This window comes from Manihot esculenta, chromosome 14 (assembly GCF_001659605.2).
Source record: "Manihot esculenta cultivar AM560-2 chromosome 14, M.esculenta_v8, whole genome shotgun sequence".
NCBI classification, from domain to species: Eukaryota; Viridiplantae; Streptophyta; class Magnoliopsida; order Malpighiales; family Euphorbiaceae; genus Manihot; species Manihot esculenta.
Genome location: NC_035174.2, coordinates 22,239,585 through 22,311,673, shown reverse-complemented (window position 1 = coordinate 22,311,673; position 72,089 = coordinate 22,239,585). Strand labels below are relative to the sequence as shown.

Below are 72,089 nucleotides of genomic sequence, written 5' to 3'. Positions count from 1 at the left end.
GGATTAGTATGCTCAATATGAACTAAAGATACATTTTCTTTTGTCCCCATGGCAGTCCCCTCAAAGATCCTTCAGATCTTAAAGAATTCTTAATCTCCATATACGCTGATGCAGCCCAATATGATGCACCACCAGATTATAGAGTTACTATGATATGTGACGCCATTGATGAAGGTCCTTTTGGGAAAGATATTCTCAGCAAAATATTTGCAGGTGTTGTTGCCTATTCTGGTACTAGTCCATGCTACGTAAATCCACACGAGACTCCAACTGAATCAGATATGGGATGGGAATGGCAGGTATAAATTAACAATCATATATTTTCTTTTCTAGCCTAAATCCAACCCACCGTCAACTCAAGAAACAAAATATATGTGTAAAATTATAGACATGCAGTGAGATGGTGATCCCACTAGGCATAAGCAACAACTCCATGTTCCAGACTGATCCTTTTATAGTAAGCAGTCGTATCAAGCAATGCAAAACGGAATTTGGTGTCGTACCTAGGCCTCATTGGATCACCACATATTATGGAGGCAACGTAAGATTTATTATTATTATTATTATATTAATTAAAACTCATTGATAATTCTTTTTTTTTTTAAAAAAAAAAATCAAACTCTTTTGATAGAAACGTGAAGCTTTTGTGGTGGTTAAGCTTTACTAATTATATCAAGTAATTAATTTCAGGATATAAAATTAATTCTCCAAAGGTTTGGCAGCAACATTATCTTCTCCAATGGACTTAGAGATCCTTACAGTAGTGGCGGGTATATACCAACACAAATTATATTTGATTAATTGTGTTATTGGATTGGTTTAATTTGATTTCTACTTGTAAATGTGATAGGATACTGGAAAACATATCTGATACGGTTCTTGCCGTCTACACAGTCAATGGTACGTGTAATTATGCATGATGATAAATTTATTATTTAGTTTAAAGATATTATTATTATTAATAAATTAATTAATATATTTTTTAAAATTTATTAAAATTTTATTATCTTTTTTCATCATTTATAGTATTTATGTTCTCTTTTCTATTAAAAATAAATAAATAATTAAAGAGAAAAATTTTTAAATTTTATTTTATTTTTAATAAATCCCTTATTTGGTCACTGAATATTGTCATCATTCGCTAATTAGTTCCTGCATTTTTTAAAATCTATTAAAACATTTTTATCTTTTTCTCCATCAACAAAATAATTATTTGTCCATCTCGTCATCTTTCTCAAAAAAGCAAAAAAAAAAAGAAAAAAACTTCATAAAAAAAGATAATTTGATCTTTTTTTAAATTTTTAACGATAAAAATAGATAGAATTAAATGAAAAGATTATTTTATTAACGGAGAAAAAAATATTTTAATATATGTTTCAAAATCGATGAATTAACTTATTAATAATAGCAATAATTAGAAATTAAATAATAAATCTCCCATAATAAATATTGATTAATTTTATTTATGTGTAAAATAAATAATAATTTATATATTTATATTTTAAATCCATACTAAAATAAATTCAGTTAAGTTTTTTTTAGAGAAATTAATCTGTTTTCCAATAAAGTGGTATTAATTTTTTGCTTTTAAAAGCTGTTTTTTTAAATTTTTTGCATTGTTATGTTAAATTGATTGCGATACAGCCAATTAAATAACAATTTTTTAAAATTAATTATTTGGTATTTGTGGTAAAAGAAAAAAATGGAATACCACCATTTTTTGCATTAGTATGTTAAATTGATTTAGATACAGCCAATTAATTAATTGATTAATGGGGTTAATATGGCAGGTTCTCATGCATTGGATGTGCTTAGAGCAGAAGCAACTGATCCGCAGTGGTTAATCAAGCAACGAAAGACAGAAGTTGAGATAATTAAGGCATGGATTGCTAAGTACTACGCTGATCTTCTTGCCTACAAACATTAGTAAGAATATTCAATGTAATGTTTTCTAAATAAATAAATTCATCAAAATGCAGAAACAGTTCCTTGTGATATATTGTATTTTTAAAAGAAAATTATTATTTGGTATTTGTGGTATATAGAAACTTTAGATCTATTTTAATTTTAAAAATTATATTAAAATATACAGAAACATTAGTAAGATTATATTTTTACACAATGATACTAGAAATTTAAGGTGATTCCTAATAGGAATAGATTAAGTAATATGTGTTGTAAAATTAGTTTAGATTTCAAAAGATTTTATAGTCGTTAAACAAATGAAATAAGAACCAGATAACATCAACTTAAAGTGGTACTCACTCTCACCAGACTATTTCCTTAAAGTGGGAGGTCAAGGGTTCGAGCAGTGGGGGAGGCGACCTAATTTCCAAAGGGAAATTTGGGCCAAATCCACTTGGGGAAGGATGCGTTTGACGAGAACCCAATGGGACAAATCCTGCCCGGAACCCGTGAGGGTGAAGGGATGTTAAGAGCTGTTCATGACGCCAGTGGAAAGCCCGAGGTGGCAAGAGGCCAGGCGAGGGATAGCCCTGGGCCGTGAGCGGTAACAGTGCCGGGGATCACGTCCGGGCTGTTACATGTTGTATCAGAAGTAACATCCATTCGTTGTACAAGAGGAGTTGGCATTGGCTGGCAATCCACAATTTGAGCTCGTTCCAAGATAGAGTGAGCATATCGCGTCTGATTTAAATGTAAACCAGAATCCGTTATCTGCACTTGGATCCCTAAAAAGTGATGCAGCAGACCTAGATCTTTCATGGAAAACTCCAAACTCAAAACCTGCAAGAAATTCTGAACTACAGCCATAGAAGACCCTGTTAACAACATATCGTCCACATAGATTAGTAGAACCAAGATACCTGTCGATGTATGCATGACAAACAAGGAAGGATCAGCTAAACTACAAAAAAAAACCATAATCTAGTAAGAAAGTACTCAACCGATTAAACCATGCTCTTAGAGCATGTTTCAAACCATATAAAGCACGCTGGAGTTTGCAAACATGATTGGGGTAGTTGGGATCTTTCATTCCGGGTGGCTGCTCCATATAAATGTCTTCAGTAATAAAACCATGAAGAAAAGCATTTTTTACATCCAATTGCCTTATTGGCCATTGTTTTACTAAAGCAACAGATATAACTAATCTAATGGTTCCTGGTTTTATTACAGGGGAAAAAGTTTCGGTGTAGTCAACACCATCTTTTTGGTGGAACCCCTTGGCCACTAACCTAGCTTTTAATCTATCTAATTTCCCATCAGAGTTGAGTTTAGCTTTGTACACCCATTTACATCCTATTATATTTACATTTGCTGGTCTTGGAACTAATTTCCATGTGTGAGTAGATTGTAAAGCTTGATATTCTTCAAACATTGCCTGGTTCCAACCTATGTGTGCAAGAGCACTTTTAACAGTCTTGGGTTCGGGTGGAACATCAGAAGATATTGACACATGCAAAGCATAACGGGGATTTGGTTTTACAATGCATGATTGTGACCTGGTGATCATCGAATGTTGAGGGTGCGGTGCCGCAATCGGATTCTGATCGTTTGAATTCTCTGCGGGAGATGTGATAGCTGAAGTAGACAAATTCTGATTGGAGGTTCCAACAGCTGAGGTCAACTGTCCTTGGTCAGTTGAAGATGGTGATTCGGAGTTCGCAATTTGATCAGTAAGAGAGGCTGCATCTGTTGGTGTATTGGCATCAGTATATGCTGCTGAATTTGATGGAATAGAAGTTGAAGATGTTGTAGGTTCTTGATCTATCATCATGGGTAGTTGCGGCAACAAGTCTGCATAAAAATCATCCTGTTGTGGAGCGTTATTTGCTGGTGGAATAGCAGGTGCGGAATCTGTTGTTGTGGCTTGAACAGGTTCATGTGGCAGTTCAGGTACGAGGATAACATCCTACTGTTCTGTTGATGTACTAGAGGCACTTCTCAGAACCATACGCTCATGCTCTGCTGTAATATTTTCTGGTAATGTAGAAGTACCTGCACCAGGAACAGAACTTATAGAAAAATTGTTATTCTTAGATGGGGTAACCATGAATCTATAAGCTGGACAGTAAACAGTTTATTAGAGGATGCAGACTTGTAAGGAAAACTTGTTTCATCAAAACTCATGTGCCTAGATATTATTATCTTCTTAGTTTTAGGATTGTAACATTTGTACCCTTTGTGTTTTTCACTATATCCTATAAAGACACATAAGCACGATTTAGGGTCGAACTTATGATTTCTTGTGTCCCATATATACGGAAAACACTTAGATCCAAAAACTCGCAAAGAACTATAGTCAAAATGAGACCCATGCAATTTATAATATGGTGTGTCATGTCCTAACACAGAAGTGGGCAATCTATTTATTAAAAAAACTGCAGTTTGAAAAGCCTCAACCCACATTGACAACGGCACATGACTATGGTACATCATAGTTAAGCCTAATTCACGGATGACACGGTGTCGTCGTTCAACAACACCGGTTTGCTCAGGTGTATAAGGACAAGACACTTGATGTTTAATTCCCTGTGCAAGAAAATGCGAAGATAAAGCAGTGTTTAAAAACTCACCTCCACCATCGGAGTGGAAAATTTTGATGTGCTTACCAAATTGGCGGAGCACATATTGTTCAAAAGCTTTATATGCAGCAAAAAACTCAGATTTTTTCCTCAGGGGTATTAGCCATGAATATTTAGAATAGTCATCAACCAAACAAGCATAATATTTAAATTTTGCAAAAGACAGAACAGGGGCTGGTCCCCATAAATCACAATGAATTTTTTCAAACACAGAGGAACTATTATTTGTGGACAAAGAAAATGGAAATTTACTCAACTTCCCTAACTGGCAACTATCACATAAAGATTTAGAATGCAAGGACCCTTTTACATCAATTAGGTTCTTATTAAATAAAACAGAAATTGCAGATGATTGAGGATGTCCTAATCACTGGTGCCATATGGCCGCAGTACCAGTCTTAAACCGATTGGAAAAATACGCTTTGGGTGCACCAGTCAAAATATAAAGATTATGTTTCCATGGCCCTCATAGCAGTACCTGTCCCGTTTGTCGATCCTTAACAGAAATAGAAACATTAGAAAGTTCACAATTGACAGGATAATCATCAGTTAATTGTCCAATAGACAACAAATTCTGTTTTAGAGCAGGAGCTGATAAAACATTTGAAATAGATCATTTATTTTTCTGTTCTATGGAAGCCTTCCCAACGCCATCGATAGATAGAAAAGTTCCATCTCCTATGGTTATGGAATCAGGTCCATAATAATCATGAAGCTTATGTAATAGCTTTTTGTTACCTGTCATATGGTTCGACGCACTGGAGTCTGCAACCCAGTCAGTGTCAATAACATCATTATCCAGTGTGAGGGCAGTAAGAGCTGGAGCAGGGCTGTTCGATTTATCTTGTGGAATCCACCAGCAAATTTTGGCAATATGTCCATCCTTGTTGCAGTATTGACAAACTTCGTTCTTATACAATTCCCGTTCGGCTGGTGTCATTCTTCTACGCCCTGCGGGAGGAGGTCGCCGCTGAGGGAGGCTTAGTTCCTTGTTCTGTCTTTGTCCCTGTGTCTGCTGAGCTTGGAAGCCACGCCCTTGAGAGTTGAATCGAGGACGTCGATTCGAAGAAGAATTTGAAGAAGTCTGTTGATTTCCATAGAAAGCCACGTGAGAAGCAATTTGGTCAAGACCTGTTTCAATTTGTGTGGAAAACCACATACGTCGCTGATCGAGATTCTTAAGTTGGGAGACTAGCTCATTATACGTTGGTCGCGGTGGCTTGAGCATCGTTGTGGTGAACGTGTCGTATTGGGGTCCCAGACTGGTAAGAAGACAAAATACTTTTTCTTCATCGGGTACTGTTTTTCCAATTGCTGCTAAATTGTCATAGATCTCTTTAAACAATCTTAGGTGTTCTGTGATGGACCGACTTTCTTCTTTACGAAAGTAGGTCAATTGCTGTCGGAGGGTAAATACCCTTTCTTGTGAATCTTGGGCATACGCATCTTTTAAAGCGCTCCAAACAGTATGAACAGTTTCTAATCCGATGACAAGGCCGAGTGATTCCTCGCTTAATGTTCCATAGATCCATCCACGAAGTAATCGGTCGGACTTTTGCCATGCTTTGAATGTGTCTGATTGTTGAGGTTGATAATTTTCGGGAATTGGGTTGGGAGGGTTATTGAATTTCTGATCCTCAAGAAAGCCACTAACAAGGTGATCTGACAGCTCCTGACTTTCAGCTAAACTCAAAACTTGTTCTCTCCACAGAGGATAGTTTGTTTGTTTGAGTTTCAAAGTGACGAAATTGGCGACATTCAGATTTGACGAAGCCATGGTGAGAGATCGTCAAAGCTCTGATACCAAGACAACAAAGTGAAAAAGAGATGATTTTTAAGAATATAATCTTCGTTATATTTCTCTTCACAGTACACACATGATTTAAATAAGAGAATTGATAACTAAAGTTGCCTATTGAATAGGAGAGAATAATGGAAAAATATCACCAGTAAGTGAACGAATCACCCTAAGAATCCTAATCACAAGACTCATTCAATTGTTCAATATTTACAAAATTAACCCTTATCACTCCAATACTCAAGCCTTAGCACAGCAGCCTTATTACTCCTGAGAGGTGGAACCATCCTTATGACTCCCTGAACTAATACCAAGGTCAAACTTTTCAAAAGGAAGACTACTAAGGTCAGACCTCTCAAAAGGAATACCACCATATTTAGACCTTTCAAAAGAAAGACCACCAAGGTCAGACCTTCCTAAAGGAAGGACCATCAATGTAAGACCTCCCACGGCCACACTTTCAAAGTAAGAACTCTAAAGGTAAGGCCTCCTACGCTGGAACTCTAAAGGTAAGACCTTTAGAAATAAAAGAAAAACAATTCCATTGACAGAATAATATGTTTAGAATTTTCTCGCTTTTTATAAGTATAGAACATACTTTGATAATATGCATATTTTTGTAGTTTTAATATTCTAAAATACGTAGATATTGAGTTTGATTTTATTTAAAACAGATTAATTCGTTTGAATTTTGATATCTTGGTAGGTTAAATAAGGATTGAAGAATAACAAGTAAAAAATTTAATTTAGACTCTACATTTTGAAATCAAAAGAATAAAGGGTGTAATCAAGTTCGCAGAAGGATAAGAGGTAGAGTGATATGCTTGAACTCTAACTCCCATACATACTGTGTTATGGACTATGTTATGGGCATAACATATTTGATGAGAGGAATTAGAGTCTAGTTCTAAATCCGAGAAATAAATAAATAACTCTTATCTGCCAAGATACATCAGACTCACTTTGATTTTGGCTATTAGGATTTATATTGAGTTAAGACTCTTAGTACTATATAAAGAGGATATTCTTATGTACAGAGGCATCTCTCATCTCTCATCTCTTAACTCTCATCTCTCATCTCTCATTCTTTAGTTTAAGGATAATTAAGTTTTCAGTTCAATTGTTTGTGAAATTTATGTAATTCTACTGTTTTTTTAAATGTTCTTGATATTTATATTGTTCCCATGTTTGTTGCTTATTATTATTCTGTTGGTTGTTGCATTAAGACACCATTGCTCAATTGATAGAATGAAATTAAATCCATAATTATTTAGTTAAAACTGAAATAAGTAATTGAATAGGTTGCATAAAGCCTTCTTAAGGAACAGTATAATCTAATTTAAATGAACCGAACGTTTCGCATTTATTAGTTAGAATCATGTCATTTTAATTCTTAATGTTGTAATTAGGTTAAACTTTAAGAGTGTCTTCTACGGTTATCCAAAAACTAAAACAAGTTAATGAGCATCTATTAGCTAGTTTAAAATCTAAGAAAGACTTGGATATTTATAACGTTTTCGATATGTATAACTTATTTATCAATAATTAATTTGAAAAAAGATATAGGGGCTTTCATTTTTCTTTTTTCTTTTTTTCTCTTTAACTTTTTCTTCCTCTTTCTCTTTTCCATTATTTTCCCCACATTTCTTACCATTAAAATCTTATTCTAAATGTTTCATATCTGATTTCGAAGGTTCTCCAAGCATCTCCTATAGAACTTTTTAATTTAATTTAAACGTTAGAGGGTTTCCACCAGAACATCCTGATAAATCTCTGATCCATTTTCTCCACTTTCATTTTACAGATTTTTATTTGTAGATCACACATTGTGAAACTGTTAGTAATTTGCCTTTAGTATTTGACTAAGTCTTTATAGATTTTTTAAAATCTTTAAGCATGATTTACTTGTTGCTTAATTATAGGAGATTAGTTTAGATTTTTCCAGATTATTTGCAGCAGTAGTTAAGTAGTTTTTTTTCCTATAAATATTCATCAGTAAATAAGAAGAAGTATGCTTCCAAGTCCAATATATTCCAGTTCTTTAATCCTTTTCATATAGCTTTATATCTGTCTTTACTACAAAGTGGTATCAGAGCACATTATCCTCGATAAACTCTTTATTTAGTCCTTGAGCATTGTTATTATTTACTAGTTAGTCCCTGTACTTTTAAAAATTTATTAAAATATTTTTATTTTTTTTCTCCGTCAACGAAATAGTTTTTTATCTTTCTCGCCGTTCTCCTTAAAGAAAAAGAAAAAGACTCCATAAAATAGGGTAATTTAGTCTTTTTTTATATTTTGAATGGTAGAAATAGACAAAATTAAGTGGAATGACTATTTTATTAATAGAGATAAAAAATAAGAACGTTTTAATAGATTTTTCAAAATCGAGATATTAAATTGTTAATAATAATAATACTCATAAATTAAATACTAAATTTTTCATAATAAATATATAATACATTTTATTTATATGTAAAATAAATAATAATTTACATATTTATATTTTAAATCCATACTAAAATAAATCCATGTAAGTTTTTTTAGAGAAATTAATCTGTTTTCCAATTAAGCGGTATTAATTTTTTGCTTTTAAAAGCTATTACATTGTTTTTTTTTTTTTTTTTTGGTTCATTTTTTGCGTTAGTATGTTAAATTGATTGCCATACAGCCAATTAATTAATTGATTAATGGGGTTAATATGGCAGGTTCTCATGCATTGGATGTGCTTAGAGCAGAAGCAACTGATCCGCAGTGGTTAATCAAGCAACGAAAGACAGAAGTTGAGATAATTAAGGCATGGATTGCTAAGTACTACGCTGATCTTCTTGCCTACAAACATTAGTAAGAATATTCAATGTAATGTTTTCTAAATAAATAAATTCATCAAAATGCAGAAACAGTTCCTTGTGATATATTATATTTTTAAAAGAAAATTATTATTTGGTATTTGTGGTATATAGAAACTTTAGATCTATTTTAATTTTAAAAATTATATTAAAATATACAGAAACATTAGTAAGATTATATTTTTACACAATGATACTAGAAATTTAAGGTGATTCCTAATAGGAATAGATTAAGTAATATGTGTTGTAAAATTAGTTTAGATTTCAAAAGATTTTATAGTCGTTAAACAAATGGAATAAGAACCGGATAACATCAACTGTAGATACACAAGCTGAAATACCACCATGAAAATTTGTTAAGACAAGTCGTGCTTCAATAAGGTTAGACCTTCATGTGGAAACTCATAACGATATTTCACTCATACCTAATGAGTTTAACAGCTATGAAGAAGCAATGTCTAATATTGATTCTTCAAATTGGCTTAAAGCAATAAAATCTGAAATGGATTCCATGTACACTAACCAAGTATGGACTTTGATTGATGCATCTGAGGGAATAAAACTCATTGGGTGCAAGTGAATTTTTAAGAGAAAAATTGACATGGAAGGTAATATACAAACATACAAAGCCAAGCTAGTTACTAAAGGTTCTAGACAAAGACAAGGTGTTGACTTTGATGAAACCTTTTTACTAGTACCTATGCTTAAATCTATAAGGATTTTACTTGCAATAGCAGTATACCATGATTATGAAATTTGGCAAATGAATATCAAAATAGCATTCCTGAATGGGAATCTTCTTGAGGATGTGTACACAACACAACCTGAAAATTCTGAATCCAAGAAATTTTCTAATAAAGTATACAAATTACAAAAATCCATTTATAGACTTAAGCAATCATTGCGAAGTTAAAATATCCACTTTTACGAAACAGTCAAAAGATTTGATTTTGTCAAAAATAGAATGCAATGATCTTCCACTTGAAGGGCCAATTTGTTTGGTATGGAAGAAACTAGAGATTTAAGTATTGAAGAAGATTATTATTAGTCATTTCACAATATTAGATGTAAGGTAATTATTGGTCAGTTAATCCATGTCAACACTATTTTAACACATCAGAGCATTTGTTTCACACGCGCTATAGTGGAAAGGCAACATGGTTTTACTAATGCCAAAGTATTATAATTTAAATGTGTGATAGGATGTTTTAAAAATTCAGGGTGCCACTAAATTTTTCTAGTACAGTTTAGGAGTAAATTTATGTATTTAGCAAATACTAAAAAATTTAATGGTTTGCCTATTTTATATTAATATCGCACCCATGTATTGTATAATTTGCTATTTTTGTGTTGTAGCACTTCACTTAGAAAAGAGGTACACTAGAAAAAACAGTGAATTAGCGATCAAAAATTTTATCACTATTTTAAAAAATAATGACCAATTAGCGACCAAATGAAAAAGTCGAAAGCCAATCGCTAAATAAATAGCAACTAATTGATGTTTAATCGCTAATTTAGCAGTTAATCAATGATCAAATTATTATTGTTAATTAGGTATTAAAATAAGTTTGCCATTTTAAATTTTGATAGCTAAATTGGTCACAAATTGGTCATTGACAATTGATAGCTAATTTATTGCAAATAGATTGGTAAATTGATTGTTGATCGGTCACTATATTGAATGTTTCTTCTAATTTTTCTTTTGAACGTTTTTAATGTCATTGAATAGTTGGTAAATAAATTAGATGTTATATAGTTGTCAAGTAGTCACCATTTAATTGTTAATTAATAGTTAAATTGAAGCAAATAATTTTTATTTAGGTCGCTTTTTACAATTTATTCTTTAATTGATCACTTCTCTGAAGGTAATTTGTCGCAAAAATTAAATAGAGACAGCAAATATCTGGTCACATCCATAAAAATAAAAGTCAAAGAAGTGAAGAATTTTCTTGAGCTACACAAGATATACTAACTCTAAACATTTATATTTATAGATAAAATATGTGACATACTCTAGTTTGGTCTCTTTAAGTTAAAGGACTATTGTGACCAATAATGTAACTTATTCACAAACCATAGTTTAAATTGCTTGAGCAACTTCTGCTTCTTCTCTTGCCACTTATCCAAAAAAAGGAGTAAAGCTCAAGCGAAGAGGCCCTATACACAGAAAAAAAAATGGGTAGAAAAGGTAACAACCCTAATATTATTTGATTTGAGGGACGAGCGGCAGTGAACTTCAGATCCCAGAGATGAATAGTGAGATGGTGAGTCGTAGCCTTTCTGTGTTGCGGCAAACTTGAGGACCAAGAGATGAGAGTGTGGGGCAATGGCCGTGAGAAATCGAGAAAGGGAGGAGGCTTAACCTGAGGTATTGAGTGCAAAGAAGATCTTTTGATATGCGAATTAGGAAAAGGGTAGGAGGAGGTGGAGCGGCGGTAAAAAGGAGATAGATAAGGTTTAGATTTATATATATATCTACCAAAATGATATCTTTTGATTATTTATATATGGGTAAATAAAAATATTTAGTGATCAAAAGCTTAGTCTTTGATTAATCGTCAAAATGATTGCAGATGATCGCTAAATTTGGCACCATACTCCTATGAAAATGTAGTATAATCATCAATAAATTAGTCGCTGACATTTCGTCCCACTTATTTCCATTATACATAGCGAGGATCTTACATTTGTCACTATTTACCGATTAAATAATGACCAAAATATTATTATTGAGCAATTTTTTAGATAAAAGTCTTGTCCCATTCAAATTGTTGCATAATAGTTATTAAATAGTAATCAAAGTAATTTCTTCACTAAAATTAATCGCTATTTTACTAATTGTCCATTGTGGTAGATCTACCTTTACTATATTCGTATTTATAAATTTATTCACATGATAATATCCTAGAAAATACTTTATTAAATTCATATTTATAAATTTATGAGTTGATGGCAAAAAAAAATTTATATTTTTGATTTTGTTGTAATTACACTTAGTATTTTTTTGTGCTAATTTTTTTTTTTTTTTGAAATAGGGGATTGGGGGAGTAGAACCTTAGACCTCTCAAGACTACAAGGATGCACTTTCCACCAGGCTAAGTCTCGGAGTGCTTTTTTGTGCTAATTAAAACTTTATTTTTTAAAGTTGTTTCATTTATACCCTACCGTTATTTGTACCGTTAAAAATTAAAGAAATTGGCACATCACTTGCCACATCAGCAAATTTAATGATAAAATTGATAATAGTTTAAAAGTTTAGGATAGAATTGCAATTAAACTAAAGTATAGGATTTTTTTGATAATTATCTATTTTATTAATAATTTTTTTAGAGATGGAGGAATGAAAATTAAATTTATAATTTTAGATGAATTATATATTATTTTAGCCACTTAACCGAGTCAAGCTAGAAAATTAAATATTTGATTCATATATTATTAATTTTTTTAAAATCTACTCTAAATATTAGTATAATTTTGAAAAAATTGGTGGATTAGTATTGCACTTAAGAATTAAAAGAATAATTTAAAAAAATATTCTAAAAAATTATTTTATTATTTTTAATATTTTTAAATTTAAATATTATTTTAAAAATAATATTAAATAGATATTACTCTGCTAAAAAAACAGTCAATAATGATTTTAATTAAAATAAAATCTTGATAAATTATTACTATAAAATTATTGATACACATTTAAAAAGGATACTAGAAAATACTTATTAGAAAATATCCTAGAAAGTACTTATCACATGATAATATCCTAGAAAATACTTATTTTGTTAAAAAATGTGGGTTTTTTATTCTTTAGTTATTAGAAAATATTTTTTAGATACATATTAGTTATTAGAAAATATTTTTTAGATACATATTTTTTAGAAGTTAAAGATTTTTAATTGTTTTTAAATTTTAATACTTTTTATTGTTTAAAAATTTTTTTAATATTTAAAAGTTTTCAAAGAAAACATTCTCAATTCACTAATTTGGTAAATAGAGGTGAACTGTATTCGATTCAAATTAAAAAAATTGACTGAATTGAATTAATTTGAAAATTCAGTTCGGTATTTTATTCATTTTGGTTCTGTAATACCCGGCTAGACTCCGGTATCGGAATTCCTACCGTCCGGTGGAATTTCGGATGTCGGGAACCTCTAGAAGGGTAAAAACATATTTTATAAAATGTTTTCATGAATTTTAATGGTTTTAAGTATGAAATTAAATGAGTTTTTGCATGAAAAGTCCTTGGAGGAAAACCCAGGTTCGGCCGCCGAAAGCCAAGTTCGGCCGCCGAACATGCATGCGTTTTGGAGGCACGTTAGGCCCCCGAAAGCATGAGTTAGGGAAGTTCAGGTTCGGCCGCCGAAAGTCAAGTTCGGCCGCCGAACATTGCATGGATACGGAGGCACATTCGGCCCCCGAACGTGGCCTGGCCAGCCACCTATAAAAGGGGCACTTAGCCGAAATGGGCGAGCTTTCTCCCATTTTCGGCCACAGCAAGCTTCCGACCTTCCCTTTGCAACTCTTGTGCTCTTCCTCCAAATCTCTTCCATTTTTCTTGAGTTTTAAGCTTGCATTGCAAGTTTTGAGCATTTAAACCAAGTATTGGAGCTTTGGGAACTCAGGAGCTCATTTTCGTGGATCTCCAAGTTTGGGTCGTCTCCCTCTCGATCTTCAAGAGGTAAGAGCCGATCTTAAGCTCCTTATGTGTTTTAAGTAAGTTTTATGCAAGATCTATGGGTAGAAATGCAAGTTAGGGTATATGTTAATGTTATGGGTATACATTGATGTTTTGAACAATGTGTGTTGTTTGAGTATGCTTGAAGTGTTGTAGTTGGGGTATTTGATGTTTTGAGGCCCCTAGGAACTTGTATGCATGTGATGGTTGAGATGTATGCATGATTGGAGGTTTTGGAAGGCAAGAGGTTCGTTTGAACCAAGTTTCTGCCCTTCTGGCAGAAACCAGGTTCGGCCGCCGAAGGGAGTTTCGGCCGCCGAACCCCCCCTTTGTGGAGGCAGCATTCGGCTGCCGAAGTTGCCCCCGAAAAGAGACTTTCGTCTCTGTCTGGGACTTTCGGCCGCCGAAGGTGCCGCCGAAAGTGCCTGACTTTCGGATCTGTCCAGGACTTTCGGCCGCCGAAGGTGCCGCCGAAAGTGTCCTGTTCAGCCACTTCATGCATATCTCTATGTGATATTTTCAGGATGTTTTAGGGGGTTTTTGGGGAATACTTTAGAGTTATGTTCAAGTATGTTTGGTCCCTCATTTGAGTCCACCTGTGTAGGTTCGGACCCGAGGAACCGAGGACCCCAGCAGTGAGTTCAGCTGCTTCGGTATTGTCAGAGTCAGCCAGAGGTGAGTGGAACTAAACTCAATCTTTTAAATTAAACGTTTTATCATGTTTCATGCATCATGATTATGCAATAGGATGATTGCATTAGTTTTCACGAATATGCCGCATTGCATAAATTGTTGTTGTTGTGGGTGAATGTTGGATGACCCAATTAGTCCAAGACAGGAAGACCAGGACCCCATGCTACGGCCTGGCACAGAGTTACAGTAAGACCAGGACCCCATTCTACGGCCTGGCACAGAGTAAGGTACGGTTATGGGACTCGAAGACCAGGAGCCCAGAGGAGGCCCTGGGAAAATGGTAAGTGATGTATGTATGACAGGAAGACCAGGACCCCATGCTACGGCCTGGCACAGAGTTAACTTGGACTTTTTGGTGACAAGTTCACCCAACCCTTATGTGAATTGTTTGTGTTATGATGCATTTCATAGAGCATAGTGTTAACGTGTTTTACTAGCTCTACTCACTGGGCTTTTAGCTCACCCCTCTCCCTTTACCCCCAGGCTTGCAGGTACAGTATAGAGCGGGAGTCCGGATAGAGTAAAGAAGTCATGTTATGTAATAGCTAGTAATGGACATGATCAAATTGTAATGTAAAAGTACAGTATAGTTATGTAATGAGTTTTATGGATGTTAGTGTGTGCTTGACCATAGAATGTTGTATCCCTTTTTATACATGATCTTAGAGACTTGATGATGTTTATGTAAACCAGCTCAACACAGGTTATGTTACCCTTTTAGGGCACAGATGAGATCCCACAGAGGGATCGAAGTTATGTTCATATTTATGCACAGGTTGAGTTTGGTTGATACTTATGAAAAGAAAAGTTTTAATTTTTATGCATGTTGTTGATCATGTATGGGATTATACAGGTTCACAGGTTATATGTCAGGCTTGCTACGGGTCCCGGCGGCCTTAAGTCGACCCGGATCCTAGCGCCGGTAGCGGTCCGATTTTCGGGTCGTTACAGAATGGTATCAAAGCCCTAGGTTCATATGGTCGGACCTAGAGTGTCGGGCTCATAGATATTATAGAAGGTCAAGCACAATAGGAAAAGATCATGTCCACTAGGATAGGATGTGGAGTCCTGTCTTACATGATGATGTGAAATGCCATGATTTTATGCATGTGCATTAATGATATGCTATGATATGTGATGTATGTGATGCAGGTTCATGTGTGCCCACATGAACCATATGATGTTAATGTTGCTTGAGATGTGCACTGTCTTCTTTTTAGAAAACAGGATGAGGGGAACTCGTCGATCAGCCAGATTGACTGGAGTACCACCTGAGGATGAGGGCATGAGCGCCCGTCCTCCAGCATTGCCTAGGGCAATGTCTAGCAGGTCCAACAGGGACAGAGTAGCAAGAGACCCTAGAAGGTCTCTGGATCTGGGTAGGAGCAGATCAGTCAGAGGAACAGTTCAGGGAGGAGCGTCAGAGGATATGGGGGATGATATGGACGTGGAACAGAGGAGGGATGGCAGTTTGGGAGTCAGTATGTCAGAAGAAGGAATGGGAGAGTCCCAAGGAGGCACTCAGGCCTCGGGATTTGTTCAGCCACCCCACTACCCACATTTCTCACAAAACCCCGGGTATTCGATGGGAGGTACATCGGATTACCCTAGCTTCACCCCTTATCCCACACAGATGCCATACCCACCATACTACCCACCGTACTCTCAGTACCCAATGTATCCACCTCCACCCTACTATCCAAGTCCAGCAAACCCTACCTCAGAAAATGTTGCACCACCTCCGCCACCTACAGAACCAGCAGCCCCAGTTGCTCAGCCATCTAGACCTAGCTCAGCCAGTGGGAGCAAGGTCAAGATGACAGACTATATGAAGCTGGGTGCTCCCCAGTTTGAGACCGGTGACGATCCGTTTGTGTACTTGGAGCGGGTCAAGGCAATTACAGATGAGATAGGGGCGGATGACAGTAGAGCCATTCAGATGGCCGGGTTCACGCTTAAGTGCAAGAAGGCACGGGAGTGGTACAAGAATTATGTGAACCCGAGAGTGGACAGCATGACTTGGGAAGAGTTTGCAAATGAGTTCGCAGGATGGGCTTTCCCTGATAGTTCAAGGGAATTGAAGATGATAGAATTCGAGCAGTTGAGACAGACTGATGACATGAGTGTAGACGAATATACTGACAGGTTTATGGAGTTGCTGCCATTTGCTAGGCAGGACCTTAGCACAGACCAGAAGAAGTCGAGGAGGTATATCATGAAGCTCCATCCCAGGTATTCCTCCTTGGTACAGTCAGCAGATAGAGAGAGTTTTCACGCCATAGTAGACATGGCTAGGAGAATGGAGGCTAGTGCCATCATTCAGGGGACAGTTAAGCAGACAGTGGCACAAGCTTCTGGTTCTAAAACTCCGGGTGGGGGAAGGGTAGATCCCTCTACCTTGAGTGCGGCAACTTCAGGCAGTAAGAGATGGAGTAAACCCAAGGGTAAGAAGAATAAGTTCTGGAACAAAGTCAAGTCTAGTCTGGGATTTGGGAGTGGCTCAAGCTCTGGTGCGGATAATGCAGTTTGTGCGAGGTGTGGTAGACCACACAAGGGAGTATGTCAGTTTGGGGCGAACGTCTGTTTCAGATGTGGTCAGGAGGGGCATATAGCTAGAGATTGTCCAAGAGCGGCCCCGATGGCTCAGTCCCAGCAGACAGCTTCAGGCAGTGTAGCGCAGCCAGCAGCTCCAGCCATGACTCAGGCCAGTGGCAGAGGCAGAGGGAGAGGAGCAGCCTCTCCTTCAGCGGGTTTCAGAGGTGAAGGTCCATCAGCTCCAGCACGGATCTTCACAATGACTCAGCAGGAGGCAGATGCATCTAACACCGTGGTGGCAGGTAACTTAATTATTGGTTGTTCAGATGTATATGCCTTGATGGACCCTGGTGCATCTCATTCTTTTATCGCTCCGAGAGCCGTGGGAAGGTTAGGTCTGATGACTTCTGGGTTAGAGTGTCCTCTCTGGGTCAGTGGACCCAAGTGTGATCCATCTGTGGCAGAGTCAGTCTGCCAGTGTAGTCCTGTGTTTGTTGAGGGGAGATGCATGTCCGCCGACCTAGTGGTTCTAGATTTGACAGATTTCGACGTCATTCTAGGGATGGACTGGCTATCTACCCATGGTGCTACCTTGGACTGCAGGGACAAGGTAGTCAGGTTCAGAGGACAGGATGGGTCTGAGGTTGTCTTTAGAGGAGACAGGAGGGGTACACCTAGAGGTCTGATATCAGCTCTTCAGGCTCGTAGGTTGCTCAGGAGGGGATGTCAGGGGTATTTGGCTCATGTGAGAGAGCTAAATAGTCAGGTTAGAGAGCCCGCCTCGGTGCCAGTGGTTAGAGAGTTCTTAGATGTGTTCCCAGACGAACTGCCAGGTTTACCACCTGCTAGGGAGATAGAGTTCGAGATAGAATTGATGCCTGGAACCCGACCGATCTCTATCCCTCCCTACAGGATGGCGCCAGCAGAATTGAAAGAGTTGAAGGAGCAGTTGCAGGAGCTAGTAGATAAGGGCTTCATCCGACCGAGTACCTCACCCTGGGGTGCTCCAGTTTTGTTTGTGAGAAAGAAGGATGGATCCCTTAGACTTTGTATCGACTACAGACAGTTGAACAAAGTCACTACTAAGAACAAGTACCCATTGCCAAGGATCGACGATCTATTCGACCAGCTAGCAGGAGCAGGTTGTTTCTCCAAAATAGATCTGAGATCGGGGTACCATCAGTTGAGGATCAGGGAAGAGGACGTACCTAAGACAGCTTTCAGGACCAGATATGGGCATTTTGAATTCCTTGTAATGCCGTTCGGGTTAACTAACGCCCCTGCAGCATTCATGGACCTCATGAACAGAGTGTTTAGCCAGTACCTGGATCACTTCGTTATTGTCTTCATAGATGATATCTTGGTGTATTCCAGGAATGCAGAGGAGCATGCCCATCATCTGAGGTTGGTTCTACAGACCTTGAGGGAACATGGCTTGTATGCCAAGTTCTCCAAATGTGAGTTCTGGCTAAGGAGCATTTCGTTCTTGGGGCATGTAGTGTCAGAGAATGGTATAGAGGTAGACCCCAAGAAGACAGAAACTGTGGCTAACTGGCCTCGACCCACTTCAGTGACAGAGATCAGAAGTTTCTTGGGTTTGGCGGGTTACTACAGGAGGTTCGTTCAGGACTTCTCAAAAATAGCAGCTCCTCTGACCAGACTAACCAGGAAGAATCAGAAGTTTCTGTGGACCGACCAGTGCGAGGAGAGTTTTGAAGAGCTCAAGAAGAGGTTGACTTCAGCACCAGTTCTAGCTCTGCCATCTAGTGGAGAGGACTTTACAGTCTTTTGTGATGCGTCCCGTGTGGGACTGGGTTGTGTGCTTATGCAGAATGAGAAGGTGATTGCTTATGCTTCTAGGCAGCTAAAGAAGCATGAGTTGAATTACCCCACACATGACCTTGAGATGGCAGCAGTAATCTTTGCACTCAAGATGTGGAGGCACTACCTCTATGGGGTAAAATGTGAGATCTTTACAGATCATAAGAGCCTGCAGTACATCCTGAGTCAAAGAGATTTGAACTTGAGACAGAGGAGATGGGTAGAGCTGCTGAGTGACTATGATTGCAAGATTCAGTATCATCCGGGTAAGGCGAATGTCGTGGCAGACGCCCTAAGCCGGAAGTCACTAGGCAGTCTATCCCACATCACGGCAGAGAGAAGACCAGTAGTGAAGGAGTTTTACAAGCTCGTCGAGGAAGGTTTACAGTTGGAGTTGTCTGGTACAGGTGCCTTGGTCGCTCAGATGAAAGTGACACCCGTGTTTCTGGAGCAGGTGGCTCAGAAACAGCATGAGGACCCAGAGTTAGTGAAGATTGCCAGGACTGTTCAGTCAGGCAAGGACAGTGAGTTCAGATTCGACAATAAGGGGATCCTCCGCTATGGGAGTCGACTTTGTGTACTAAATGACATTGGGCTAAAAGGCGACATTATGAGAGAGGCTCATAATGCGAGATACAGCATTCACCCCGGAGCCACCAAGATGTATCAAGATATGAAGAAAGTTTACTGGTGGCCAGCTATGAAGAAAGAAGTGGCACAGTTTGTGTCAGCCTGCGAAGTTTGTCAGAGGGTGAAGCTGGAACATCAGAAGCCGGCTGGAATGCTTAACCCGCTACCTATTCCAGAGTGGAAATGGGAGAATATAGCTATGGACTTCGTAGTGGGGTTACCGGCAGCGTCCAACAGATTGGACTCCATATGGGTGATTGTGGACAGACTCACCAAATCTGCTCACTTCATCCCTGTTAGGAGTGGCTACTCTGTGGACAAGTTGGCGCAGGTGTATGTAGATGAGATAGTCAGACTGCATGGGGTTCCTGTTTCTATAGTGTCAGATAGAGGGCCCCAGTTCACCTCCAGGTTTTGGCGGAGTCTGCAGAATGCCATGGGTACTAGGTTGGATTTCAGCACTGCCTTCCACCCCCAGACGGACGGACAGTCGGAGAGGACCATCCAGACTATCGAGGATATGCTTAGAATGTGTGTGCTGGACTTTGGCGATTCTTGGAGGCAGCATCTACCTTTGGTGGAGTTTGCCTACAATAACAGCCATCATGCTAGCATCGGGATGGCTCCATATGAAGCTTTATATGGAAGGAAGTGCAGGTCACCTGTTTGCTGGGAGGAAGTTGGAGAAAAGGCCTTGGCAGGGCCTGAACTAGTAGAGATCACCAGCAGGGTGGTACCCATAATCAGAGAGAGAATCAAGACAGCTGCAAGCAGACAGAAGAGTTATGCAGACATCCGCAGAAGACTAGTAGAGTTTCAGGAGGGGGATCTGGTATTGCTTAAGGTGTCTCCAATGAAAGGAGTGGTTCGGTTCGGGAAGAAGGGTAAGCTGGCTCCGCGGTACATCGGACCCTTTGAAGTCTTGCAAAAGATTGGGAATGTATCGTACAAGCTAGATTTGCCTGCTTCAATGGAGAGAATCCATCCGGTTTTCCATGTTTCTATGTTGAGAAAATTCGTGTCAGATCCGGGCAAGGTTCTTAATGAGCCTGATGTGGAGATCCAAGAGGATCTCACCTATGTTGAGCAGCCAGTACGGATCATAGACACCCAGATCAGAAAGCTAAGGAACAAGGAAATCCCGATGGTGAAAGTCCTTTGGAACCACCACAATATTGAGGAGTGTACCTGGGAGACACGGCAGTCCATGCTCCAACAGTATCCCCATCTCTTTTAGAGGTTAGTATCTATGTGTTCTATGTATTTCATGTATGTATGCTATGTTGTTTGCTGTACATGTACTAGTTGAGGAACATTCGGGGACGAATGTTCTTAAGGGGGGAAGAATGTAATACCCGGCTAGACTCCGGTATCGGAATTCCTACCGTCCGGTGGAATTTCGGATGTCGGGAACCTCTAGAAGGGTAAAAACATGTTTTATAAAATGTTTTCATGAATTTTAATGGTTTTAAGTATGAAATTAAATGAGTTTTTGCATGAAAAGTCCTTGGAGGAAAACCCAGGTTCGGCCGCCGAAAGCCAAGTTCGGCCGCCGAACATGCATGCGTTTTGGAGGCACGTTAGGTCCCCGAAAGCATGAGTTAGGGAAGTTCAGGTTCGGCCGCCGAAAGTCAAGTTCGGCCGCCGAACATTGCATGGATATGGAGGCACATTCGGCCCCCGAACGTGGCCTGGCCAGCCACCTATAAAAGGGGCACTTAGCCGAAATGGGCGAGCTTTCTCCCATTTTCGGCCACAGCAAGCTTCCGACCTTCCCTTTGCAACTCTTGTGCTCTTCCTCCAAATCTCTTCCATTTTTCTTGAGTTTTAAGCTTGCATTGCAAGTTTTGAGCATTTAAACCAAGTATTGGAGCTTTGGGAACTCAGGAGCTCATTTTCGTGGATCTCCAAGTTTGGGTCGTCTCCCTCTCGATCTTCAAGAGGTAAGAGCCGATCTTAAGCTCCTTATGTGTTTTAAGTAAGTTTTATGCAAGATCTATGGGTAGAAATGCAAGTTAGGGTATATGTTAATGTTATGGGTATACATTGATGTTTTGAACAATGTGTGTTGTTTGAGTATGCTTGAAGTGTTGTAGTTGGGGTATTTGATGTTTTGAGGCCCCTAGGAACTTGTATGCATGTGATGGTTGAGATGTATGCATGATTGGAGGTTTTGGGAGGCAAGAGGTTCGTTTGAACCAAGTTTCTGCCCTTCTGGCAGAAACCAGGTTCGGCCGCCGAAGGGAGTTTCGGCCGCCGAACCCCCCCTTTGTGGAGGCAGCATTCGGCTGCCGAAGTTGCCCCCGAAAAGAGACTTTCGTCTCTGTCTGGGACTTTCGGCCGCCGAAGGTGCCGCCGAAAGTGCCTGACTTTCGGATCTGTCCAGGACTTTCGGCCGCCGAAGGTGCCGCCGAAAGTGTCCTGTTCAGCCACTTCATGCATATCTCTATGTGATATTTTCAGGATGTTTTAGGGGGTTTTTGGGGAATACTTTAGAGTTATGTTCAAGTATGTTTGGTCCCTCATTTGAGTCCACCTGTGTAGGTTCGGACCCGAGGAACCGAGGACCCCAGCAGTGAGTTCAGCTGCTTCGGTATTGTCAGAGTCAGCCAGAGGTGAGTGGAACTAAACTCAATCTTTTAAATTAAACGTTTTATCATGTTTCATGCATCATGATTATGCAATAGGATGATTGCATTAGTTTTCACGAATATGCCGCATTGCATAAATTGTTGTTGTTGTGGGTGAATGTTGGATGACCCAATTAGTCCAAGACAGGAAGACCAGGACCCCATGCTACGGCCTGGCACAGAGTTACAGTAAGACCAGGACCCCATTCTACGGCCTGGCACAGAGTAAGGTACGGTTATGGGACTCGAAGACCAGGAGCCCAGAGGAGGCCCTGGGAAAATGGTAAGTGATGTATGTATGACAGGAAGACCAGGACCCCCATGCTACGGCCTGGCACAGAGTTAACTTGGACTTTTTGGTGACAAGTTCACCCAACCCTTATGTGAATTGTTTGTGTTATGATGCATTTCATAGAGCATAGTGTTAACGTGTTTTACTAGCTCTACTCACTGGGCTTTTAGCTCACCCCTCTCCCTTTACCCCCAGGCTTGCAGGTACAGTATAGAGCGGGAGTCCGGATAGAGTAAAGAAGTCATGTTATGTAATAGCTAGTAATGGACATGATCAAATTGTAATGTAAAAGTACAGTATAGTTATGTAATGAGTTTTATGGATGTTAGTGTGTGCTTGACCATAGAATGTTGTATCCCTTTTTATACATGATCTTAGAGACTTGATGATGTTTATGTAAACCAGCTCAACACAGGTTATGTTACCCTTTTAGGGCACAGATGAGATCCCACAGAGGGATCGAAGTTATGTTCATATTTATGCACAGGTTGAGTTTGGTTGATATTTATGAAAAGAAAAGTTTTAATTTTTATGCATGTTGTTGATCATGTATGGGATTATACAGGTTCACAGGTTATATGTCAGGCTTGCTACGGGTCCCGGCGGCCTTAAGTCGACCCGGATCCTAGCGCCGGTAGCGGTCCGATTTTCGGGTCGTTACAGGTTCGTTTTGATTTTTAATTTCAAAAATTTTAGTTATTTCGATTCGGTTCGGTTTTAATAAAAAAATAAAAAAAATCAAATCGAACCGATTTAGTGATAATTGTATATTATTTTTAATAATATAGAGAGATTAGATTATATTAAGGTTAAAATATTCCAATTAAATTTTAAAATATTAAAAATAAAATATAAAAAATAAAAAATTTATTAAAAATTTAAATCGATCGGAACCAACCAAATCAAATTGAATCAGACTGATTCAATTTGATTCAGTTTCTAATCAAAATCGGTACGATTTGATTTTTATAAATACTAAAATTTTAATTTTGTGTTTATTCAATTGGATTTGATTTTAAATTAATCCGACCGAATGATCACCCTAAATTGAAATTGAATGTTTTTTAAAGTTTTAAAAAAATTTCAAAAAATCTTAATTTAAAAACCCTCGTTCTCTCTCCAACAGCCGTTCAAGATTTTTAAATCTCGAAAAACCTTTCATTCCCTTAAAAAATCTTCTCCAAAATAAAATATAAATTTATATAAATAATAATATAATTTTTAAATTATTGAGCGTAACATTTATAAAAAAAAAAAATTTAGACCACAATGCATAACTTAAAATATAATAAAAAATAAATAAGACTATTTATATTTTTAAAATTAATTGATCATCAATCAATAATATGATTAATACTTTTAATCATCATAATTTTTTTAAAATTTAAATATTTAATAAATTATAATTCTAATTTAAGCATTAAAATATGTACTAATATATATATAGATAATAAAATATTTATTGCACTCACAGATTTAGTTTGGTGGTGAATTAATTTAAATAAATATAAAAAAATATCAAATTTTACTCTTCCAATTCTCAATCCATTTCCGGTTTTAAAAAAAAAAATTATTTAAATATATAATAAATTTGTATCCACCATGCCATGCCAGGAAGATCTCACATTATATAAGGATGTGCCTATTGGTACAGGCTTTAAAGTAAAACTAATCAAAATTTCACGTTTTGCTTGGAAAATGAGCTCAACATTGCAATTTCAAAGGCTTCCATTTAAACTTTTTTCCTTGTTGATTTTCCTCTCATTTAATACAGCATTCCCTTATGATATTATTCCTCGGTTAGATCCTCTGCGTGGCAGAGTCCGACGACTGCCTGAGACATCGGGAGCATCCATGTCAGACGACTTCCAGACGTTTTATTATACTCAAACTCTTGATCATTTCAACTATAGGCCTGAAAGCTACACCACCTTCAAGCAAAGATATTTTATCAATTTCAAGTACTGGGGTGGTGCCAATGTTAGTGCGCCAATCTTTGCATACCTTGGAGCAGAAGCACCAATTGATAATGATCTAGCTTCTATTGGATTTCTCACTGAAAATGCTGCCCAGTTCGGTGCTCTTGTGGTGTTTATAGAGGTATACGATACACAAAAGCTAGCTTCTCTTTTTTTTTTGTGTATATTTTCTTTGTCAATTGGTTTAACAAGTGTCAGACTCAATATACCACAACTCTAAAGAATTATTGGGTACTGCTAATGGATTTGCCATCTTTCTTTTGGTATATGTAGCACCGATTTTACGGGAAATCTGTACCATTCGGATCATTTATAAAAGCTCTAGAAAATGCAAACCTTCGTAGCCATTTCAACTCTGCTCAAGCTTTAGCAGATTATGCTGAGATTCTCATTTATTTAAAGACGAAATTCTCTGCCCCATATTCTCCTGTAATAGTCATTGGAGGATCATATGGAGGAAGTAAGTCACTGCTTTTCCTTTTCTTATAAAACCAGTTAAATTATTTACATCTTGCTATCGTTTTGTTTAATCTACTTAACCATTTTTACAATTACTTATATTATTATTTTACTTTCTTGGCTTAGTGCTGGCTTCATGGTTTCGGCTAAAGTATCCCCATGTTGCCTTAGGAGCTCTGGCATCATCAGCTCCACTCCTTTACTTTGATAACATCACACCGCAAGATGCTTATTTTTGGGTTGTCACCAAGGATTTTAGGGTAATACAAACCAACTTAAACATTCTCTCCCTTTTCATCACTCTTTAGCTTACAAGTCTCTCTTCAGTAAACATACAAGAAAATTACTAGACCATTATTCATTCATAATTAAATAATCAAACCAAACCGGTGAAAATTGGTTTATTCTTAATAAATGTATATTTAGTTTGATAATATTATAAGTTAGTAAATTTTTAAAAGATTATTTAGTTTTTAAATTATTTTTATTTGATAAATAAATGTTATTATAACTATTCACTATAAAATTCAGAATTTTTTTAGTGTTTATAAAATTATTATCTTAATACTATGAAAAACTGTTATAAAGAGTATTTACTTTTTGTATTATATATAATAATATATTTTACAAAATAAATTTATTTTGTATTCAGTAAAATATGGTATATATAATTAATTCATTATTTTATATTTAGGAGCAGAAATAAAAATAATGAATTTTAAATCATTACTTTTAATTTATGACTACGATTAAACTATATAAGGCAATAATTTATTGTTGTTACCTTAAATAAAATATAGCAGAAATAGAAATAGCGAATTTTAAACCGTTATTTTTAACCAATCACTACGATTAAATTATATAAGACAATAATTTATTGTTATTACCTTAAATAAAATATAGCAGAAATAGAAATAGCAAATTTTAAACCGTTACTTTTTATCTATGACTACAATTAAACTATATAAGGCAATAATTTATTGTCATTATCTTAAATATGTTTATATAGTAGTAATTATTTTCTAATTTATTTTAATGAGAATATGTTAAAAACTGATAATATATATATATATATATATATATATATATATATATATATATATATATATATATATATATATATATTAATATATTTTAATAAAAAAATTTATTTTATATTCAGTAAAATATGTGATATATAATTAATTCATTACTTTATATCTAGCAGTAGAAATAGAAATAACGAATTTTAAACCGTTATTTTTAATTTATGACTACAATTAAATTATATAAGATAATAATTTATTATCGTTACTTTAAATAAAATATAGCAGAAGTAAAAATAGCAAATTTTAAACCATTATTTTTTATCTATGACTACAATTAAACTATATAAGGCAATAATGTATTGTCGTTACCTTAAATATGTTTATGTAGTAGTGATTGTTTTCTAATTTATTTTGCTTAGAATATGTTAAAAACTGAGAATATATATATATATAATAATATATTTTAATTAAAAAAATTATTTTGTATTCAGTAAAATATGGTATATATAATTAATTCATTACTTTATATTTAGCAGCAGAAATAGAAATAATAAATTTAAATCGTTATTTTTAATTAATGATTACAATTAAATTATATAAAACAATAATTTTTTATCGTTATCTTCAATAAAATATAACAGAAATAGAAATAGTGAATTTTAATCTGTTATTTTTTATTTATAACTACAATTAAACTATAAGGCAATAATTTATAATCGTTATTTTAAATATATTTATGTAGTAGTGATTGTTTTCTAATTTATTTTATTGAGAATATGTTAAAAATTAAGAATATATATATATATAATAATATATTTTAATAAAAAAATTTATTTTGTATTCAGTAAAATATGAGATATATAATTAATTCATTACTTTATATTTAACAGTAGAAATAGAAATAATAAATTTTAAACCGTTACTTTTAATCTATGATTATAATTAAATTATATAAAGTAATAATTTGTTGTCTTTACCTTAAATAAAATATAATAAAATAGAAATAGTGAATTTTAAATAATTATTTTAATATTAAATAATAACAATATTAATATTAATATATATTATATACAATTCTCAAATATTTCATATATAAAGTTATATTATATATATATAAATTGATTTTTTTCAATTTCACACAATTTAATATGGATTTTCAATTCAGTGTGTGATCCAAAAACTGTCCACATCACTATTCAATACCTATTAAATATATAAAGTTGAATGATACTATTCGCAATGCATTTCCATGCAGTTTTCCAATTACAGTGAAAAAGAGTTGATAAATATTTTAAATATAAGTTTTGTAAAACTCATAATTCCCTTATTTAAAACGTCTGATTTTGAAAGAATTTTAAAAGAAATATATATTTTTTTTTCTAATTTTTTTAGTAAAACTAACAATGTAATAATTAAATCTATTAAAATTGGAAAAAAAACTTAAAAATAAATCTTATCAAAATTATCAAGATTTTACAGGAAATAATTTATATTAAAATTATTTAATTAGCTGTTGAGAATTTTTTTTCCCCTTATTATTTATTTTTTGTTTATTTTAATTAACTTCAAAATATATGTACTTTTTAATTAATAACTATTTTTTTAAGAATTTAATTTAATTTAATATCAAGTATTAATATTTAATATTTTTATAATTAATATTAAAAAATTTATTATATTTTTTTTGTTAATTTTTGAAAAAGAAAGAGTTTTTATCATAACTTATATTTTTTAAATGGTAAAATTTATGTAAAATTTAGATTTTAAAATATTCTGAAAAATATTAATAATAGTTTTTTAAAAACATTTTCAATGTAATAAAAACAACTGTTATTTACAAGAATAAATTTATGTTTAGTTTACAAATGATAATAATGAAGGAGAAATTAAATTAATTTAAATTTATTATTAATTTGTTGAAAATGAAAGACTTTAAATTGAATTCCATTATCTTGAATTTTTTTTATGAATAGTAATAAATTGAATTTATTTTTTTTTTTTTACAAAAGTTTCATCCAAAATTTTTTTTTTTATGAGTCAATTTCTATAATTTGCAGGAAGCTAGCGAGAGTTGCTACCAAACTATACGGAAATCATGGGGTGAAATTGATAAAGTGGCTTCACAGCCAAATGGTCTTTCAATTCTTAGCCAGAGATTCAACACTTGCTAGTAAACACACAACTTCCTCTCAATTAATCTGCCATAATAGATTTTCTTGTTTGGATTAGTATGCTCAATATGAACTAAAGATACATTTTCTTTTGTCCCCATGGCAGTCCCCTCAAAGATCCTTCAGATCTTAAACAATTCTTAATCTCCATATACGCTGATGCAGCCCAATATGATGCACCACCAGATTATCCAGTTAATATGATATGTGACGCCATTGATGAAGGTCCTTTTGGGAAAGATATTCTCAGCAAAATATTTGCAGGTGTTGTTGCCTCTTCTGGTACTAGTCGATGCTACGTAAATCCAGACGATACTCTAACTCAAACAGATGACGATACTCTAACTCAAACAGATTTGGGATGGGAATGGCAGGTATAAACAATCATATATTTTCTTTTCTAACCTAAATCCAACCCACCGTCAACTCAAGAAACAAAATATATGTGTAAAATTATAGACATGCAGTGAGATGGTGATCCCACTAGGCATAAGCAACAACTCCATGTTCCAGACTTATCCTTTTACAGTAAGCAGTCGTATCAAGCAATGCAAAACGGAATTTGGTGTCGTACCTAGGCCTCATTGGATCACCACATACTATGGAGGCAACGTAAGATTTATTATTATTATTATTATTATATTAATTAGAACTCATTGATAATTCTTTTTTTTTTTTAAAAAAAATCAAACTCTTTTGATAGAAACGTGAAGCTTTTGTGGTGGTTAAGCTTTACTAATTATATCAAGTAATTAATTTCAGGATATAAAATTAATTCTCCAAAGGTTTGGCAGCAACATTATCTTCTCCAATGGACTTAGAGATCCTTACAGTAGTGGCGGGTATATAGCAACACAAGTTATATTTGATTAATTGTGTTATTAGCTTGGTTTAATTTGATTTCTACTTGTAAATGTGACAGGATACTACAAAACATATCTGATACAGTTCTTGCCGTCTACACAGTCAATGGTAAGTATAATGCATGGTAAAGAGATTTATTATTTCGTTGTATATTATTATTATTAATAAATTAATTACTATAACTTTTACAAACTTATTAAAATTTTTTTTGTTAATAAAATAGTTTTTTAGTTTTTTCGTTAAAAATAATTGAAAAATGAGAAAGAAAATTTTTAAAATTCAATATTTATCCTCAATAAACTCCTTATTTAGTCCTTGAGCATTGTTATTATTTACTAATTAGTTCCTGTATTTTTTAAAATTTATTAAAATATATTTATATTTTTTCTCTGTCAATAAAATAGGTTTTCCTCTTTCTCGCCGTTCTCCTTAAAGAAAAAGAAAAAGAGACTCCATAAAGGAGGATAATTTAGTCTTTTTTTATATTTTGAAAATAGATAGAATTGAATTGAATGACTATTTTATTAACCGAGATAAAAAAAAATAAGAACGTTTTAATAGATTTTTCAAAATCGAAATATTAAATTGTTAATAATAATAATACTCATAAATTAAATAGTAAATTTTTCATAATAAACATATAATACATTTTATTTATATGTAAAATAAATAATAATTTACATATTTATATTTTAAATCCATACTAAAATAAATTCAGATAAGTTTTTTTAGAGAAATTAATCTGTTTTCCAATTAAGCGGTATTAATTTTTTGCTTTTAAAAGCTTTTTTTTTTTTTTGAATCAATGCTTTTAAAAGCTATTATATTGTTTTTTTTTTTTTTTGGTTCATTTTTTGCGTTAGTATGTTAAATTGATTGCGATACAGCCAATTAATTAATTGATTAATGGGGTTAATATGGCAGGTTCTCATGCATTGGATGTGCTTAGAGCAGAAGCAACTGATCCGCAGTGGTTAATCAAGCAACGAAAGACAGAAGTTGAGATAATTAAGGCATGGATTGCTAAGTACTACGCTGATCTTCTTGCCTACAAACATTAGTAAGAATATTCAATGTAATGTTTTCTAAATAAATAAATTCATCAAAATGCAGAAACTGTTCCTTGTGATATATTATATTTTTAAAATAAAATTATTATTTGGTATTTGTGTTATATAGAAACTTTAGATCTATATTAATTTTAAAAATTATATTAAAATATACATAAATATTTAAAAGATTTATTAATTAGTTATTTTTTTAATGGTCTCAAATTAGAAATAAGAAATTACAACGGTCAAAAGAGTTGTGCTTTAGACTTTTGGGCTTGGTAGAAAAAATAAAGACGAAGAAACCTCTCAACATAAACAAAATGTACATCAGTCGAACAAGTTTGTTCTTTGCGGACAATGCTGCTTAAAATTTCCTTTCAAAATATCCTTTATGAATGTTCTCAATGAACTAGGTATCCTCCCCATGCTATCAACTAAAATCTCTAATGATAAGAGTGAGTATTTGATCAGTTCGATTCAAAATTAAATCGAACCAAATAAATTAAAAATTAAAATTTTAGTATTTACAAAAATTGAATCGAATTGATTTTGATCAGAAATTGAATCGAATCGGTCTGATTCAGTTCGATTCGATTTGATTTGATCGATTTAAATTTTTAATAAATTTTTTATTTTTTACACTTTATTTTTAGTATTTTAAAATTTAATTAGAATATTTTAATTTTAATATGATCTAATTTCTCTATATTATTGAAAATAATACACTATTATCACTAATCGATTCGATTCGATTTTTTTTAATATATATATATACATATTTATAATAAAATGAAATTTAAATAATTATTATTTTATTTTGTATGAAATAATATTTTAATATTTAAAATTTGAAAATACTTTTATACAATTATAAAACTTATGTAGAGAGAGAATTTATATATATATATTTTTTTTATAAAGAGATAAAGAGAAAAGAAGAGAGAACAAAAATGGAATATAAATAATAAGAGAAAGAGTTTTTTTGAGAAAAAAAAAAAAAAGAATTCAGGCTCATCTATAAATAAGAGGGAATTTAATGAATTAAATTAAAATTTGAAGAGTTTTAACAAATAAATTAAAAATAGAAATTAAAATAAAAATTTAAATTTAATTAATGAATAATAAAAATATTAATGAAATAAAAAAATTAAAATTAAAAGTACATAAAATCACTAATTTTTTTAGTGAATTAATAATTTAAAACTAATTTCACTTAAATATCTTTGATTCTTTTAATTTTTATAATTTATTTATACTATAGGAGGAATATTTTTATTTATTAAATTAATTTTAGAAATTAGTTTAAAAAATAATAAGATATATAAATTTATTAATATTCAAAAACTTTAAATTAAATAGATTATTCTTCATTTGAATTTAAAATTTATTGTATTTTAAAAAACGTAATAAATTAAAAACCTAATCTGTTGCTTAAATTAAAATTATAATATTAATAAATTTCATAATTATTTTTTTATGATTGATTAAAAAATAAAAAATAAATTTACTATTATTTATTATTTTAATGTAATTAATTTTTATTTAAATTTAATTATAAGTTATAATAAAATTTATGAATTATAATCTCCGTAAATTGATTTTGGAATTTGCTAAAAAAATCTAAAAGAAATACTTAAATTAATGAAATGTAACTAGATTAATTTTAAAATTAAGATTATTAGAATACTATGTCAAAATATTAGATAATTATTAAAATAATCTATTTATATTTTTAAATAGAATTTAAAATAATATATTAAATTTAATCAGTGAAAATTTAAAATATTGGTAAAAAATTAAAAATAAATTTACTATCATTCAATATTTTAATTTAATTGATTTTTTATTTAAATATATAAAATATGCTTAAATTTATTAATTACAATATCAAAACTATAATAAGATGAATAATATTTAGATTTTTTATATTTATCATTTAAAAAATAATATCAAAACTATAATAAGGTAACTCTTTATTTTATATATATATTTTTTTATTTTGTTAATTATAATTTAATTACTATTTAAAAAATTTTAGTTTAATTATTTAATATATTAATATTCTATTTAAATTCAAATTATTTGAAAAAATATATTAACATTTAAATTATAGTTATTAAATATATTCTCTTAATATTTAAATTATTTGTATTGAAATTTTATTATACATTATATTAATTTTTTTAAAAAAATAATTACAATTTGTTATTATTTAAAAAAATGTTTATTTAATTATTTAATTATATTCTTGGTCTATTTAAACTTAAATTGATCGAAGAAATTTTTAATTAAATTTTACAATAGAATATTTTTTTAATATTTAAATTCTATTTATTGAAATTTTATTGTAAATTAAATTATTTTATATTGAGAATCAAAAATTGATGATGTATTATATTTAGAAATAAAATAAAAATTCAGATTCAAAAAAAAGAAATAAAATAAAAATTATTTAATTAAATAATAATTTCATTAAATTATTATAATTAATAAATTTATAAATTTTTTATTTTACACATAATTTATCAATACTATATATATAAAAGTGGGAAGAGGGAGAATTGAGATAGTGGATTATGTTCTTAGATTATTTATTTATTTATCATGTTTTAAATTTAAAAATAAATAATAATTTTATTATTTAAATAATTTTAAATTAATAAATTATTTATATATCACCAAAATAGTTTTAAATATTTATCATTTGAAATTAATATATGTTTAAATTTTTTATTTATGAGTTCAAATAATTTTATTTGGTAATTATTAAAAATTAATAATTTTGATAATATATAGATTAATTTTTTTAAGATAAATTATTAAAATAAAAATTTAAATATTAATTAAAAATATTAAAACAATTATCATAATATCATATTATTAGATTTAAATTGTTAATTTTTTGAGTTCAATTAAATTTATTTAGTAATTAATTAATATTTAAATAATTATTATCTTAAATTTTTAATCTTCTGTATTTTACAAATTTAAATGTTTGATAATTTTTTAACATATCTACCATTTAAATTTATAGATTTTGATTCATATATATATATCAAAATTTTTAGATACGAAATAACAAATTTAAATATTATTTAAAAATATAAAAAATAATTAGCATAATATTAAAATATTAGATAGTAAATTGAAATTTAAAAGATAAAATTTATAAGATATATGAAATGATTACCAATAAATTAATTATTTTAAAAAATAAGGTAGTAAAGTGATTATCTTAATTTTAATATTAGTGATTTTATTTTTATTTAAATACTTAAAAAAAAATTTTAAAAAATAGTTAAAAGAATTATCTTATTATCTCATTTTTTTTCAAATTATATTCTTGATCACATTCATATATATATTGACACAGCAGAAATTCAATAGGATGAGCTCTTTAGTTCCTATAAAAACTATAAAATGTTGTGTTATAGTGAAAATTTTAAAATTATAAATTTAAAGTTTTATTTGAAAGTAGTAATCGGACGAACTTGACTCTCGACTTTGTACACTTATTTTGTTTTCTTAAAGTTTTATTTTTTTACCATTAAAAAAAAAAAATTTTATTATCGAGTGTGTATGTATATAAATATAATATTTTTATTCATGAAAAATGAATTTCATTTTATTTCATAATTTTATTGCAATTTATATGAAATTTTAATTTTCTCGAGTATTAAAAGAATTTTTTTTTGAAAAGCAGTGGTATATTGTGCAAGATAATGACTGGTCAGCTGTGATTAGGGATGGCAACGGATCGGGTATTTTCGAGTATCCGATCTGATCGAACCCTAATAAAACGGATTTAGATAGTTATAATCGGGTTTGGGATTGGTTCAGGTTTTAAAAATAATATCTGTTGCGAGTTCGGATCGGATTCGGATTTTATGTACAGGGTACCCACTACCCGAACCCGTTTATATAAATAATTAATTTAATATAAAAAATATATTTTACAATAATATTTATAATTTTTTTTATATATTTTTATTTAAAAATTTAAATTTAAATATTCTTTAGAAATATTAGATTTTTTAAATGAAAATTATTAATGAAAAATATTTTTTATATAAATTATTAATTAAAATATATAAAATTAAACGGATTCAGATTTTATTCGAATTTTATTTGGATAATAATAATCGGGTTTGGAACGGATTCGGATAGTTTAAATTAATTTTTAATCGAGTTCGGAACGGATTCAGAAATTACTAATATAAATCGAGTTCGGATTCGGGTAGTATAATTTTCGCGGTACCCTATCCGTTTACATCCCTAGCTGTGATTTGAATTGAAATAGATAGTATTTGTAATCTCTGTACTAAAAGCCTTTATCAAATACACTGGTACAATAATCAATTACATGCAACAGAATTTGATAAACATAAGTATTTTAAACATTTACACAAAAGAGATCATATTGGAATTGGGATTCAAAAACATCACTAAAGGCATTGCACAAAACTAATCCTTTAATAACATTACATGCCCATTACTAAATATTATTACAAAGAAAAAAACCATAGTGGAAGGGCAAGACTAGAAGGATAAGACCCAAAAGGGCAAGGCCAAAAAGGCAAAGTCAAAAGGGCAAGACCTAAAAGGGCAAGACCTAAAGACAAGACTTGGAAGAACAAGGTTGGAAGAGCAAGACACAAAAGAGCAAGGCTGAAAGGGCAAGACTCAAAAGGGCAAGACCCGGAAGCGCAAGACCTAGAAGGGCAAAGGTCGAAAGGGCAAGACTAGAAGAGTAAGACCTGCAAGCTCAAGGTCGAAAGGGCAAACTTGGAAGGGTAAGGCCGAAAAAGCAAGACCGAAAGAGTAACTCAAGATTAAAAGGGTAGACTACGAAGGTCAAACCGTGCAAAAGGAAGACTACTAAGGTTAAGGTCAGACATCTTAAAAGGAAGACCACCATATTTAGACATTTTAAAAGAAAGACCACCAAGGTCAGACATTCCTAAAGGAAGGACCATCAATATAAGACCTCCTACGGCCACACTTTCAAAGTAAAAACTCTAAAAGTAAGGCCTCCTACGCTGGAACTCTAAAGGTAAGACCTTTAGAAATAAAAGAAAAACAATTCCATTGGCAAAATACTATATTTAGAATTTTCTCGCTTTTTATAAGTATAGAACATACTTTGATAATATGCACATTTTTGTAGTTTTAATATTTTAAAATACTTAGATATTGAATTTGATTTTATTTAAAACAGGTTAATTCGTTTGAATTTTGATATCTTGGTAGGTTAAATAAGGATTGAAGAATAACAAGTAAAAAATCTAATTTAGACAAAGAATAATGGGCATAACCAAATTCACAAAAGGATAAGAAGTAGAGTAATATGCTTGAATTCTAACTCCGAGACGTACTGTTTAATTAACCTAAATAGCAAGAAAAAATTCATTTTACAAGTTTTCATGAATCGAAACCCATATAATAGAGTAAGAAAAAATTTCTTACTTAGAGCTCATTTTTTAATGAAAATGAATTTATAATTTTTATTATCGTTATCACCTCCAATCAAATGCTATAATCAAAACTCTGGTGATAATTCAAATATTTTAAAGAAAATATCATATATTTCTCCATTTTTTTTTAAAAAAAAATATCGGCCTTAAAGTCGGACTATAAAATATTTCCAAGAGGAAAGGCCAAGTAGAAGATTTATAATGCCGCTAATGAAGTAGAAATACATCAACGGATGTCTTGACTCGATTGAATCGGATAAAGAACATAAAATCTCGCGGCGAAGAAAAAGAAAAATAATGATACAAAGAAGGTGAAATAGAAAATCCTCATGGAGAAAAAAGTAATGAAATTACTAAAGAAATTAGTAAAACTTATACCTGGAAGAAACTAGTGGTCTGTCTCTCCCTTATACTGGTTACCTTTACAACTATTCCACATATATATTTTGTATCAAACACATCTAGCCTTGTATCTTATTACAAAATGTTGCAAAGAATATCAAAACCTTAAAAACTTTAATGTAGATGATCACCAAGTAACTCATTCTATCGCCAGTATCCCATAGCTACCACTGGGATCTTTACCTTGTGCCCCCGGCTGCCTTTCATGAATATCTCTCCAAAACTATATGTTCCGGTCACTGATCGCACGGTGAGACTGATGGAGAACTTCCTTGATGCACCAGGTTTTAGTGTCATTGCTGATGGGGTAACTTCAACGGCGATAGATGGTTGCATTCTTGTTGTGATCACATAGGTTTCTTCCTCGGCAACATTTGTGACTGTTCGAGTAAATGTTTGAGTTTTCACTAGATGGGATACAGTGATTGATGGACCGTTGAAATTTGATGGATGGTTCATGGTGTAGTTGCAAGGAGAGTTTGTGTAGTTCTTAATCTCATGGGAATCAATGCCAGGAGTCGTGCACAAGAATCCCAGGTAATCCTCGTAACCTACAAAAAGAGCAAAAGGATGTCGTTTTGGTAATTGTTCAGTTGGCACTAAATTGAATGGCTAAGTTTATATGGAGAGAAGATAAAATTGAGAGAAGAAATGGAGTGCATTACAAATTTTTAGAGGCAGCTGGGTGAAATACCATTTGGTAGTTTTATTATGAATAAATTCAAGCTTGAGAGGATGATGCTACTTTTCTTTGCTAAACTAAATTTAATAAACTCAGTTCACAAGTACAATATGATATAGTAACTTTAAATTTATAGTTTCTTTATTTTTTTTTGCAATGGACAACCAATAGTTAGATTCCCGTCTTACTGCACAAGCGAGCTTTCAAACTTTTCACACAAAATGCAAGCAAAGTCAGTAACTTATGAATCAAATTTATATTGAAAAAGGGCGCAAAATTCAAGATCAAGCCCACTGCACTAGGAAACAAGCATGAGCTATATGTGGATATATAATTGAGTATTAATAAAAATTCACCAATGTAGATATTGAGGCTTGAGTTGAAACCAATCTATGTATTCTTACCAAGTGAGAGAAGACATTTTTCAGAAAACATGCTTCACATTCCTTTATGACTCGTATATATTTTCAGCCATGTTTCCAGATTCTGTTTTCATATCATCACCTTTCTCATCTCCTAAATTGTTGTTAAATTAGGGAAAACATCAGAACTTAAGATCTTTTAAGGTTTCATGATGACCAATGTCATGTCATCCAAATCAATAAATCTATAACTGACTGCAGAGATAATCTTTGGCCAATCCGCAAAAACCTACTGCTTCTGGTAATGAATCTGTGACTAACCCACTTGGGGATGTATTTCAGAAAGTTCAAAGTAAAATCACTTGCCTAATTTGCATAGCTGCATGTTATTAGGCTAATTTAGCATTAAATTGCATCCCATACCATTAAGAACTATTTTATGTATATATTATGTATGCACATAGAAACACATCAAGGGTGAGAAGCAAAGGTACCTGCATCAAAGATGAGTCCGGGGTCCAGAGCAGCCTTTGGATTAACATGACCACTCCCATAATCAAAGGGCGTAGCAGTTACCAGCTTCATGGTTTCGGTTTCAGAGTACTGTTGTGCTTGAAGAGGTCTTTCTGCTCTGTCCAGCTGTGTTGATGTTGTCATTAAGGCTGATTTGATGGCAGCAGGACTCCAATGAGGATGTTTCTGCTTCACAAGCGCAGCTATCCCTGCAATATGGGGTGCAGCCATGCTCGTACCAGATATCATGGCAAATCCTTCTCCTGCTCCAAAAAGTTAAATGCATATTATACAAATATAATTATTTCTTGAAGCACAACAGAACACCCTTTTATTCCTTTATCTTTGCTTTACGAAAGCTCTTTTGAGTTTTAAAATTCATACCAAAGAAGGTAGGGAAAAAAAAGGGGAGATTTTGAATTTCATATATTCTACTTCCTCGCACAAAATGTAGCATAAATGATTCAAGTGAAGGTAGCAATAGGTCAGATCACTTTCAGTTTAGATAGGCTAGGATCAGATACTCAGTAAGTCAACTTACAGGTAATCAGTTCAAATATTCCAGATTGGTGAAGTTATTAACAATTATTTTGATGTTCTCCATATTTGAAGGTCAATGCTCTTTTGCGACTTTTTATTCGAATATTAAATTATTTGAGGTCATTCATATAGTTGAGCAATGACCTAATTAACCTTCAAAAGTTTGGATCAGATTTCGACCTTATTTCATTGAAGGTATTGATATTTGGTCAAATATTGTCATCTCTAGCTCCAAGAATTCATCATCTAGCTACAAGAGTTCCAAGTCAGAGGATTTCAAGTGTACATCTTCTAGCTTCTTTAAAAGTGACCAAGCTAAGTGATATTAAGTCAATAGGACTCCTGTTCCTTCAGTTACTCTACTCTTAGACTGACCAAGTTTTATGATAAATTATAACTTAAGGCTTTAATATAGAGTATAGACCGAGATTGATATATTTTTACCAACATAATTTGGCTCATCTGTTCCATTTGGAGACCAAGCAGCCCAAATAAGAGAACCAGGAGCCAAGATATCTGGTTTAAGAAGATCAGCATCTTGGAAACTGAAATCTTTTATGTTGGGTCCTCGAGCAGAGAATAACGCCACCTGTGGTGCTGATTTATGGAGTATAGGCATCAAACCGTCACCAATGCTTCCAGTAGCATTGAAGCTCTTCACTCGTCCAGTCCAATCTCTTGGTGTAGAAATGTTGTAATAATCTATGAGATCCTGGAATTACAATTGTGCCCAAGAATTAAAATGCATATTTATAAGAATCAATCACAAGTAACATAAACACAATATATGCTTTGTGAGGGAGAGAAGGGGGAAGAAGCAAGAGCAAAATCAGTAGACGCTGAAGCGCGGAACTAATCAACAACCAAAATAGCATTTCTATAAAGCATCTGAGAAATCTAAGAAGCGCTGGCTGTAAATTAAAGTATAGGTAAAGCAAAAGTGCTATGTATAACAGTTTGGAATATGGCAATAATCATTGGCTATTTGAGTAATTATATAACAGACAGGAAGCACCATGTAATTCAAAAATTCGCTAAGAAGCACTGGCTGTAAATTAAAATAGCAGGTAAAGCAAAACTGCTAACAACAGTTTGGGATACGGCCATAATCATTGGCTATTTGAACAAATATATAGCAGACTGGAGGCACCATGCAATTCAAAAATCACAAAAATTATGAAGAAAAATATATATATATAAACTAACGAATTTCAAATATTCCAAGTTCATTATGTAATTAACAAAGTAAATGGCTTTCAGGTCCATGAGATAATGAAACTAGAAGATAAATCAAGAAGATTACCATTGATTTAGGGACTTCTGTGATGAGAATCCCAGGAACACCGACAGGGACAGGATCAAACTTGGCTCCTGGATAAACATTTTCCACAGCAAGAGCAAATCCAATTGCACCAAGACTCTTGGCTGTTTCTGAAACCTTTTTGACAGATGCAGTACCAGAAACAAAATTAAAGGAATAGCCGCAAAGAAGAATATTCCCCTCAACCAAGTTTTTGTTCAAAAGTTCTGGCCTCTGGCAGTCTGAAGGACTGTACTTCATTACTGAAGAATCCAGTAATACATCATTTGCAGCAACCAAGGTATACGTTTGATTTGGATGTGTAGAGGCTGCAATAATCAGTTGGGTATTAGTTTTATAATCCAAAGGTAAATCAAAGAGATGACATTAACAGGCTTAATTTAACACAATACAATGACGTAGCGGCACATGAGTGCCACATCCCTTGTGTTAGAATAATTCACTTGGTCTTCAAATTTTGAATTATGGTTGTTAGGCTAAATCACATGATTAAGTTTTAAAATTAGATTGTTAAGATTTAAGAATTTAGATTATTTATGATTTTATTTGAATTTTCAATTATATTTTAATGTATAAATACCAACAGATTAATATAATCATTAGACCATTTTCAGTCTCATTCACACTCTTGTTCTCCTCTCCTCCCAAAAAACCAACACCTCATGTAGCATTTTAAAGTTACTTCAGTCTCAAACTAATAGAAACTATGGCACATTTTCTTTCGTTTATCAAGCTAAAACTTATTCAATAGCATTCCTAAACTTGAGTTCACTTAAAAAAGAGGAGCATACAACAATTGAATAGAACTATGGAAGCTAAATACAGTCTGGAGAATAACACAAGAACACAAGGCACCTAAATTGTGATGAGCTTGACAAGATGAATGGCCATCACATTTAATGACAGCGTCCTTCATATTAAGCAACACCTCTTCCCAAAGGATATTAATTTAGAAGAAACAAATATGTCAATGTTGAAACTTACGTGACAATCCAATTCCAGCTAAGATTTTTCCATTTCCCAGGGTTAGATGGTTCTTGTATCTCCGATCATCAACGGCAGCTGCCACAGATGTTATCCAAGGACTATAAGAAACCAATGTTTTGGGGAAGGGACCTCCATTCCCAGCAGCATGTGCCACAAATACACCAGCTTTCACAGCTGCAAGTAGGGTAGCATCAAAGGGATTTAAAAATGTTGTCTTGGTGGTTGCTGGAGGGCTATTAGGTCCCACTGAGAGGTTGAGTATATCAACGCCATCATGAACAGCCTGTTCAGAAATGAAATCAGAAAATATAAAGAAGAAAATATAGAAGTCCCTCAGCTTGAAGTAAACCCATGAACATCCAACTACCAAAACTGATGCGAAATTTATTGGCCAAATAATACTTATAACCCATTTGGTTTAGGTATTAGTAATAATTGATAGCTGATATGAATGCAGCACTTCTGAACCAATATATTGAGAATTTCCATGTCTCTATTTTTTTACTTTCAACATAAGATGGCTAAACCAAATCACATGTTTTACATATATATTCAGCTCAAAAGTGAAGATAAGCCATAGAACAGTATAAATATTGCACTTTCTGCCATTGCGATAATACTGTGAGAATTTCAGAAAACATACTGTGGTTAGGGTTTAAGAGTTCTGAAATTTTGTATCTTACTCTTTTTCCATTATAATGGAACTTTTAGCTCTATCTTGCCCGTGGACATAAACCTTGCATAAATCTTGTGTCAATTCTTCTTTCTTTCTCTTATGATATGATTGTGTGATTGTATGTGTGCCTAGATCTATGTACCTCTTATAACACTTCAAAATAGTCAAGTACATAAAGCAATTTCTCTCAAAGTACCAATGCCAATGCCAACAAAATCTGAGAATTCTGAAGGTGTTGATTAAATTATATTATAATAACACAGCAACTGTGATAGGCAATATTCACTGAAAAAACTATGAGTTATGAAAAAAAAAAAGGGGAATCACAACATATTACAAAAAAAATAATAATAATTTAAAAAACAAAGAACCAGAACATATTAAGCAACAACAATAACAATATCCTTCTTTATTACGTAGTTTTCATGAAATAATTGAACACCTGATCAATAGCAGCTACTACATCCGCAACAAAGCCTCCAAAAAGCCTGTAGAGTGCCTTGTACACAGCAATCCTGAAGAAAAATAATCTCACTTGGTAGTTGGTACACCAAATAAATGATAATAAAAATTTTCAAATTGGACTTCACTAGCAAAAGTTATTATCATCACCTAGCATGAGGAGCCATCCCACTTGCTTTCCCAAATTCATGGCCATGCATTCTCACAGGAACACCATTATTTCCAGCTGCAATAGCAGCTGTATGGCTGGTATTAATCACACAGAAATCAGAGAAACTGTATCAAATATAAAGCTCCATTTGAAGTCTGTTAAAAGAGTTAAATTTCAGTCTTAATCCCATAACAACTCTGCAGCTAGAAAGACAAGAAAAAGCAACACATTATCCCAATTGATGATACACACACATACACAGAGACAGAATTCTATGATTACCACGATGATAAATAATTGTCAAAATTATTTAATCATTTCATCGAATGAAAAACAATAACATTTATTTGCATATGCACAAGCATGCATTCATATAGACATTTATCTTTAAATTTTCCTAATGAGTTGGCATGCTAACTGCTGAGTTTCTCCACTAGTGATTTCAATCTCTCTTCTAAAAAATATGCACAATAGATAAATATAGATGTTTTCTGAAACTACAACTTAATATAATGCAACACAAAAAATATAAAGTAAAGCAAAATTCAAAATAAAATTATCGAATGGCAGCATACTTTTGTCATGGATTTTGTAATGTGAAATGCATGCGATCTAACCTTCCATGTCCGTCACCATCCATGGGAGAAGCAAAATCAATAGAAGGGTTGAATGCCCCAGCTGCTATAGCAGCTTCAGCAAAATGTTGGGCTCCAATAATCTTTCCATTGCAAAAGTCTTTCTTAGTATTAGGATCAACTTCACATTTTCCTCTGTAATTTGGAAGGGGCTCATATGGATTAGTGCTGTGCGTTGCAAAGCTTGGATGGTGAGGATAAATTCCAGAGTCAACAAATCCTATCACAATGTTCTCTCCAGCCCTGTCAAATCCACCTCCTGTTGGCCAGACACCAGTTGGAAGCCCCAAAAACTGTGGAGTATGTGTTGTGAGTCTCCTCACCTTCCAGTCTCTCTCCACAGACTTCACACCTGGGGCACACCTCAGGGTTTCTGCCTACTAATTTGTTGGAACAATGTAAGGGAATAAGAAAGTAAAAGGATAACTATATATCAATCAATTAAGAAGGTCACTAAAAAGAGAGAATATGAAGAATATTAAGGTTGCACCTGCTCAGGGGATATATGGACAGCAAAACCATTTATAAGATGTTTATAGCTGTAGAGTTTCTTATATGCTCCATGGTCAAACAGTGAACCGAGAAGCATATCATGTTTCTCTTCAAGATGCTGAGCATAGGATGTGACCAATTGACTGAATGATGTCCAAAGAACAGGGAGGGAAAAGATGAGAAGGAATTAATTTACTGATTCAATTAACTGGCCAATTACAAAAACACAACATAAAGCAGTAAGAGATCATGCACACATTAAGGTAATACCGATTAAAATAACAGGACAGAAAAAAAAAATCTATATTTGGTCAAGCAAGAAGCATATGTTTGGTCAAACAAGAAGCATGGACTGTCAATTAAAAGATAAATGCCATTTAGAATAAAAAGAAGAAGATTCTTTCATAGTTCATGCAGACTGCAATGTTGGCCTCACAACAACCTCCTTTAAAACAATGAACTAGCTGCAGAGAAACTGTAACAAACTTGAGGTATAGAGTTCATATGACTGAACAAATGAAGTATGCAAGTCATTTGAATGAACAAACATGCATACATCAATATAGATAAATTAACACAAGTAACTAATTGGATAGCAACTCAGACAGGGGATAAACTATACTGTAGGATTTACCCTGAAACCTCCAAAGGATGGCACTTGGGGCATATAACTCTGCAGAATGACCAGCCTACTTGTTATTTCACATAAATTAATAAAATATTGTTAAAATAATAAGCTCTATATTGTTTTTTCTTATTTATCCTCCATTCATATTGCTTCATTACTAAATTAATCTTAAAACTCATAAATTTTACTTTTGCAATGCATATAAAATAGGGATATATTAGGAAGCTAATAAATATATTGCCATCTCAAAAAAGAAAATGGCCTTTCATTTGTGATGGATAAAAAAGGAAAGCATGTCTTTTTTTTTTTTTTTTTTTTTTTTGGGGGGGGGGGGGGGGGGGTGTTGGCTGGAAGTAGTAGTAGCTTATTTATGTAAAGATACATTGTGGATTATATCAAGTTCACATAGACTCCAGAACTGAAAAAATATGCTAGACGTGCTAAATTGAGTGAAATTTTGTAATTAGGTCGTGCTACTTTGAAACCCGACAGTACTTCCATAGCAGCCCAAGGAGTTAGTTTACTTTTGTACATCGCTTCTTTCGCTATGCTCCTTCAATACTGTCCAATATAACTTTCTTTTCCAAATGTTTTTTCAACTACGCTCCAACCAATTTGATTTTAGAAGACTTCTTCATATATCTAAGGAAGAAACATACAGAAGACGAATAATAGTAGCTAAGAATACTTAGATCACATTTAACACATTATCAAAAGGTCAGGGGAATAAATCCCCTGCACTGAGAATTAGTTTAGACAACCAAAATTTGAGAGAAGCTTGCATATGAGAAATTTGACACTTGAAGCAGCTAAGTAAAGCTAATCCAATTATTGAAATAGTGTAACAGACATAAATATTGATCAACAGAAGCACATAATCCAACAAGTAGACGTCCATAATGAAGATCCCACCTGAAGAATTAAAACATAGCCAAACCCAAAACGTCAAGAGTTCCATACATGGAAAAATGGTGAAGGAATCACAAGCTAGCTGGCATTACATGGTACTCGAATACAGTAGAACATAATATACACAAAAATAAAATAAAATAAAATAAAAATCACAAGTAACACTTATTGCAATACCTGGTGGCATCAATCTTCTCATCAGAATCTTCAGCAATGGGCTCAAACCCAGGGACACCTCCTTTATAACTTATGACAGGCTCCCCATCCATAGTAACAATATAAATCTCTGGTTTCCCAGTAGGCAGGAGGAGCAACAAGACAAGAACTGAGCACAAAAGTTGGACCACCATTTGTAGTTACTCGAAGATCTGCTCCATATCACAACAACAAACAATTCAGTCAGCAGCAGCAGCGGCTTTGTAATGATAAAACTAAGGACAAACTAGAAGAATTTAATAAAAAAGACTTCCATAAGAGATCAGATTTTTGAATACCACACACGGTAGTTCCAGTGCTCGATCACTAAACTCAACTAAAGATTTAGCTTCACGCATAAACATCAAAAACAAAATTCTTTTGTTTAATAAAAAAAAAAAAAAAAAAAGGAATCCACATTTTTTAATAATCCAAGCAAGCCAAGAATATATAAGATATCCACATTTCAGCTACTCAAAAAAAAAAAGACCCAATAAAGAAATAAAATAAATAAATAAATGAGCACTTACAGAAATGCAAGAAAGGAATCAAAAATCAGAAAGAGAAAAGATGAGTCAGAGCATTGACAAAGAAGCAAAAGAAAGCAAATGGCATTTGGATTAGAGAGCATTAAAAGAGACAGAGACCCCCTCCCCCTTCTCCTATCTCTCTCTCTGTGTTTGTGGGTATGGATTGTGGACTATGGAGTATGGAGATCAAGTGAGGCAAATCTGATGGTGATTAAAGGGAGAGAAGGAAAGTGATGCTTTACTGTTTCAGTGAGGTAGTTAGGGTTCTTTCTTTCTTTCTTTCTTTTTCTTTTTTCTTCAATATAAAATAAAATAATTTCATGCAGAGGTACAGACTACAGACAGGGAACCGAAGATGATGGAGGAGACGTAGACAAATTATTATTATTGTGACCTTTTTCAATCATTTAAGTATTTATTTTTTTATTCTCTAATTCTTTATTATTATTTCCACCTTTAAACAAATACACATATTATTAATTCTTTTAATACGTAAAAATTTATTAATTAATTTTTTAATTTTAAAAAATATATTAAAATATTCATAAAATTTTAAAAAATTAACTAATAGGAATTTAAAATTTGTAATTAGAAAATAAATAATTGATTTAATAATTTTATAAATAAGGAATCTTTAAATAAAGTATATAGATAAATTTTTATTTTTTAGAGCGGAAAGGAAAGAGAATATTTGGCGGGGAAAGAGTGGATGGAAACGGTTGAGACTTTAATATGACTAAAATAGGCATGAAGTTGTTGATGCACGCGCCACCTGAGAAGTGAATCTGTCTATTCTCTATCTCTATCCACGCAGTTAGTGCTTAAAATTATAACTCGCCTTTTCTAATTTCTCTCCATTATCTTTGCATTTATTAAAGGCAATTGACCTTTGAGTTTATCAAAACGTTTTAATTTTGATAATTTCATTTAAAATTAAAATATTTTTATAAATTTTATTTTAATTTAAAATTAGAATTAAAAAGTGTGATTTTTATTATTAAATACATTTTCCATTTGACATATAAGTAAAGAGCATTTAACTTTAAAAAAAATAAATAAATTTTTACCCATTTTACTGATTTTATGCAATTTTTTAACTTATTAGGTTTTATTTGACTCATGCATCATGAAATTTATTGGATATCGATGGTTGAGTAAAATTGTTGAATTCTCTATTGATGGAGTTTTCTTATTTATATTAATTGGGTGATGTTTTAATAATTTACTATATATGAAAATGAAAAGAAATTAAGAGATTAGGTGAAAAATTAAAAATATTTTTTTACTTTTTTCGTTAATTTTTATTTATTTTATTTTTTTATACAGTAAAAAAATAATTTTTTTATTAATTTTTAAATTATATTTATATTAAAAATATTAAGAGATACTGACAGATTTAATTTAATGATAAATGTATCTGAGTAAATTGAGAGGTCTCGTTCTAGTCCCCTAATTTTCATTTTAATAAAAAAAATGATGAAATGAAAAGAGTAATTAATTTTAGTTAATATTTATGTATTGATAAATTTTTTTTAAGTATTAAATAGATTTTATATTTTTTTTAAATGGAAATAGATTTTATATTTAATAATAAAAAAATATTACATTGTGAATAAAATTATGATTTTAATTTGAATTAAATTATTAAAATTAAAAGATTAGAATAAAATCACTAAAATATAAATATTTAATTTTTTGATATCAATTGCAATTTATCTATCTATGTTATTAAAAATACACCCTCATCAATTATGATTTAAAATTATAAAAAAATTTGAACTAACTTTTTAATTTTAAATTAGATTGTAAAAATTAAAATATTTAAATCAATAGTCCTTTATTAAATTATATGGATTTAATAAGAATTTTCTATGGTTACTTGGTTAAAAATAGAGTAACAATTATTTTCATACCTAAACTATTCATATTTCAGAGAAATTTTATATTTTACTTTAATTTTTTTAATTAATCATATTACAGAAAATAAATTAAACTTTGTAGAAAATATATATTTTTAATTTAAATTTACATAAAGTGATTCTTATTTTTGCTAAGTAATTATTTTGCAGAAAATGTGTTAAATTAACAAAAATATATGTTTCAAAAATATAAATATATTTTTATACAAATTAAGATAATAAAATTATATTAAACCAATATTTTTAAAAATATCTTTATATTTTAAAATATTAATATTTATTATATTAATTTAATATTTTTATACTATAATTACTTTATAATATACATATTTTTTTTATAATAAATAAAAAATACATAAATAAATTAACCTCTCAAAAATAAAAGTGATATACATATAAAATGGAAAAATAAGCTTTTTTTTAAGACTAGGATATGAATCTATGAAATAATTTAGTTAAATGTATAATTTATTAGCGGTGTTATGAATTGTTCATTTCATAAAATTTAACCAATTCAGATGAATAAATTTGATTAATTAATAAATTTAATTAATATTTAAAAACTTTAAATTGACTAGATTGTTTTATACTTGCATTCAAACTCTATTATATTTTTTTAATTAAAATTTAACAAACAAATATATTTATGTTGGAATCTCATAATGTTGTAAAAATATTAAATTGTGTTGAATTTGTATTTAAATTTTCTATTTACAATTAATACATGGATTAGTCAAATTATACTATAATATAATCATAAAACTGTATCATATAATAAAATTAATATAAATAAATATAAAAAAATAAAATTTGAATATGTACTACAAGTAAAAAGTTAAATGCGAAGAAGTTTTATTTATTTTTAATTAATTAATTGAGTAAATAATGATATATGCAATTCAAAATTTTTTATAATTGCTGATTATATCAGCCCCTCTAGAATATAATAATTACTGTAAATTTGATTAGAGCTGTTGCATACTAGTATTCAATTCAAATAAAAAAATTTTATCCAACTAAATTAATTTAAAATTTTAGTTTAATTTTTTATTTATTTTAATTTGATTCGATTTTTAATTTTAAAAATTTTGATTATTTCGATTCGATTCAATTTTGATCAAAAAAAAATTAAAAAACTCAAACCGCACTAATTAGTAATAATAATATATTATTTTTAATACTATAAAGAGATTAGATTATATTAAAGTTAAAATATTTTAATTTAATTTTAAAATATTAAAAATAAAATAAAGTATAAAAAATAAAAAATTTATTAAAAATTTAAATCAATCAAATCAAATCGAATCGAATCAGATTAATTCAGATTAATCAAATCGATTTTAAACCGAATTGACCGACTGATCAGTATAACCAGAAACGAGGCACTCTCATTTTTGTTTTAAAATTAACTTTTTTTAGCCCGAATAAAAGTTTTCAGCAATAAAAGATCATTAAGGTGAAAGACAAGGAATACATTAAAATGGGATATTAGTCCCTTGAAACAAATTAATACTTTAAATTTAATTTATTTAATTTTTATTATAATATTTATTTAGAGTAAATATATATATAATATTATAAATATGAGATAAAATTTTAATGTTATTAATTTTGAATTTAGAAGATTTTAATTATTTATTATTATTGTTATAATAATTTATTGAAATATAAATTCATAATATATATAGGATTATAGAGATTTTCTAATATATCTTTTGATTTTATAATTTAATTTAAATTTTAAAGTAGATGATAATTTTATTATATAAATTAATTTAAAGTTTATTTAAATTTGAAAGTGGATAATATTTTATAATTGAATTTAAATTTTAAAGTATATAATAATTTTATTATTTAAATTAATTTGATATTAAAAAATTTTGAATTTTGAAATATATATGAATACTAAAAAATAATTTTTTGGCATGAAAGTATTAAAATAACACATTTAAGCATTTTAAAAAATAATTTTGATAATATAAAATTATGAGATGATAATAATTTCAAATTTTAAATTAAAAATTAAATAAATACTAAAAACCTATATAAAACTATTAGATAATATGTTATCCTTTTAATTTTTTAAAATCATATTTAAATTTTGAGTTTAATGAATGACTATTTATATTTTGACTTATATATAAATAATAAAAAATCAAAATTTTGAGATAAGATTATTAAAATAAATTTTAATTTTATAATATTAAATTATTAGATAACATATTTTAAATTAAAATAAAATAAAATTTCTATATTAAAAACGAAAAAGCTTATTAAATTTATCATATAATAAATAATTCATTTTATCTCTCAATTAATTTTAATAAATTTAAAACAATTATAAACATTAGGTTATAGTCTACTCTTTATTAAGGTAAATTACAATATAATCTAATTTATTAAATATAATAATAAAATATTAAATAATTTTAATAATAAATTTATTTAATTTTAAAAAATGACATCAAAATATTAGATTACTAAACTCAAAATATCATATAATAGATTTAACTTTTAAAATTTTTAGCCTTATTTATATTTAAATTCTTTCAGTTAATTTTTTATTATAATTTAAATTTATAATATATATGTAAATAAATAATATTCATCGTGTACTCGTGCAACACATATCGGTTGAAACTAGTAATATTAAGTGTACACATGTATTTATATTAAATTTACGCAAAATTAATTAGATTATATAATAAATGTAGGAAAATTATATATAAATATTTCATTTAATAACTGTTAAGTTACTTTATATAATATCAAAGTATATTATAACCAAATCTTATAATATCCATATATTAATTAGATGTAAATACATGAATATTGTTAGACTTTTTTCTTTACACTACCTGATGTTGTAGAAACTAAATTGATGATATAGCCAAAATGAAATTGTACTGTGATTGGTTTAATGGAGCTGTGTTGTAATTGATTCACTTGCAAGACAGAAAATATGAGGTAGATGACGCTTACGGTAGCCACATCGACACTTAAATCAATGAGTTGAAGAAAAGGGCAAATATAATCTCTAGAACATAAGAGTTGTGGTGTGAGAAAATAGCACACATTTGCCTTTGTGATACTTCTCCTTTTATATCGTAAAAAGATTGAGATAAATATAATATTTCATGATAATCCGAAGATGATGCGGTCAGCTGTCTGATAAGAGATATTGCTAGTAGATAGGTCAGTAATCCTGTGATTGTATGGCGTAACGGGAATATGCTAGACTGTGTTTGATAACAGTTACTTTGTATCGAGACTCACCCTATCAAAGGGAGGGCGACTCTTGGTGATGAACCGAGTTTTATGGTGTCTAGGTCTTCCTTTCTTTAAGTGGGACCGTCTTATCCACTTATTAGATCCTTGCAACGTGGACCTGTCCTACAGTAACAGCTCACTACCTACTTTGAGCGAGCCTTATATAGCATCAGAGGGCGAGTCTTGGTGATAAACCAAGTTTTATAGTATTCGGGTCTTTCTTTCCTTAGGTGGGACCGCGTTACCCACTTATCGGATCCTTGCCACTGGTCCCCCCCGCTAGTCTTTGATTCTTTAGATTCGAAGGTGACAGTTGTCTTCAGGACCTAGGGCACGTGGCTTGTTTGTCCGTGCTGAGCGCACGATGTCCTTACTTTCTTCTTACTTGCCCTGCTGATCAATCAGGTCCAACATCTTGTCTGGCAAAAAATGATCCAAGTGATATAGTAATGCCTTGATAAGTTTTTGAACTCTCTTACTCTTGCGAGCTCCTTGATCTTTTACAGTCCTAATGGGCTTTTTGGCCTTTTACAGCCCTGACGAGCTCCCAAACATTTCTTTAGCCCTGATAAGATCCTTGACTTCTTATAGCCCTATCAAGCTTCCGGGCATTTTTCAACCCTGACAAGCTTTCGGGCCTTCTCTAACCCTGACATACTTCTAAGCATTTGTCCAGCTCTGACAGGCTTCTGAGCATTTTTCTAGCCCTTGTGAGCTCCTTTGTTTGCTTACTTGGTAGACTGTCCTGCCTTTTTCAAAAAGTCTCTCCCGCCTTCAATGGCCTTCTTCTTACGTAAAAGTTTTAGATTTTCGGGTGTGATTGTAAGAGCAACGACACATGCCTGTGACTCTCTGCATGAGATGGGACCAATGCTCTCAGTCATGTGGCCTGACTTCTACCCGCCTTATGGCCTGTGCATCAAATGCTTTAGAAACTTTCCTTGAAGCAGGACTAACACCTGGTAGGTTGATTTGGCGTACACCCGCCCTTTGGCCTGGCATGAAATGCCTTATTATGCGAGACCCATGCCCATTGGGACTGTGGTCTTTTATGTTTGTTCGTTTTCGTGAACCATTGCTCGAATTTATATTTAAGACCCATGCCAATCAGAGTTGCAATCTCTAATTGTAATCCAGTAGTCAGTATGTCTAAGAGGATAGAACATGTATGCATAATATTGAATAGTGTATTCTAATTTACAATATTCAAAAACAAACTGCTTGTAGTTGATTGAATGGGATATGCATGTTGTAATAACATGTGAACATGATATCTTCATCTCTTGAAATTTGTCACATGTGCATATTTGATTCATAACCATTTGCTTTTGTCTAGCCCGAGCAGTAATTATTTCACAAACCATTATTTGACTGTTAAACCTTTTCGCCTAATGTCCATTCGCTTTAATTGCATTAGCACAAAGAGTTTCACAATAAGTCTAAGTGAAAACAAATGTGGTGAAAACAAATCTCTTGCTTTGCTACTAAAAAATGTGATTCGTCGCTCATCAAAGTAATGGACACATTGGAAGAATATGTTTGCAACCATTACCGTTGTAGGCAACGCTCAAACTCCTTTCATCATGTCATTAATGGATTCAGACATGCTTGTCATCGCGCCATGTTATTTTCCACCTTCGTGTGATTTGGTCCATTTCTGTAAATTTATTTCAATTGCTCAATCATATGATTCAGGGTGCAACTCCCAAATATTATTTGTGGGCTCATAGAATTTTCTCTTTTGATTTTGATTTGCTAATATAAATGATAAGTTAGTTAACTAAAATTATTATCAACAAAATTTGGCAAAAAATAGATACTGAAAATTGAAGTTCAAGACAAGACATGTACTTGCCCTACACAGCGATTCTTCTATTATAACATTTTTTAATACCTTATTATAATTACTCAATACATGTCTAATGCAATAACGATGATGACTGGCTGAAGGTTGCCAACGGTCTTTCTGCATTGCCTTAATAATTCCAACATGACAGTCTAAAATTACATACAGATCTTCTTTATTGGTCGCAAATATCCTTATGCAGTTTATAAACTATGACCAATTGTCATCATCTTTCTCATCAACTATGGCAAAATTTAGGGGAAACAGTTTATTATTCCTATCGAGTGTAGTTACACATAGTATACACCTGGTATATTCTCCATATAGGAATGTCTCGTCAATTGTGATTACAGGTCAATAATATTTAAATCCCTTAATCAATTGCTCAAAAGCTCAGAATATTCAGTTAAATATACGACACATCGGATTTAATCTTTCATTTATTCAATGTGGATTATCCTTAATCATGTACACTATTTCATAATTGAAATGATGAAGAGTAATCATGAATCCATGCAACCGACCATATAATTCATTCCAACTCCCATAAAGTTTTGCAATTGCCTTCTTCATTACTTTCTATGTTTTCGATATGACGACTCATACTTAAATTTATCTCTCACTTTTGCTTATAGGGACGTAATTTTTATATCGAGTTATCACTCAATTAATGCAAAGATGAATGAATATATATAAAATTTTCATTCAATTGTCTATAGTTTTTTTATAACCAAGGATTTTTACATTGTGCAATCCATTATATATGATAATTTTCCATATATCTTCTTCTTTTTTAATACTTGAAGCCTCCATACATAATCATTTTCTTTGTCTTTGCACTTTATAGAACATCTCCTACTCCTAGTTTCATGGTAGCAAAATTAATGATGGTATCTAAGATGGTATTCTTTTGCAGCCACAATGATTGCATCTCTTTAAGGAAATATCATCCCAATTGAAAACTCTTTAGATGGATTTCAAAAGGAATGACCTTCTGGCTTATCATAGGGATTCACCCTTAGTAAATTAAAATTTATTTCTGAGTATGGTGAAAGATGAACAACAGTTACAATAGGATTAGGAAAGTATGTGTTATAGTATTGATGCATATCCAAACTATCCTCCTTACCGTCATCATCATCCTCAATAGACATTTATGAATCATCGTCATCCTTATTCTCATCATCTGCTCTATCTTCCAACTCAATATCACCAAGATTATTTGATTGCCCTCTAACACTATAAATAAATTATAATCATCTTCTAGATTATGCTCTTTATATTGTTCAACATTTGATTCAAGAGCAATTCTAGAGGGACTAATATCGGCAACCTTATTTGTCATATTAGCACCATGAATTATCTTAACATATATTTTTATACCATTCATACTACCAATTTTTGATATGTAATCAAACATATCATATACATTATTTTCATCCCATATTTTCATGCACTCAAATTTTTAATAATCCATCGAAAATTATAAGTTTTCTAAAATTAATTACCTCTATATATTCATTGTTGTCAGCTAATTTAATTGCACGAGTAATTTTTTCGATTGATTGATTAAAACTTATCTTTTTACATATTGGAATAATCTTTACAAAATCTCCTACATAATCATATCTATGTTAATTATTTATAATATATTCATCTCACTAAATATTAGCATATACAGGGACGATCATTTTCTAATCAAAAATAAAATTAACATATAACTTTATGTATTATTATATGAATGTTAAATAAAATTTCAATAATATTTTTACTAAAATTTTTATTACTATTTTTAAATAAATTATAATGTACTTTAATTGTAATGAATGAAAAAAAAAATCATCAAACAAATTCATACTAACTTAACTAAATTTCATTCATAATAATTTTTATTAACTAAATAATATATTCTTTAATAATAATCTCTAATTTAAAGTTTTTACTTTTTAAAAATTAAAGTAATTTATAAATATAAATAAAAATTTTATAAAATTTTATTATATAATATTTAAACTGTCATAATAGGTTGCTCAAATTATACTCTCATCTCATCAAATTATTTTTTTATAACAATAATTTTATAAATTATTTTTTAAATAAACCAATTAATTGGTTATAACATATATATAATTGAATTTAAATAAATATAAAATTTATGCAAATCTAGCAAAAGTAAAATTAACCACAGTAAATAAGATGCATATATTAACAAAAATTTGTAACTTTCAATATTCTTATCTTTCATATGAATCACTAAATAGTCTTTCCAATAGATTCAATCAATGAAATGAAACTTTTCAATTTCTGAGAATAAATAATTTAATGTTAAAGATTTATTTTTTAATAACTAAACTTAATTATTACAGAAAATATAAAATATATTTTATTTAAAAAATACACAAAATTTACTAGCATTTTTCCTTAATTGCAGTTGAAGCAAGAATATTAAATGGACTTAACTTTCCAAATCTCTTGCAAAATTTCTCTTGTTCTTATAAAATTTCTCTCAATACAAAATAAAGGAAGCAAATAATTTCATATACATAAAATGAAAGAAGTTTTGTGGGTTTAAATAGGCGCAGGTGAGGAAGATGACCATTGGGTTTTTTGATCGTTAGGTCTTATTCAATATTATAAGTATCGTACAAGACGTTACCCATTCACAGATCCTTGTGAGTGAACACACTTGTTCGACACTCATAATATCGAATAAGTCTATGCACCCCCAAGACATGTTTGACACTTTAAGTGTCAAACATTACCACCGTGTCCCATGCCACACTGTTAGGTCTTATTCAATATTATGACTATCAAACAATCTATTTGCCAATCCTAATTTCAAAAACATTTTTCAGGGTTGCATCATTTTCAATTTTTTTTTCTTTCTACATGATTTGAAAAAAAAAAACTCATTAAGTGAAGGGTTTTTTTGTGCTAGATTTTAAGGTAGTGAGATTAATCAATAGAAGCAGCCAATTTGTAAGAAACTTAAGAGTTGATTCTAGGCATAACTTTTATTTCCTAAACAATTTGCCTATTCATTTGGTAAATGAAATTAAGCTTTTATTATATAAATATTTATTATACTCATATAGGTTTATAGGCATTATAATGAAGAAAAAGAATAAGCCAAGTTCAAAAAAAATAAGAAGACAATAAGAAGACTTTGAGGAGCAAATGTAAGACAAACAACCTATTTAATAAGAAGTGCAATTCTAATGAGGAAAATTCAAATAATTAAAGTGGATCTAAGGCTTATATTCATAAATAAACCTTAAAGAGACATGTATAATTTTAGTATAATTATCACTTAAATTTAATCAATTTTGATTTTGTTAATGTATTTCTTATAAATTAGGTTTCATAAATAAAAAGATAAAAGAATCAAGAATGATAGAGGTCCATATATGATGCAGGAAGAAAGAAAAACTATTTTTTAATAGCTTTAATCAACCAGTCAACTCTACTAATGCAACTTTAAATGAATTCAACAACTTTTTAGGAACAGTGGCTTGAAATGCACAACATGCACCATTGAATCATGTCAATTAGCATTAAGGTGTCTACCAAGGAGAAAATATGAAAACATGTATTGTATGATATTTAATTTTTCTAACCATATTGTTTCTCTTGAATAATAATATTCTTGATATAAAATAAGTACATTATTTCTTCTTAAAACAAGAATTTAGTTTTAAAAACAGTTGGGGATTATTATAAAGCATATAAATACTGACTAACAAAGACATACTTTTATAAGTATAATAATGGATAAAATAAGAATGTTTAATTATCTTAAAAATATTTTAAAAATATAGCTCAAAGAGCTTTTCAAAGTATTGGAATTCAAAAACTACTTAAAAAAATATTCACACAACAGGTATAAAAAGTTTTGTTAGATTAAGAAAGAACTTGATAAAAAAAAAATATTTCTACTTATTTCTCTTTAGTTTTGGAATTGGGTACTTTTTTATTTTTATTTTTGACTTTTTTATATGTTTTCTATAAGAAGATGAAAATGAAAATAAATAATTTTCAAGTCTTCTTCAAATGCTTATCGCTACATGAAAAAGAAAAGTGGGACGGTTATATAAAGAACTAAACGATAATACTTCAAGAAAAATTATGAGTGCTAAATTAACTTTTAAATTAGTATTTATTATAATGATTAGGAATTGATTTTTTTAAATTTCTTTATAATAATAGGCTCATATGAAAGAACTACAATCTTAACAATTAAGTAAAAGTCATCAATCTATTGATGCATTTTCTAAAGTCACGGGAGGTAATTAAATATTTCATGGGTGAAATATCACATCATCAAATTTAAAAGGTAAGCAAACTATTGGTGAATTCTCTATGATTGTTCCCATTGAGAAAATGAATACCATCAAAGAAGACTTAGAATTGCAAATAAAAGCAACACTTGAATAACAAATAGTTGAAATTAAATAACAAATTCTTTCAAAAATTCTTGCATAAATATAAATTATCAGTCCAGGAATAAATTTAAATATTAAAGATATTATAATACTAAATAATGCTATTTATACGAGAAATCCAACATTTTCCACTAGCACTCGTAATCTAAGTGTACTTATTTTTTATTCTATCTTATTTTCAATTTACAATAACTTTTGGTACTTTGATAATTTTATTATTGCTTTCTTTGATTTTGATTTTTTATAGTTTTATTGTATTATTTTATTTCATTTATACTTTTTTGATAATCATTTTTATAGGATGCTTGAATTAATGGCAAAAACTTGAAGAAAATTATTAAAATTTTGATATTGTAGTTGATTTTTTTGAGATAATATTTTGGATGATCATTTTCTTGGTCATGAATTTGACTTTCTAAATTGATGACTTGTTGAATTTGGAATTTTAGACGATCTGGTATATATTTTAAATTATTTAGGTATTTGTATAATTATAACATTTGTGACTTGTTGGATTATTCATTTTGTAGTATGTCTTCTCATATTTGATAGATAATTATAGTGTTTTAGAGTTATGAAATTTTTAACTGGTTGGATTTGTAAAATCATGTAACATGCTTTATATTTGCTAAACAAAGATGGATGATTTGAAATATATGTTTTATTATGAAAAAAATTATTTTTGAATGAAAATAATTAGCTCTATTAATTAAAAATTATTGTAATAGTCATATTTAATCATTGTCATATTCAAAGACATTATTGACTTTTAGTATGAATTAGTGCTACTAATGTATTGAGAAAACATTGCTTTTTTATCTTATAAAATGTTGTCATTACCTTAACTAAATTGTTGCTGTAATATTGGTTAAATTATTTTTTTATACTTATTTAAAATAACAGTTTTTATTTACAGTGAAAACAATATCAAATGATTGTTCTATATTATAATAGCAGAGATAGATGCATTGATTTTAAAATGATGTCACTGACTTATGGCTACAGTTTAAGCACTTACGATAATAATTTTTTACTATTATCGTTGGTTTATTATGTACTAGTGAGATGTGTCTTTTTAATTAAAAAGATATATCATTTCAATAAAAAAAATATATATGTTAAATGAAAAGGATATGTTTTTTCAATTAAGCGATATATTATTTAGTTAATATATAAGAGCTAAGTGTATTTGCATACAAAACTCACCAACTTGCATGTAGCCTTATAGAGAGTACATGCAATAATTATATATATATATATATATATATATATATACCATATATATATATACCATATATATATATGGTGACTTTAGATAAATTTTTGACACTATATATTTTTCTGTAATTTATAAAAAATAAAAAAAAATATTTTTGATTATTAAAAAAATTATATAATTTGCGCACAATTATTTTAACTAATGTAATTTTTGAGTCACTATATTGTCATAAAATTATCTATTTTATGTAATTAAATAATTTTATTGGCATTTAATTTTTTATATGTGATACATCAAATTGTGGTGAAATTTATGAGGACGCAGATGATGATGTGCATTCTATAATAGTGATTTAGAGTTATTGAAAATTATTATAATAAGTGATTTAGAGTGATTGAAAATTATTATAATTTAATTAATATAACGTTAGTTCACTACAAAATAACAGATTATCAGCGACGGTTTCAGCGGCGGATTTCCAATGGACTCAAATCCGTCTCTTAAAGTCATGTCGCTAATTTTTTCCGAAGGATCGAAATTCCATCGGAAATAGCAGCGATGAATTTTCGACGGATCTGAACTCCGTCTTATAAATTTGCGACGGCTTTTCCGATAGATAATTCCATCGGAAATTTTTGTTAGAAATTCCAAATTCATCCGATGAATAATCCATCGCTAATCCGTCGAAAATAATTAACGACGGAAAATTTCCATTGGAAATCCATCGGAAATATTAACACATTTTCTCACAAATTCATCGCTAATCTGTTAAAATTTGATCACAAAAAATAATTTATGCTTTTGTTTAGATATTTCCTATATAATCAAATAATTTGTAATTAAGAATCATATTTAATATAAATCAAATATCATTCGTAATAATTATAATTCAGGTTTATAATAATTATAATTTAGGTTCATAATAATTAACAAAATTAATAAAATTTAAAATAAATCCATAATACTTAACAATATTCATAAAATTTAAAATATATTCATAATAATTAACAATGTTGATAAAATTTAAAATAAATTCATAATACTTAACAATGATCATAAAATTTAAAATAAATTTACAATATTTAACAATGATCATAAAATTTAAAATAAATTTATAATACTTAACAATGTTCATAAAATTTAAAACTAATCAATCAATTTGTTGAACCATCTGATAGAGAAGTAGAATCTGCAGTTGTATTATGCGGTGAAAATCTTTTTTTGTTCTTCAATGATTTCATCTGATCTTTTATTTGCTTTTCTATCTGTACTCACATTTGCTCCATGTCTTTTTTCATTTTGATCCGGTTTTGCTCTAATATTTGTTCAAGCTCCTCTAAAGAAAACATATTTGAGAAGGTCCTCCAGGATGAGCTAATGTGCATGAGAAAGAGGTAGTTGGAGTTCTTGATTTTGCAATATCAGAAAATCCAAAACCATAAACCCTCCCTTTATTACTTTCAGAAATTTTAATCCACTTATTCAAATTAAAAGCAGACTGACTTTCACAATTGTCATTCACATTCTTAACAATGGCACTCAAATAAGCTCCCTAAGTAAAAAAAAAAAAGAAAACATAATAGACATTTCATTAATCATACACAACTAATGATAACATAACAAATAGAAAAATAATGTGATAACATTAAATAAGTAAAAAATAACTCACATCAACTCGTCATGATTTTCCATCAATGAAAACACCTTGACTCCCTTTTTTTGTGTGAGTTATACGAAATAGTTCAAGCTGAGTTGGTTGCCTACTTAACTTCTTTGACTACAAAAAAGAAATAATCACACAACACAAGATGCACGAATAATTTCTAACTATCTATATAAAATCATAATTGTATAAATAAAAGTAAGAAATAATAGAGTTATACCAATCTATTCTCATGAACCTCCAGTTTTATTGAACCACCAGAATGTTTCGTAATAGTACCATCTTTTTCTATATTTCTATTTGCTTTACTAGCTTCTGATTTCGTTCTCTACTCTGGTATACTCCAATATACAACAAGTTCATTCTATATTTCTGCCTCCATCCAACCCAGTCCTAAATTGTATAGATAAGCAATATCTGTCTTCTTGTGCTTGCGCAACAATTTTCTCTTAACTCTATTAAGAATATCTCAGCGAACAGCATCAACAACGAGCGATAATAACAGCGGCAGCAGCAGCAACAAGCGACAGCAGCGGCGGCAGCGAGAATAGCGGTGACGGCAAAGAGAAGGGTCTAGCGCCGAGGAGAGGAGAAGAGAGGAGAAGAGAGGAGAGAAGAGAAAGACAGCAGCTGAAATCAAAAGAGAGGATGAAAGAGATTATTAGGTTTTTTTTTTTTTTATATATTCTTCGCATTTTTTTACGGATTAGCGACAGAATAAATTTCGTCGCTAATATTTTTAAAATTCGTTGCTAATCTGTTGCAAATCTGACGGAAATATAAAAATAAAGTATTCGTCGCTGATCTGTCGCTAACTTTTTTCCGACGGAAATAATTTCCTTCGCTTATAGTTCGTTTTTTTTGTGGTGGTTTTGGTTATTAAGGAATTATATGAATTGTTAAGTCAATTAACAATTCAAGATATAATTTAAGAAGGGTAATTTATATCATAATGTAAGTAACCTGTAGGCTATTGGTTAAAAAATTTATAAAAAATATGCTAACTATATAAAAAAGAAAAAAAAAGATAGAGAATCATCCTATTAGACTATTAGTAAAGGATACTAAGCGACAAAGTTATGCATAATACATAAAATTAATTATGATTTATATTTTGGTCTATATTTTGGTCCCATTAAATCTTATAAAGATTTATGTGAATTTATGTATGAAGTTTATTTTATTTTGACAATATATCGATCTTCATAAAACTCTTTTTATAATAAGGCTATATTTTTATATATGTATGTATATTTTTATTAAATAATTAAATATTTATTATTGAATTAATCTTGAATTTAAGTAATTTAAGATTATTACTCATTTACATAATTAATTATGTTCAGTTTTATAACACATTACAATCTTAAATGATAATTGGAAATTTTGTGAACTTTTAACTTTAAATTTAATGTAAAATCAATGTTAACATAATCAACTTTTATTTATGAAATTGTACGTACGTGAATTTAGCCTCTCTTTTATAATATCTCTTTTTATTTTACATTTACATAATAATATGAAAGTTCAATATATTTTAGATGAGCAAGAGGCTCTCGAGGCAAAACCATACGATCCGAAGCTCTATTATAGTTAATTTATTCTAATATATGTGACTCGATGAAAGTGAATATGAAATAATGTGATATTTACATTATCATATTTATTTATTATTATACTTACCTTGATTGTGTTTATTTGATTTCTCATAATTGAAGCTTTGAGTTGATTTATTAAGTTTATGAACTTAATTGAGAATCAATTAGAACAAAGTTTTAAGAGTTATCAAGATTAATGATATTTATCTAATTAATTTCAATAACCATGTGATAAAAAAGAAATATAAAATCTAGTTAAAGATGGTTAGGTCATGTAAGCAAATCTACCTATTACCTAAAAGAGTGACACATTACATATCGACTACATTCATACGTAACCGAGCACCTTGCAAGTTAGTTACTAACTCCATATAAGTTATGGACTAATAAAAAACCTGAATTAAGTGTTTAAAACCTAAAACGTTTGTTGCTTTTATTTATTTTCCTTCTCATAAATATCAAAAATTAGGTCTATAAAGGGAGTGTATCTTTATAAGATATTATAAATAGTCAAAAGGACATGTATTCCTTGGTGAATAAGATAATAAACATAGCTAAATTTGAATCACGAGATATATATTATTAGATAATGAATTTCTTAAAAGAAAAGATATAGATAAAGAATTTTCTCTATATGAAACTGAAGACCAAACCACTTACACCATGGAACCTAGAGTGGATTATTTTCCAGAGGAAGATTTTAAATGATAATGAATTAATTTTTGTTGACAATTGAAAAATGACTATAGTGAATACAAATGATACTATTGGTCATAGAGAGCATAACTTTAATAGTGATAAATTAATTTGTCTATCGTAATTGTAATGAATTAATTAATCGTACATTCACCATTATCGCTTTTATATTGAAGTGAAAGAATTTATAGTTATTTCATAAGATGAAAATGAGTTGAACAATATTAATAAGACTCTCACATTTCCTATTTAGGAAAAATAGATTAATGATTAAAATAACAAAAACTGAGATGGAATTAATAAAATCAAACTAAGTTTATGAATTGGTAATTTATTAATGATACTAAAAGTTGTTGGGTGAATTCTCAATTTGTGGTTTTTTCTTATAGTTGTACAAACAAGCTGTATGGCTGAAATTATCAATGGTTTATTGTATATTTGGATATATATGGTAGTGTTATTAAAAATGATGATGGTCAATAGTAATTGTCAAGCTTAAAGATCCTAAGTACTATGGAAAGTCGAAGCATATTGATATAAATATTATTTTTACAAAATACATGGTTACAAAGGAAAAGATGTGCATAAAGTACTTATCTATGCATGACATGACAACAATGAAAACTTGTTGCAAAATAGTTTACAATACATATGTTCAGTTAATGGGATAGAGGTTAATGTGCTTGCGTTATTATTTTTCTTTTCAAATATGTCCATGTAATTTCATTATTTATTATAATGTTATTTCTACCTGTGAATTCATATGCAAATAATATATATATTTTAGAACATAAAGAAAATTTAAGAAGTATGTTGGATAAATAAATGATTGATTTTTTTAACATAGACAATTACTTTCATCGTTTAAGTATCTAATGGAAATAAGATTGTTATAAATTTATTATTATCAAGGATGATAATAGAGAGAGCTAAAATTTTATAATATTAATATCATCTTATGGAATTAATTTAATCATACATAATTAAATTAAATAATTTTTTTAAATATCATATAGAGTTCTGATCATGTGACTTAGAGTAGATATGTGACTTCAAAGTTAGACATTAGATATATGAGTGTAAATGAATCAAGCTATTCGTGAGCTATTTGAAATTTAGTTCGATAAAAACTCAACTGGGCTTGGCACTTATTCTAAATGAGCCAAACTTGAACTCAATTTTTAGGCTTGTTTACTGCTTGAGCTCCACAATATTTGACTCATTAAGGCTCGTGAGCTTGACTCATTTCAAAATTCATGAGCAAGCTTGCGAACTGACTCATTTGGTAGGCTCGTGAACAGGCTGAGCTCAAGTACATAAGAGAAAGCCTACATAAATTTTCATGAACCAAGCCTGAGTTTTCTAAAACTCAGCTTCGCTCAGTTTGATTATACTCTTTAAGTTTACAGATATTCGACTCATTAAGATTTGAAAACTCATTTTTTACAGGTTTGTGAAGAAGTTGTATATATACTTATTTAACCAAAATATTTAATTTTAAACTAAAATTTATAATAGTTATAAATAAATTGAACTATTCATGAACTATTTGAGATTAGAGTCAATAAAATCTTGGCTTATTTTGGCTCATTTACTAAATGAACTAAGTTTGAACTTATTAATATTCGAGTCGAGTTCGAAATGAGTAAAGCTCGATTTCAGTTTGAGTTTAAAAAATTTTTGACGAACCAAACTTAAGTTTTTCAAAAATCAGCTTGGCTCAATATATTTACACTCCTAATTAGATATCTAAAATATCATCTATAAAGTATTAATTAATATAAAAATACATACTCTATAAGAATGGAGATAATATTGCTCTATGTGATTCACACCATGTATGCAATAAATATCCAATAAGTGCAATAAAATTTAATTTCTACTTAGTATTGTGTAAAATCCTAAAGATTGTATATGTTCACTTTATACCCTCGTGACTTCAATTAGTTACTTGAAAATGGTTACCAAAGGATTATAAACAATTTAATCCGATGGAATATTTTTAGTGGTGCAAAGCAATTAGCCTTAAATTTTATAGTAGATTTGGACCGTACTTAACTTCTACTGTCGAGTCTGTTGGAGGCCCACAATAGCTTTTCGGAAAGCAAATTTTAAGATGCATGACTTTTAAAAGTGTGACAAGGGCCACAGACTTGTCACAAAATTCGAGATGAAAATTCTATCGTTTAGGGGGTCAATTTTACATTTTAATTATTTTTTAAAATTTTTTTATAATTTTTCATATTAGAATTTTTTCTATTACAAAGAGCCATTTTCTTGGTTGTTTGAGACACTTTTCAAATTTTGAGAATTCAATAAGAAATTTCAGTTTTCAGCCTTTCATTTTCTGAATTTCATCTTAATCAAACGTTATTGATTAAACTCCTACGGAGTCTAAACAGTCTTGTTTCAGCTGGTATAAGAGCAAAGTTCATCCATGGCCGACAACCAAGAGGCACGACTCGCTACAATTGAGGCATCCTTGGCAAAATTTAGAAAGATGATCGGACAGCTAACCCTACAATGGGGTAACAACCAACTCGCCGCAGTTGAACACCCACAATAAGTTTTAAATTCTGTGGTTACGAATCCTATGATCGCAAATCCTATGGTTGCAAATCCCCAACAGGGTTATCAAGAAGGTTACAAGATAAAGATAGACCTTAAAAACTTTTCTAGTTTGTTGGATGTAGAATCTTTTCTGGATTGGTTAGCGAAGGTTGAACGGTTTTTCAAAGTTATGAATATGAAAGAGGATCGAAAGGTTCCAATTGTGGCTTATAAATTAAAGGGTGGCGCAGCAGCATGGTAGAATTCTGTTCAAAATGAATGCTATCACGGGAGGCTTGAACCTATATGAAATTGGCTATTGATGAAACAAATGATTGAATAGCGGTTCTTGCCTAGTGATCATGCTCAGATTTTGTATAACCGGTATTATGACTGTATTCAAGGGAGTCAAAGGGTGGATAAATATATAGAGGATTCTTGAGGTTGCAGGCGAAGTTCGAAAACTGTAAGAACGAAGCCCAACAGGTTGCTCATTATCTGAGGGGAATGAATCACGAAATTCACTGTATGATGGGAGTGGTTGCGATTTTCACTTTAGCAGATGCCATTGAGATGGCAGTCTCAACATAAGTCTAATCAAAATTTTAATTATAGAAATTTTGGTTTGACAGAAATGCAGCAATATAAAGGTAATTACAGTGAACAACCTTCTAGAATTATAAATTCTGGCAATCATCAGAATACTATGCAAGAAAGAAGAGATAGCAAGGGAAAAATAGTCATCAATACAGTAGACAAAGGAGACAAAATAAATCCTTATCAGAAACCAACCGAAGACATATATTATCACTGCAGGTAACCTGGCCATCGATCAAACAAATGTCCAAAACGCAGAGGAGTTAATAATGATCACTGACAGGTTAATGTGGTTGAGGAGGTGTTTGAATCTAAGGAGGAGGTGGATGAAGACGATAGGACTATTGATGATTCTGAAGATGGGGAGTTCACCTATGTGGTGAAGAAAATTTTATGCTCAATGAAGTAGGAGGATGAGACGCAAAGGAGGAAGATTTTCCAGACGAAGTTTCAAGTGGGAGAAGCGATTTGCTGGTTAATTATAGATAGTTGCAGTTGTGAGAATCTGATAGCTAAATAATTGGTGGAGAAACTATAGTTGCCTACACAGTCTCACCCTTCGCCATACAAAATTTGGTGGATTAAGAAAGGTCCAATAATTGAAGTCAATAGAATCTCAGCGTGCCTATTTTGATCAGTAAATCTTACATTAAATCTGTTAATTGTGATGTTGTAGATATGGATTGCTGTAGAATTTTGTTAGGTCATCTGGCAGTTTGATGTTAATGCTTTGCATAAGGGCAAGGAGAATTTGTACATGTTTATATGCAATCGGAAGAAGGTTACTATTTTGCCTTCTGATTCTGTGAAACATTCTAAAGTGCAAGGAAAAACTATTGTTGTTGTCTCTACGAGAGTGCAAAAGCTATCAAGCAGAGTTGAGAAATCTGGAGGCACACTGGTCTTACTAGTAAGGGCAAAAGGTGAAGTGGAGGATACACCATCTTTACCACTACCCGTCAAAGAGTTGTTGGAGGAGTTTCCTAGGGTAGTGGAGGAGCCTTCAAAGCTTCCACCTTTGCAGGATATTCAACATCAGATTGATCTCATTCCTGAATTCAAATTGTCAAATCTGCCTCATTATAAGATGGGCCAAAAAGAGAGCAAAATCCTTCAAGAACAGGTTGAAGAGTTATTGAAGAAGGGGCACATTCGGGAGAGCATTAGCCTTTACGGAGTTTCTGCCTTATTGGTTCCAAAGAAAGATGGAACTTGGAGAATGTGTGTGGATAGCAGAGCCATCAATAGGATTACAGTTCAGTATCGATTTCCTATCCCTCGCCTAGATGACATGCTGGATTAGTTATCAGGGTCTAAAGTCTTCTATAAGATCGACCTTAAAAGTGGTTATCACCAAGTTCGAATTAAGGAGGGACATAAATGGAAGACAGCCTTTAAAACTAAGGAAGACTTGTACGAGTGGCTGGTTCATGCGACTTTTAAACCAGGTTATGCATCCTTTCTTATGCAAATCCATGGTTGTTTGTTTTGATGACATCTAGATTTTTAGTCACAACGGAGAAGAACATTTACAGTGCCTTCGTCAAGTTATGACAGCCTTGCAAGAAAATGAGCTGGTTATTAATTTAAAAAATGCATATGACGTAGCGCATTCTATTTCTTGGATTTGTTTTTAGTACAGAAGGGATATATGTTGATGAGAAGAAGGTAGAAGCAATACGAAACTGGCCCATTCTAAAAAATATTTCAGAAGTTCACAGTTTTCATAGACTTGCTACTTTCTATCGACAATTTATCAGAAATTTCAGCAACATCATTACTCCTATCACAAATTGTTTGAAGAAAGAGAGAGGGCAAAATTTTATTTGGACTGACTCTGCCAACAAAAGCTGTGAGGAGATTAAAGATAAGGTTACTTCTGCCCCTATTCTTGCTCTACATGATATTGATAAACTATTTGAGGTTGAATGTGATACTTGTGGAGTTGGGATTGGCAGTATGTTATAGCAGTCTAATAGGCCTATTGTCTTCTTTAGTGAGAAATTGAATGATGCTAGGAAGAATTAGTCTACTTATGAGCAGGAATTATATACAGTGTTCCGGGCCTTTAAAACTTGGGAATAGTATCTGATAGGGCGGGAGTTCATTATTCACACCAATCATCAATCTTTGATTCACTTTAAGACTTAAAATCATGTGAATAAGATGCATGCTCGATGAGCAGTTTATTTTGGACCTTTTCATTATGTCGTAAAATATAAGGCTGGTCATAGTAATAAGGTAGCAGACGCTTTGAGCAAGAGGACTGCTTTGTTGATTATAGTTAGTCAGGAGGTTGTGGGTAGATTTATATGCTGCAGATGCTGATTTTGCTAATATATGGCGCAGGTCCAGGATTGTCAGCCTGCTGATAGGTTCTTGATACATGATGGATTTCTTTTTAAGGAGAACAGGTTATGCACTCCTCGTTCATCTCTGCAAGAAAAATTGATTCGATAGGTCCATGGTAGAGGTTTGAGTGGTCATTCGGGGCATACCAAGACTATTGTTGGTTTAGAGGAGCATTTTTATTGGCCACAATTGGAAAAGAATATAGGTCGGATGGTACAGAAGTGCCCAGTTTGTCAAACTCAAAAGGGTCGTGCCCAAAAATGGGCTTATATACTCCATTACCTATTCCAGAATACCCTTAGGAGGACTTGACTGTGGATTTTGTTCTTGGTCTTCCACGTACTCAACGTGGATCTGATTCTATTTTTGTTGTCGTTGACAGATTCTCTAAAATGGCTCATTTCATTTCTTATAAGAAAACTAATGATGCTTCACATATTGCAAAACTATTTTTCCAGGAGGTTGTTCATTTACATGGAATTCCTAAGACTATTACTTCTGACAGAAATGTAAAGTTTCTAGCTCACTTTTGGATGACTTTATGGAAGTGTTTTGGGATTGAACTTCGATACAGTAGTGCTGCTCATCCTCAAATGGATGGCCAAACTGAAATGGTGAATCGCACTCTTGGCAATCTTCTGCGTTGCATCTGTAGTGATAAGAAAACTGTTTGGGATCTTGCTCTTGCTCAAGCAGAATTTGTTTACAATAATTCTGTCCACAGCTCTATAAAGATGTTACAGTTGTGTACAAGAAAATTCCAACACATACGGTTGACCTTATTGCCCTTCCTACAGGTTTTTATAACAGTATTGTAGTAAACAATTTGGCAAATCAACATGTGGACGTTTTCAAACATGTATAACAATATCTTACAGAAACTAATGACAAGTATAAAGCTGCATCTAATAAATATAGGCGTTTCAAGTCCTTCAATGTCAGTGATCAAGTTATGGTGTATTTGTGCAAGGCAAAAAAAGCTTAACCCAAAGAATATTGGTCCATTTCGGATTATTCAAAAGATTAATGACAATACCTATATTCTTGAACTCTCAAGTTATATGAAAATTTTCAAGACATTTAATGTGACAGATCTATTTCAATATTACCCTGCTGATGACAACTCGAAGTCGAATTTTTTACAAGTTAAAGGGAATGGTGCAGAGCAATTAGTCTTGGATTTTATAGTAGACTTGGACCGGACTTAACTTCTGCTGTCTACGTCCGTTGGAGGCCCACAATAGCTTTTTGAAAAGGAAATTTTGAGACGCACTACTTTCAAAAGTGTGACAAGGGGCATAGGCCTGTTACAAAGTTTGCGGTGAAAATTCCATCGTCTAGGAGTCAATTTGCATTTTAATTATTTTTTTAGATTTTTTCATAATTTTTCGTATTAAGATTTTTTTTCTATTATAAATATCCATTTTCTTTTTATTTGAAACACTTTTCAATTTTCAAGAATTCAATAAGAAATTTTGACTTTTTTTTTTTTTTTTGAAATAGGGGGTGGGGGGAGTCGAACCTTTGACCTCACAAGGCTACAAGGATGCACTTTCCACCAGGCTAAGCCTCGGAGTACAAGAAATTTTGACTTTTAACTTTCCATTTTTTAATTTTCATTTTAACTGATTGTTATTGGTTAAAACTTCTAACAGAGTCTAAATAGTCTTGTTTCATTTAAAAAATATATTAAATTAAGTTTGAGAGAATTGTGAGACAAGAAATATAATTAAATACTATCACATTAATTTGTATTCATTAATCAATCAATTATATTTAGTTTTGAAATAAAAAACATAATTATGGAAAAAAATTTAAAAGAGATTATGAAAGATATGTATGCGATAAATAATCTAGAGTACTCCATCCTGCATCTACTCTAAACTCCATCGGTTAGGATGCTTTATCATCCTAATAAATATATAGCAATTGATCTCTTGAAATATGCCAAACCACATACTTTATTTGTAAAATATGAAATTTTTATAATTTAAAATAAGAGTTGACTTATTATGTGTGACTAAAAGATGTAAAAAATTAGAGTGGATTGCTCGTACATGTCAACCATTGTCTTACTTGAAGCGATATATTCTATAATAAAAAGACATATTTCTTGATATTTTCTTTTATTTAAAGAAAAATTATTTTCTCAAAGATGATTGAAAAAAAAATATATACATATATCAAGAAGAGATATAATTAGAAAAAAAAATATCTCACTTCGATCTTATTTTTTAGTGATTATCATTCAATTAAGTATAAAATATTTTAGTTATATAAATAGAATATATTTTCAGACTTTAAATACTTCATATGATTAGTATTCACAGATTTAGTCTGATGGAAAGTTCATCTAAATAAATCTGAAAGATTTCAGATTTCACTCTTCTAATCCCTAATTTCTATTTTAAAAAAAAAATACTTCATATAATTCATAATCAATAAATTATTTTTTAAATATAAAGTTGTCTATAATTTAAAAAATAAAAATTTATTTTTATGGAATGAAAATAGTATAATTTATATTAGCTGATTAATTATGAGGGAGAAAAAGTTTACGCGTTTAAACATTATGATTTGCTTTTGCATTACATTTTTATATATTATTAATTAAAGCTGAATTATTTAAATAATAAGTTCACAACTCCACCCACCCAATAAAGACAAATACTAAATGTTGCTCCCATTATTCCTCTTTAACTTTTGGTGCTCCTTTTTCAACACATTCACATGTACCCTTCTTTTTAAATAATAATAATAATAATAATTGTTTGTGATAAAGATGAATGTTAATAAGAATTACATTTTGTTAAAAAAAATAAATTTAATATAGTAAAAATAAAATACTCATATTTTTTAATAGGACAAATATATAAAATAAATTTATATAATTTTGCACTTTAACACATAAAAGAATTGTACTTTAATTTTGTTAATTTAAAGATTATTCGGCCATAATTTTTCATAGTATTTAGTGTTTTTATATAATTAAAATAAATTTATCAATAAAAATAGATTTGAGTTAGAATAAATTTTTGAGATTCAAAATTAGGGGCGACCACTATTTAATTCAAATCGAAAAAACTGATCAAACCGAATCGATTTGAAAATTTAGTTCGATTTTTTATACATTTCGGTTCGGTTCGATTTTTAATTTTAGAAATTTCGATTATTTTAATTCGGTTCGATTTTGATCAGAAAAAAATTGAAAAAATCGAACCGAACCGATTAGTGATAATAATATATTTTTTCAATAATATAGAGAAATTAAATTATATTAAGATTAAAATATTTTAATTAAATTTTAAAATATTAAAAATAAAGTGTAAAAAATAAAAAAATTATTAAAAATTGAAACCGATTAAATCGAATCGAATCGAACCGAATCAGACCGGTTTAGTTCGATTCAGTTTCTGACTAAAATCGATTTGGTTCGGTTTTCATAAACACTAAAATTTCAATTTTTGGTTTATTCAGTTTGGTTTGATTTTAAACCGAATCGACCGAATGCTCACCCCTATTCAAAATCAACACATACGTTTCTCTATTTTTTATTGAAATGGAAATTGGAGATTAAGAAATAGAACTTGAGACCTATTTATTCAAATACACTTACTACCCGACTAAATTTGTACATACATAATTTTTTTATTTTTAAAATTCAATAATTTAATCTTACATTTTAATTATATTAAATTTAAATTCATTATATTTAATTTTCCATCAATTAATTTGAGTGATAAAAAATTAATTTTTTTTTAACTTTAAACTTCACTATAACCAAATATAAATCTAACATATTTTATAGAAATTATTTTATAATTATGAGATTTAGAATTTCATATATTTAATATTATATTTAAATATAAAATTTAAATGAATATTTTTATTCTGTTTATTTATAGAAATGATTTTGTATTTTTAAATGTATAACACTTTTTTTAATTGATTTATTTGTGAATATTTGACAATTGGCTAAAAATAACTTTTAATTTATCTTTTGGGTGAAATTATTAGCCATATTATTTAATTTGTATTTTATAATAATTATTTCCTCAACATATCACATGCTACCGTGATTCATACTAATTAAAAATTCAAACGTGGGTCCTATTTATGTTTATAGTTCACGAATCATGATTATCGGAACCCATTTCAAGAATTTGTAATTGGACAATGACATTAAAATAAATATTGAATATAATAAATATGAAAATTATATAATAAATATATTATTTTTAATTATTTTATATACACAATTATTTAAAATTAAATAATATGTCTAATATAAAATATTCATAATTATTATTATAAAATAAAATTTCTTAATGTTAAAAAGTAGACTATATTTTTATTAATTGAATTATTTATTTTTAATTAAAATTATATTCAAATATTAATATTAAATTAATTTATTTAAAATTTAAATACTTAAATTAAAATATAAAATAATATAAATATTAAACTTTTTCTAACTCATTAGCTTTTTTAAAAACTCATATTGTTTTTACATACTGTTTAAAATTAAGGCATCACATTAATTAATACAATTTTTATTATAGAAATTAAATAATATTATTTATTTATGTATGTATTTATTTAAAGAAAAAGGTAGAAATAATACTAGTAATTGTTTTACTTATTTATTTTTTTTAAAAAATATGAATTAGCTGAAAAAATCTCAATATTTATATTATTTTATATTTTAATTTTAAATTTTAAATTTTAAATAAATTGATCCAATTTACTTTTAGGTGTAATTTTAATTTATTTTTAAAATTCAAATTAAAGATAAATAATATAATTATCAAATATATAGTTCACGTTTTAATAATGATAAATTTTATTTTATAATAATAATTTTATATCTATTATTTAATTTAAAATAATAGTAAATATAAAATAATTAAAAATAATATATTTATTATAAAATTTTTATAGTTATTACTATAAAATAAAAT

The 72,089-nt window shown here is 30.6% G+C and overlaps 3 protein-coding genes across 4 annotated transcripts in view; 2 read left to right on the top strand and 1 right to left on the bottom strand.

The window, feature by feature from the left end:
- Positions 1 to 1,954, top strand: part of LOC110600567 (lysosomal Pro-X carboxypeptidase) — a 4,563-nt gene extending 2,609 nt beyond the window's left edge. The window contains exons 5-9 of the mRNA XM_043950727.1: positions 56 to 299; positions 389 to 541; positions 691 to 770; positions 851 to 900; positions 1,791 to 1,954. Coding sequence (XP_043806662.1) covers positions 56 to 299; positions 389 to 541; positions 691 to 770; positions 851 to 900; positions 1,791 to 1,927 — 664 coding nt within the window. The 3' untranslated portion in view covers positions 1,928 to 1,954. The remainder of the gene's footprint in view (positions 1 to 55; positions 300 to 388; positions 542 to 690; positions 771 to 850; positions 901 to 1,790) is intronic.
- Positions 1,955 to 24,162: 22,208 nt separating this feature from the next.
- Positions 24,163 to 30,046, top strand: LOC110600566 (lysosomal Pro-X carboxypeptidase). The gene is made up of 9 exons (XM_043950726.1): positions 24,163 to 24,564; positions 24,717 to 24,903; positions 25,029 to 25,162; positions 27,988 to 28,100; positions 28,208 to 28,475; positions 28,561 to 28,713; positions 28,864 to 28,943; positions 29,024 to 29,073; positions 29,890 to 30,046. Exons 1-9 carry the CDS (start codon positions 24,163 to 24,165, stop codon positions 30,024 to 30,026), a joined length of 1,524 nt encoding a protein of 507 aa, XP_043806661.1. The 3' UTR covers positions 30,027 to 30,046.
- Positions 30,047 to 35,821: 5,775 nt separating this feature from the next.
- Positions 35,822 to 45,322, bottom strand: LOC110599708 (subtilisin-like protease SBT2.5). 2 transcript variants are annotated; one of them, XM_021736245.2, is made up of 11 exons: positions 44,977 to 45,322; positions 44,429 to 44,619; positions 42,713 to 42,857; positions 42,205 to 42,599; positions 41,587 to 41,682; positions 41,417 to 41,489; positions 40,296 to 40,581; positions 39,294 to 39,619; positions 38,435 to 38,702; positions 37,432 to 37,713; positions 35,822 to 36,444 (listed from the first exon to the last, which is right to left on the bottom strand). In XM_021736245.2, exons 2-11 carry the CDS (start codon positions 44,599 to 44,601, stop codon positions 36,038 to 36,040), a joined length of 2,451 nt encoding a protein of 816 aa, XP_021591937.1. In that variant the 5' UTR covers positions 44,602 to 44,619; positions 44,977 to 45,322; the 3' UTR covers positions 35,822 to 36,037. The 2 variants fall into 2 exon arrangements, with proteins under 2 accessions (XP_021591937.1, XP_021591938.1); XM_021736246.2 differs by lacking the exon at positions 44,977 to 45,322 and adding an exon at positions 44,746 to 44,863.
- Between the last annotated feature and the right edge of the window lie 26,767 nt (positions 45,323 to 72,089).

Bases quoted from the DNA above. Each gene is read 5' to 3' on its own strand.
- LOC110600566 (XM_043950726.1), top strand. From the start codon at position 24,163: ATGAGCTCAACATTGCAATTTCAAAGGCTTCCATTTAAACTTTTTTCC. The intron at 28,101-28,207 runs GTAAACACACAA...TCCCCATGGCAG, and splicing joins CAGAGATTCAACACTTGCTA to TCCCCTCAAAGATCCTTCAG. The intron at 28,714-28,863 runs GTAAGATTTATT...AATTAATTTCAG, and splicing joins CCACATACTATGGAGGCAAC to GATATAAAATTAATTCTCCA.
- LOC110599708 (XM_021736245.2), bottom strand. From the start codon at position 44,601: ATGGTGGTCCAACTTTTGTGCTCAGTTCTTGTCTTGTTGCTCCTCCTG. The intron at 40,582-41,416 runs GTGTTCAATTAT...ATTTCTGAACAG, and splicing joins TAGTAGCTGCTATTGATCAG to GCTGTTCATGATGGCGTTGA. The intron at 36,445-37,431 runs GTACCTTTGCTT...CTCTTTTTGTAG, and splicing joins CGGACTCATCTTTGATGCAG to GTTACGAGGATTACCTGGGA.